Source organism: Peromyscus eremicus, chromosome 4 (assembly GCF_949786415.1).
Source record: "Peromyscus eremicus chromosome 4, PerEre_H2_v1, whole genome shotgun sequence".
Classification (NCBI taxonomy): domain Eukaryota; kingdom Metazoa; phylum Chordata; class Mammalia; order Rodentia; family Cricetidae; genus Peromyscus; species Peromyscus eremicus.
Window position 1 is genome coordinate 14417500 of NC_081419.1, and position 69958 is coordinate 14487457.

At 50.2% G+C, this 69958-nt stretch overlaps 2 protein-coding genes and 1 pseudogene across 4 annotated transcripts; 2 read left to right on the forward strand and 1 right to left on the reverse strand.

Annotated features, from left to right (window-relative positions):
* Positions 1 to 24438: 24438 nt before the first annotated feature.
* On the forward strand, positions 24439 to 28579 carry Entpd8 (ectonucleoside triphosphate diphosphohydrolase 8). 3 transcript variants are annotated; one of them, XM_059259084.1, is made up of 9 exons: positions 24439 to 24585; positions 24673 to 24790; positions 25725 to 25875; positions 26011 to 26170; positions 26291 to 26527; positions 26619 to 26882; positions 27066 to 27176; positions 27587 to 27721; positions 27823 to 28579. In XM_059259084.1, exons 1-9 carry the CDS (start codon positions 24460 to 24462, stop codon positions 28012 to 28014), a joined length of 1494 nt encoding a protein of 497 aa, XP_059115067.1. In that variant the 5' UTR covers positions 24439 to 24459; the 3' UTR covers positions 28015 to 28579. The 3 variants fall into 3 exon arrangements, with proteins under 3 accessions (XP_059115067.1, XP_059115069.1, XP_059115070.1); XM_059259086.1 differs by having other exon boundaries at positions 26291 to 26518; XM_059259087.1 differs by lacking the exon at positions 27066 to 27176 and having other exon boundaries at positions 26291 to 26518.
* Noxa1 (NADPH oxidase activator 1) lies at positions 28530 to 39765 on the reverse strand. The gene is made up of 12 exons (XM_059259088.1): positions 38563 to 39765; positions 36133 to 36215; positions 35254 to 35362; positions 33941 to 34075; positions 33622 to 33729; positions 32646 to 32696; positions 29983 to 30052; positions 29782 to 29870; positions 29460 to 29614; positions 29054 to 29168; positions 28836 to 28950; positions 28530 to 28717 (listed from the first exon to the last, which is right to left on the reverse strand). The coding sequence occupies exons 1-12, from the start codon at positions 38737 to 38739 to the stop codon at positions 28587 to 28589; spliced, it is 1338 nt and encodes a 445-aa protein (XP_059115071.1). The 5' UTR covers positions 38740 to 39765; the 3' UTR covers positions 28530 to 28586.
* Positions 39766 to 55167: 15402 nt separating this feature from the next.
* Positions 55168 to 62719, forward strand: LOC131907679 (large ribosomal subunit protein eL28-like; annotated as a pseudogene).
* The last annotated feature ends 7239 nt before the right edge of the window (positions 62720 to 69958 follow it).

A 69958-nucleotide genomic window follows, 5' to 3' on the forward strand; every position in this document is an offset into this window, starting at 1 on the left:
AAGTAGGGTCTGAGGTGAGCAAAAGCTGCCGCAGCCCCTGCCCCTGCCCCTGTTCATGGGAATGGGAAGAGAGGGCTGCCCCCAACCCCTGCCAGGCCACCCTGTTCATGTGGCCAGAGCAAGAAGCCAGAGAGTGACTACAGCCTCACTTGTGGGCCAGATAGCCTCAGTGTCCAAGCTACAACCAGACTTATCTACTTCACCGTTACCTGTCCAGTGGCAGGGATCAGAGCAGCTGGGCAGTTCAAGGGCTGGGGATGACATAGGGGTGCAGTATACAGCATGACAAAGCCTAGCAGGCTTGAGGCTAGGTGCTGGGTACTGCCACCAGGACACTCCAGGAAGGACCAGGAAGAAGGCATGATGGTTTGGGTGCCACCGTGAACAGTTTTGGAAGGTCAGCTTAGATTAGTCTGTACTTTTACAGAATCACATGCAATCCAGCAGTCGCGCGCGCGCGCGCGCGCGCGCGTGTGTGTGTGTGTGTGTGTGTGTATTTGTATTTGTCTTTCTAGTCACTGCTACATGGAGTCTACATGATCTGTTATGCAGGCCAGTGGGATAGTGTTTGGGGTCCCCATCTCCTAACACTTCTGTTTAGAAGGAACATTTAGTCCTGTAATCCTGACCTAGCCCTAGAACAGGCAAACATTTTCTCTAGTGACCCCTCAGGCTCAGCCTGGGGTCTAGCTGGGGTAGCAGAGGGGCCTGCCCACAGCCCTGAAGGTTAGCTAGAGCAGTGATTGTGAGCAGAATGGAGGTTCCTCCTGCTCACAGCCACCAAGACAGATAACAAAACCCAGAAAGCACCCAGGGTCAAATATGGGGAAAGTATAGGACAGCAACGAGGTGGCTGGACTGGACATGGGAACAGGTAGCCAAGATGTCCTTGAGCCTTTCTGAAGTATCTACCCACCCACTTTCCTCCGTCAAAATTAGCAGACAGCCACCAAAACAGTTGGACAGAAATATTTGAAAAAACGTGAATATCTTTTTTTTTTTCTAATTTCCCAAATAGAGTCTCACTATGTAGCCTGGATGGTCTGGAAATGGCTATGTAGATCAGGCTGGCCTCAAACTTGACAAAGACCCTCCTCCCTCTGCCCCCCAAGTGCTGGTGTTGAAGGCATTCAGCCCTACACCCAACAAAAATGTTTTAATTAGGATGTGGGTGTGAGTGTTTGGTGCCAAGGGATTGAACCTAGGGCGTCAGGAATGCCAATATATAGCATCTACCACTGAGATACAACTCTAATTCCCATCTCCTTTTATATTTTTATTTTGAGACAAGTTCTCACTAACTTGTCCATGCTGGCCTTGAACCCATTCATTCTATAGCTCAGGCTGACTTTGAACTTACAGTCCCACTGCCCAGCCTCTCTAATAGCTGTCAAGTTTAGCTTATTAGCCTTAACATGTAAAAAGCTTTTCTCTTTTTTTTTTCTTTTTATAAAAAGCTTTTCTAATTAATATTCTAAACTATGGTTCTGTGTGTATGCATGGATACATTCATGAGAGTGCAGGTATTTACAGAGGTCATCCAGAAGAGGGGAAACAAGCAATTGTGAGTCACCTAACCATAGGTGCTGTACTGGCTGGTTTTATGTCAGCTTGACACAGGCTAGAGTCATCTGAAAGGAGGGATCCTCAATTGAGAAAATGCCTCCGTAAGATCCAGCTATAAGGCATTTTCTTAATTAGTGAACGATGGGAGAAGACCCAGTCCATTGTGGGTGGTACCATCCCTGGGCTGCTGGTCCTGTGTTCTATAAGAAAGCAGGCTGATCTCTGCATATATGTTATGTAACAGTTATGTAGCTTGGTCCCCTTGTGGGACTCCTAACAGACGGAACAGGGGGCTGTCTCCCACTCTTACTAGCTTTTGGGACCCTACTCCTCATACTGGGTCACCTTGTCCAGCCTTAATACATGGGGAGGTGCTTAGTCTTACTGCAACTTGACGTGCCAACTTTTATTGATACTCATGGGAGAAGCTGCCCTTTCCTGATCAGAAACGGAGGCGTAAGCTGGGGGGTGGGTGGGAGGAGGGTCTGGGAGGAGTGGGGGGACTAATAATATAAATTATTAATTTATAAAAGAAATTAATTAATAATTAAAAAGAAAACAGACTGAAAGCCAGGTGGTGGTGGCACACCCCTTTAATCCCAGCACTCGAGTGGCAGAAGCAGGAGGATCTCTATAAGTTCCAGGCCAGCCTGGTCTACAGAGTGAGTTCCGGGACAGCCAGGGCTACACAGAGAAACCCTGTCTCAAAAACAACAAACAGCCGGCTGGTGGTGGCACACGCCTTTAATCCCAGCACTCGGGAGGCAGAGGCAGGCGGATCTCTGTGAGTTCGAGGCCAGCCTGGTCTCCAAAGTGAGTTCCAGGAAAGGCGCAAAGCTACACAGAGAAACCCTGTCTCGAAAAACAAAACAAAACAAAAAAACAAAAACAAAAAGAAAGGAAGGAAGGAAAGAAAAGAAAGGCCGAGCAAGCCATAGGGAACAAGCCAGTAAGCAGATCCCCTCCATGGCCTCTGCATCAGCTCCTGCCTCCAGGTTCCTGCCCTGTTTGAATTCCTGTCCTGATTTCCTTCAATGATGAACAGTGATATAGAGGTGTAAGCCAAATAAACCCTTCCCTCCCCAACTTGCTTTTTGGTCATGGTGTTTCGTTGCAGCGATAGAAACCTTAAGACAGGTGTTGAGAACTAAGGTCCTCTACAAGAGCTGAGCCATCTCCAGAGCCCCTAAAAAAGCTTTTATAGGACGATAATACAAAGGCAAATAAAGGAAAGGGAGCCAAGACCTGAAGGGACAGTACAAGGGGAGCTGAATGGCCAGACACGTCATGAGGGAAGTCACCACAGCAGTGGTGAGGGCCTCCTTGTTAGCTTGGCTTTGCGGGAGTTCACTGCTAACAGCTGTGCAGATTCAGTTGACAAGCTACACTCTCCAGCCAGAAGTCCCCCTGTGACCTGTGAAGAGGCTACTCTCCCAGTGTCCATGCTGTGCTCATAAGCAGGCCATTGCCAGGTCGTCAAGGTAATGTCTTGAAGGAAAGAGACTGATTATTCAAAGTTCTTTTGTTTTTGTTTTGTTTTGTTTTTCAAGACAGGGTTTCTCCTTGTAACCCTGGCTGCCCTGAAACTCTCTGTAGACCAGGCTGGCCTAGAATTTACAGAGATCTGCCTGGCTCTGCCTCCCGATTCCTGGGATTAAAGGCATGTGCCACCACTGCCCGGCTATTCAAAGTCCTGATCACTCCAGAGGAAGCAGGGCTCAGGCTGCCAGAGCCCTGAATACTATGTTTGAAGTGATTAGATAATATTGCAGGCTGATGATGGTCTCCTGACGCATGCACCTCCTTAATTGTCCAAAAGGCTTTGGAACAGTAGCACAGAGGTCATCCAGCCTTCCCCTGTGCCTCGTTTGATGCTGTTCTGTGAAGGCCTCATGCTCTCAAGTGTGGACACCCTGACCTGTGTGTTCAGCTTTATCCACACAACTCCAAATGGATACCCCTGGGCAGTCGTGATGTGTGTCCCGGTACCAACCTTAGGCATGGGAGCCATCCCATCGGGGTTGGAGCAGTAAGGGCGTGCCAAGGTGTGGTTCCTTTGCTACTCATGCCCAGAAGAGATGTTCAGATGGAGCACTGCAGCACTCACATCCTCTGCTGGGTACATTGCTTGGTGGGGCAGAGAGGCATAACACCTACTAGTGCAGGTGGCCCCAGCACCTACGAGAAGGTAGGCCAGCCCTTCGCTTGCTGAATCCCCTTCTGTGTCGTTTGGCTGGGAAGCAGCCATGGGAACTACAAAGGTCGAGCAGCTGCCCTGCCCCGCCTCCAGGTGTGCTTGTGGGCAACTTACATGAAATCAGAACAGAGCCGGGTATCCATCCGAGCCATTCCTAGTCCCTACTGTGGAACCTAATGCTGCCGGATGAGACGGCACCCAAAGGCTGGGAAAGGAAGGGGACTGGTCTTGCGCTCACGGCCCACTGAGGGCTGAAATTCAACATCAGAATCTCAAAAATAAGATTTAAGATACTACAAACCAGAATTACACTGCTTCTAAAGAACCGTGGAAGACAGACACCAAGGACAGGCGTGGGCAGGTTGTAAAACAATGCTCAAAATACTAGTAAGTTCCAGCAAAGGAAAAAAAAAAAAGAGGACAGGGCTGGAGAGACCATCGGTTAAGAGCACTGGCTTTTCTTTGGGTTCAGTTCCCAGCACCCGCATGGCAGCTAACAACCTTCTCTAACTCTAGTCTCAGGGGGATTGATGCCCTCTTCTGACTTCCGCAGGCACCAGGGACTCACGTAGTACACAGACATACATGCAGGCAAAATCCTCATATGCATGAAATAGTGAAATAAATCTTTTAAAAAGAAAAGGAGAACATACTGATGTCTCATGGTCCTAGAGGCTAAAGTGAGAGACCCAGGAGTTAGGGGCTGTCTGTTCCTGTGTTTTCACATGCCAACCCCCCATGCCTGTCATGTGTGCACACGACAGTCACATTACCTGCAGCGGAGAACACAAAGTCCCCAAGGCTGCCCTCATCCATCTTTGGAGTCTAGTTCCATGCCCCGAGTTATATTTCCCTATACTTCTGAATAACTGGCTATAAACCCAGGTTCTCACAAACCCTCCATTTTTTTCAGAGTGTGTGTGTGTGTGTGTGTGTGTGTGTGTGCGCGCGCGCGTGCACGTGACAGAGCTTGTGGTTTTGTTCGTTTGCTGGAGTGGCCCACAGAACTCATGTTTTCTGGTTTGTCACAAAGGACATGAAGATACAAATGAAGAGATGTGTAGGACAAAGGTCAAGGAAGGGTCATGGAAGTGCCATGTGCTCTCTGGGTGGAGACTGGCCTCCATGGGTTCAACTTTCCCCAAACTTTCTGCATTTTGTACTTCCATGTTTTTAGGCAGTGATTCTCATTTCTATGGCTTGTGTTGGGGAGGGAGTTACAGGAACAATAGATGAAAACCAAAACCCTATCTAACACCCTGGGCCACGCCTGGCTTTTGAGCACAAAATCCTCGAATCAAAGGGATAGACAGCTCCTAAGATCCCAGGACATTAGTAGAGTTCCGTAGTCACACCCGTCATTCTATTAAATATGTCTCCCAAGGCAAGGCCTTGAACACAAAAACCACCCTTCGAAGGGACAGCAGGCCACTGCTGGGCCAGACCGTGAGCACCAATACTCACCTGGCAGATGCCTCTCCTCAGCCTGCTCCCTTCAGATAAGGCGGGTGACACAAGATCAGGACAAACCGACAATGTTCACGACCAGGTAGTGCAGCTGCAGCCGGTGCTGGCGAGTTTTGCCTGATGAGACAAGGGTACGAAGCCTGTGGTATTCTGACGAAGGGCTGAGAATGTGCCTGCAGCTGCCTGCTCAGAAGCCACCCCGATCTCCTTCACTTGTGGCTCCAGGAAAGAAGAGGGGGAAAGGAAGCGTGTACAGTCATCGTGCCGCCATGCTCCTGGGCAAGACTGCACTTTCTTGCATGCTCCTGGGCAAGAGCACCCTCTGCCTCATCCCCAGTCTATCAGGAAAACCGAAGACAGTGCCACATCTGCCGGAACAAACACGACCACTCTGAGGACATGTCATTCCATTTACCACAGGCATCGTGGCGATACTGAAATCTCCTGTCTGAAAACATGGTGTTTGGTCATCTTAATCCACAGTACTTTCTGCGTAGTTTTTCTGTGGTGCCTGACCACATGTATTTTCCCTGGGTAAACAAAGTCCAGTTAAGAAATAGGAGCTGAGATGGACAGTGGTGGCGCACACCTTTAATTCCAGCACTTAGGAGGCAGAGGCAGGCAGATCTCTGTGAGTTTGAGACCAGCCTTGTCTACAGAGTGACTTCCAGAACAGCCAGGGTTACACAAAGAAATCCTGTTTCAAAAACAAACAAACAAACCAGTGACAGCCCAGCTCCCATTGCCAGGAGTCCCACAAGAAGACCAAGCTACACAACGGTCACACATATGCAGAGGGCCTAGGTCAGTCCCATGCAGCCTCCCTGGTTGTTGGTTCAGACTCTGTGAGCCCCTATGAGCCAGGCTGGCCATTTCTGTGGGTTTTCCTCCCGAAGTCCCTGACCCCCTTGGCTCCTACAATCCTTCCTCCCTCTCCTCAGCAGGACTCCCTGGTGCTCTGGCTGGCTCTTGGGAACCTTTTCCCCATGCTGGATTACCTTGCCCAGGCTGCATACAGGGGAGGTGCTTGGTCTTATGGCAGCCTGATACACCAAGCTTTGCTGATGCCCATGGGAGGCCTGCCCCTTTCTGAGCCAATATGGAGGATGGGTTGGGGGGAGTGCGGAGGTGGGGGGAGGGAGTGAAAGGAGAGGAGGGAGGGGATGTAAATAAGCCCCTCCTGTGGAAGGATGTAAAAATTAATGAATGAATAAAAAACAAAAAAAGTAAACAAAAAAGGAAATAGTATCTGGTCCTACTCACTTGCAGCACCAGGGCAACCATCACTCAGTTCTACTGGTCAGCTGTGTGCAGCTCTCATACACCCACACTACCCTGGCCTGCATCCCTCACAGCCTTGGTCTCCGTTGCTGACCAACGTGATAGTTCCTATTGGTAGTTTGTCTGAGGCGTGGGAAGAGCATTTATGGATCTGCCCCTCTTTACCCTGTTGCTGTCCCCACACCGGCTAGCGGCATGACCCCAGATGATGACCATCAGTAGCAGGGAATGTATCAGCTTGTCCGTTGCAGTTACTTGCAAACCAAGAAAAGAGTTCTCTGGATGCATTCTACCTCACGAGACCTTAGAATTTCCACAGTGCCACGCTCCGTGTGAACATCCCTTCAGTAGTCCAGGGTCTGCTGCCTTTCAGTCTACGTAGCCACTGCCCACAGCTGTCAACCACTGTCTCGACCTTCCGCAAGAGCAGCAACATTCACAAACCTAGAAGCTTTGAATGGTCAGTAGAGAGCTGTTCACTAGGACACCATCTAAGGACAGACAGAGCCCAGTTCCTCGTCACGCAGCTCTGGGCAGTCCTGGGTGTGAATGGCTCTCCACTCCGGAGGACCTCCTTTGACCAGGCTGTGTAACCCTGTGCAGGAACTTCCCCTTTGCTGTGGAACCCTTCCTCACACAGGCATCCCCTCAGGGTTCCCCTGACATTCCCCAAGAAGCTTGGTCCATCTGGCTTCAGTTTCCGGATTACCATGACCTTCACTCAATGAGTCTCCCTCCCAGAGCAAAATCCCAAGAATGGCTGCTGGCCACCACAGGCTCTTCATGAAGTCCCGGCAACTGTCACTGAGGCTGCCGAATGGAGACTCTATCCTCCTACAGCTTCTGCTCTGCACTGTGGGCTCACAGGAATTCCCTGGGCCTGCAGTTAGTTCTGTTTGAAGGGCAGTTTACACGCTTTCTGTTTTTCAGTACAAGGTAAGAGAACAGTCCCCAGTCAGAAGCTGTGTCCACCACCTAATACAATCAAGAGGGTATGCGTCCAAGTACACCAACTCATCTACAACTTCCCCCTAATTCCTTCCACCCCCACTTTCCTAAGATTTATTTATTTCTTATGTATACAGCATTCTGTCTGCATGTCTGCCTGCAGACCAGAAGAGGGCACCAGCTCTCGTTACAGATGGTTGTGAGCCACTGTGTGGTTGCTGGGAATTGAACTCAGGAACTCTAGGAGAGCAGCCAGTGATCTTAACCTCTGAGCCATCTCTCCAGCTAAATTACCTAATTTCTTAATAATAACTTTTATAATGTCAACTTTGCTGAGGAGTCCCAGGACTCTCTCCAGTCTTTGTCCATCTCTTGTTAACTTAGTTGATACTCTGCTAACATTTCTAGGCCCCAGGGAAGCTGGGAATAAAAGTTTAATAAGTGACTTATTAATAAAAGACTTAGTGAACTGTCTTCATTTTGCAACAGAAAAATTCACAGATGGGTCCTCAAGCTAGAGGGCCTTCCTTATCCACAGCATTGGCCATGACCTGAGGTCCCAGTTTTATAGTAAACCAATCCCATCTGGCTTGTACACTCTTAAACCAAATACTCAAAACAGGGATCTCTGAAATAAAGGGTTTATTGAGTCAGAGATGCTGGTCAGAAAAGGACCAGGCTTAAACAGGTTCTGCAACTCCCAGGAGTGGAGCTGGACCCCTGGGAGGGTTTATCTACAGGACCAGTGCCCAGACCACTTTTTCCTAGTGCGAATGGGAAAGGAAACCATAAATGGATTACATGGAGCCTATACTGATTATCAACTAGAGGATGGGGGTAGCAAGAAGAAAGGCCTGAAGAGATGACTCAGTGGTTTAGAGCACTTGGTGCTCTTATAGAAGACCTAGTGTCTTAGTTAGGGTTTCTATCGTTGTGATGAAATATCATGACCAAAGCAAGTTGGGGAGGAAAGGGTTTATTTGGCTTACACTTCCATGTCACTGTTCATCATGGAAGGAAGTCAGGACAGGAACTCAAGCCGGGTAGGAATTGGAGGCAGGAGATGATACACAGGCCTTGGAAGGGTGCTGACTTGCTCAGCCTGCTTTCCTATAGAATCCAGGACCACCAGCCCAGGGATGGCACCACCCACTGGGCCCTCCCCATTAATCACTGATTAAGAAAATGCCTCACAGGCCTGCTGCCTACAGCTGGATTTTATGAAGGCATTTTCTCAGCTGAGGTTCTGTCTTTTCCAGCTTGTGAGAAGTTGACATAAAACCAGCCAGCACACCCAGGTTCTATGTCCAGCACCTATATGGCAGCTCACAACCATCTGTAGTTCCAATTCCAGAGGCTCCAACACCTCTGGCCTCCAGCTTGGGAGGTGGAGGCAGACAGATCTTTATGAGTTCAAGGCAAGTGTGGTCTACATAGCAAGTTCCAGGATAGCCAAGGCTACCTACTGAGACTCTGTCTCAAAAAGAGAAAAAAAAAAGGTTAGGAGGTAGGATGGCCACCACAAGTACTGTGGCTCTAGGCTGTCTGGGTTGTAGGGTACCTAGAAGTCTCCACTAAGGTCCAACACACGGAGAAGATGGACAGTTTGTTCCTGGCTTTCAATGACTTCCCTTATTCATCCCCACCTACCCTCAGGCCTTGGTAATTTGCATTTAAGATGTCTGGTATTATTATTGTTGTTGTTGTTGTTATTTTACCAATGCAGAACATACCCACTGTTTCGTCTTGGTGCAGCCTCCACAGGTGGAGACAGTGGTCATGGAAGCTGGTTTCTCACTGGCTTCTCTCAAGTCTCCCTAGCTAGCAGCTCCCTGGGATAACCTGTGTATTCCGACCACATTCAGCTCTCAAACGCTGTTCATGAGAACCTGTGGGTCCCAGGTCAACCCAAACATGCTCTTCAGTTCCCAGAACCTTTTCTAAGGCAATTTCTCTACTGCCCTCTTTAGTGATAGAACCTAGGGGTTGATGACTTCGTCATACCAACCACTGGCTTTCTAGTTTCTAGGTTTTCCTATCCCCACCCATCTTCCCCCTGACACTCTGGCCATCTTCTTGATGACTAAACATCTTAAAAGTACTGTCACCACTCTAGAGGCGATGGGACTTGGGAGAATGGAGCTGATAAATGAGGTGGACTAAAGTCTCATGCAATAATCAACTTTATCAAGAGCCCAAGACTTGATACCATACTCCGATGGTTAAGAATGGTCACACAAGTAATGTTCTCATAGGTTCAAGCTGTATACAATCACAAGAATAAGCCACACATGTCAAAACCATGTCTTTCCATAGAGACATATAAACGATAATCTAAACATTTAATTGATAACAACAGCATGCAACCGTGAATAATCTGAAGTAAACTCACTTCTGTCTGCTACACCTCAGAGGGGCATGAAAGCACATCCCAAGAACAATTCTGTGTTTTGAAGAAACTGAGGTCACAAGACTTCTGTCTTGTTTTTCTTGGAGTTTTCTCACAAGCACTCAAAATTCTCAGACAAGTCCACTCCCAGAGGACCGTGTTCCCATAACGTATTTTCTGTTTTTTGTTTGTTTGTTTGTTTTTTATTATGTATACAGTGTTGTTTGAGTGTATCCCTGCAGACCAGAAGAGGGCGCCAGATCTTAATACAGATGGTTGTGAGCCACCATGTGGTTGCTGGGAATTGAACTCAGAACCTCTGGAAGAACAGCCAGTGCTCTTAACCTCTGAGCCCTCTCTCCAGCCCAGTACTTTCTGTTGTTGTGACATAATTTCCTTTTTTGTGGGTGGCCTTGAGATTGGTGTCCTGAGCTCAAACAGTCTTCTGGATGTGATGCAGCCCAGAGTCCAACTTTGCATTCTTTTCACTTACGTTTTAGCCATGACAGATACTAGTATCCAAGGAACATCACTCATTTTACTATCATACATTTCCTGGTGTATCTGGTAGACCAGTCCCAGGAGCTAATTCCATGCCTCAGTCACTCAGTTGGCACACATGCCCACACACACGCATACACCCTCACACAAAATTTTTTAAAATGTTAATATCCAGGCATGATGGTGCACACCTTTAATCCCAGCACTTGGGGAGCAGAGACAGGCAGATCTCTGTGAGTTAGAGACCAGCCTGGTCTACATAGTGAGTTCCAGGGCAGCCAGGGCTACATAGTGAGACCTGTCTGCCCCCTCCCCCCAATTTTTTTTAAGTTACAAGAAATTTTAACTTCCGTGAGGCATGATAGCTCATAGCTCATACCTATAATCCTAACTTGGGAAACAAAGTGGACTAGCTACTTTTCTGTTGCTTTGATAAAATATGACTGAGGCAACTTTTAGAAGAGTTTGTTGGGGCTTACAGTACCAGAGGGCTAGAGTCCATGATGGTGGAACAGAGACTGGACAGCAGGAGCAGGAAGCTGTGGGCTCACATCTTGAACCACAAGCATGAAACAGACAGAACACACTGGGAATGGCTCAAGGCTTTGAAACCCCCGAGCCTACCCCCACTGACATACTTCCTTCAGAAAGGCCATGAGGGCCTCCTAAATGTGTTTGGTTGGAACCTCAAGCTTGCTCCTGCATGGTCTGAGAAGCCCCATTCCTGACTCTCCAAACCCCGCCCACTCAGAGACTCTCCAAAGGGAAGGCACCAAAAAAGCCCAGTTCCTCCATGCCTAAACTGGTCAGCTTTTGACCGTACTTGGGTACAAACCCAGCTTGTGGTGGACACGTTCATCACCCCTCGCCTATAAGCTATATAACTTCCCTGCTTTAGTTCGGGCTAGAGGTTTCTCTGGCCTCAATCTCTGAGGACTGGAGAACCTTCCTGGGAGTTGCTTTGCTCAAATAAACCTGTTGTTACACTTTTTCAGTTCAGCTTGATCTGTCTTACTGCATCTGTGGAGAAACCTACTATTGGGGGACAGAAACATCTATGAAAACCCCCACAAACAGTGCAATCAATCGGAGACATCTCATTTGAATCACCAAACTGAGGCAGGGGATCTCAAGTTTGAAGCCAACCTAAGCAACTCAAAAAGATCCTGTCTCAAAATTTTTTGTTTTGTTTGTTTGTTTTTGAGACAAGCTATATACATAGCCCTGGCTGTCTGGAACTGGCTGGCTTAACACATAGAGATCCACCTGCCTCTGCCTCCTGAGTGCTGGGATTAAAGGTGTGCACCTCCACCACTTGCCTTGTTTTTTTGTTTGTTTGTTTGTTTTAAGTTCACTCTTTGAAGTGAAAGATGAAGTACAGACTGATGGTTACCAATGTCAACTTGGTAGAATCTAGACTACAGAGGAGATCAGCCTCTGGGCATGCTCTCAGGCAATTATCTACAGTAGGTTGTGTGAGGTGGGAAGACCTTAACTATAAGCGGCACACTCTATGGGTCGGATCCCAGAATAAACAGGAGAAAGCCAGCTTTCCTGAACATTTACTTCACCCTGCTTCTTGATCGTGGATGCAACGCAGCTAGCTGCCTGCTGCACCTGCCGAGGGGACTTCTCTACCATGTAGAGTGCACTCTTGAACTGTGAGCCAAAGAAACTCTTTGTTCTTAAAATCGCTGTTGGCAAGTATTTTGTCATAGCAATAAGACAAGCATATAATCCAGAAAATGGCTACTGAGTGTGAGACTTTGGACTACAAACTGCTTAGGACAATTTTGAGATGACTAGCTGAGATGATCCAGCCTGACAGACTGCATGAACAAGGACTTGAAACAAGCCCTGCACTTTCTCATTATGCAGCGACTGGACAAATGATACAGGACTTGACAATTAACCCAAAAATTTTCTTTTCAAGATTCCCTAAAGATATCTTCACCCCTAGAAAGCAAAAAGAAAAAGAGAATATAGATATGAGATAGATCATTGAATCTACTCTGAGAAAAAAGATAAAGAAATAATAGGATAAATGGGTAGATCACTGAATCTACACTGAAAAGAAAAGGGGGAAGATATAAAAATGACAAAAGGTAGATTACTGAATCTATTATGAAAAGAAAAAAGAAAATATGGATATGATAAGATAAAAAAAGGAAGATTATGGAATCTACTTTTAAAAAGGAATTACTTGTTTTAAATAAGATAAGTAATGAAAATTTTTGTCTGAATCTGTCAAATGTTGATGGACTGGACATTGTTAATGTAATCTTGACTGTGTATATTGTATATACTTATTGGACATAATTTTTCTTGTATTAGTTATAAGCTTTTTTAAATTTTAGACAAAAAAGGGAAATGTGGTGGTATCGTGTTCCCCAAAATATTGTGTACCCTAATAAACTTATCTGGGGTCAGAGACAGAACAGCCACTAGGTACAAAGGCTAGAAAATGGTGGCACTCACACCTTTAATCCTAGCATTCCAGAGGTGAAATCCCTCTGGATCTGTGAGTTCAAGGCCACATTGGAAACGGCCAGGCATGGTGACACACACCTTTAATCCCAGGGAATGGTGGTAGAAAGCAGAAAGGTATATAAGGCGTGAGGACCAGAAACTAGAGGCATTTGGCTGGTTAAGCTTTCAGGCTTCTAGCAGCACAGTTCAGCTGAGAGCCATTCGGATATGAGGACTCAGAGGCTTCCAGTCTGAGGAAACAAGACCAGCTGAGAAGTTGGCCAGGTGAGGTTAGCTGTGGCTTGTTCTGTCTCTCTGACCATCCAGCATTTCACCCCAATAACTGGCTCCAGGTTTGATTTTATTAATAAGACTCTTTATTAATAAGTGAACCTAACCACAGGTTCTTTAGGCCTTTGGAACTGGTTTTGTTACCATCTAGGGGTCTTGATGGGGTTTATATTCTCTACCAGTTAAAGAATTAAAAGGCAATCAAAAGAAAAAAAAAAAAAAGCCGGGGCTGTGGTGACACATGACTTTAATCTCAGCCCTTGAGGAGGTAGAGGCAGGTGGATCACTGTGAGTTCAAGGCCAGCCTTGTCTACAGAGCGAGTTCCAGGACAGCCAGGGCTACACAGAGGAATCCTGTCTTGAAACCCATTCCCCACCCCACCCCCCCCAAAAAATTAAAAGGCAGGAAAAATCTTGAGCTCAACAGAGAGCGGCAGAGAAAGCTGGAGCACAGAGTCAGCAGCAGACAGAGTCAGCAGCTGAGAAAGAGGTTTCTTTGGGGTGAGGACACGTGTGCAGCTGGCACCCAGAGAAAAAGGCCATTTGCAAAGCAAAAGGGAACTCAGGAATCCCCAAATCTAGTCTCTTGTTAGTCTCTGAAGGATTTTCCTTTCCTACTTTAGGGGTGGCGGATTTGGTGAAAGCCAGGATGGCTGTGTAAACACGTCCTGATGCAGCCTTGAACTTGAGTCACTCCGTCACAGGGAGCCTGCAGGCAGGACAAAGGGCCTTTGTGTTAAGCTGTCAGGCTTTTGTCTCAGGAAGAAGGGGAAGAAGAAGCCAGCCATCCTGGAAGTTTGCCATCCTTATTACCTCATCATGGTCTCTCTCCCTATCTGTCTGCCTACCAAGGGAATCGATCTAACCTCCAAATCCCTCAGTTTGAGAAAAGAATAGGGAAGAGTCTGCAGCTATGTGCTATAAAAATCCAGAGGTGCTATGATAGAATTCCTGGCCACTCCCCCAGCTACATGACCACACGTGCGCTGTCCAGTAGCCAAGCAAGAGGCTTAGTCATTCCAGAGCCTTATGTCCTATGTAATCTGCGCACAGCGTGATCATGCAATCCATGCACATGTGTGGCATAGCTGTGTAAGCCCATATGCGCATGTGCAGGGGGAACATATAAAAAGTGGGTTTCATTTTATCCCTTCTCTCTCTTCCTGTACAGTCATTTCCATAGGCCTAAGCACCCCCTTCTGTCTCCTGCCCCCAATAAACTCTTATAGTGGGTTTTGTCATACCTCGTGGCTTTTCTCGCACAGTAAACAGCGCTGCTTAATGAATAACACAGCGCTACTGCATAATAACATGCTACACATAGAGCTTAATGGGCCCTTCTTGTGGAAAACTGGAAGACAGGAATGCCAAGAGAAATGTGGACATTGGAGGGGCTCGTGAGGTTTCGGAGGTGAACAGGAATCTATTAGAAACTAGGCTAGGGGCCATTCATGTGACATTCCGGCAAGGAATATACCTGAATTTGGTTCACATCCTAAGAACTAGAGTGAGATTGAATGGAAAGGGAATGGCCTCATTTTTTTGATGGAGGAATTTTCCTTCTTTCTTTCTTTCTTTCTTTCTTTCTTTCTTTCTTTCTTTCTTTCTTTCTTTTCTTTTTTGAGACAGGGTTTCTCTGTGTATCTTTGCACCTGTCCTGGAACTCACTCTGTAGACCAGACTGGCCTCGAACTCACAGAGATCCGCCTGCCTCTGCCTCCTGAGTGCTGGGATTAAAGGTGTGTGCCACCACCACCAGGCCTGATGGAGGAAATTTAAGACAGAGAGCATTCAGGCTGTAGAATGGTTACTGTTTTGTGTACTCACACAAGTCTGCAGTGAAAAGGGGCAAAAAGTCAGGCAGAGAGATATATAAATTTGCAGTTTATTGAAGAAGAGAATTCAAGCTAGTTTAAAGTTGCCGCAAGACAATGGCTGTAGTTGTTAGAGACAACATCATTCCATGGGGTGAGTTCTGGACTGAGTGAAAAGAGAAAGCAGATTGTGCAGCAGCGTATCTCTCCTCCTCTGCATTTTACACTTTATTTCTCTCTCTCTCTCTCTCTCTCTCTCTCTCTCTCTCTCTCTCTCTCTCTGTGTGTGTGTGTGTGTGTGTGTGTGTGTGTGTGTGATGCAGGTGCTCATGGAGGCCACAAGAAGTCATTGGTCCCTTGGAGCCAAAATTACAGAATTACAGGTGGTTGTACTCCATTCAATGTGAGTACTGAAATGGAACTCAAGTCCTCTGCAAGAGCAATGAAGACTCTTAACAGCTGGGCCATTTTCCAGCCCCTAATCCTCCTCCATTCTCTCTCCTTTTTTTTTTGTTTGTTTGTTTGTTTGTTTGCTTGTTTGTTTCTCTGTGTAGGGCTGTCCTGGAACTCACTCTGTAGACCAGGCTGGCCTCTGCTTCCCAAGTGCTGGCATTAAAAGCATGTGCCACCACCACCTGGCTTCCTCCTCCTCCTCCTCCTCTTCTTCTTCTTCTTTTTTAACATAATTTTTGTTGATTCTTTGGTAATTTTACATCATGCACCCCAGTCTCACTCATTTCCCAGTCCCTCGGTATCCACCCTTGTAGTATCCCCTGCCAAAGAAAAACTTAAAAAGAAATAATACAAATAAGAAATAAAAAGTACAAATAAGAATATTAATTAAAAATGAACAAAAGCAAACAAAAAACCCACTTCCATCCTCCATCTTTCCCACCTCCCCATCGTCCCTTCATGCATCTTAGTGGCACTGGGAGCTGCAATGTGTCATTCCTTCTGTTTATAAGACAGGATCTCACCATGTAGACCAGTTGCTTCTACGTCTCCCAAGTGCTGGGGCTAAAGGCATGTGCCACCATGCCTGGTCCTGCTTCTACAGCTTGACTTAATATACAATGTGACTAGCTGCCTCGGGGTCTTGATGTCCTGATTTCTCCAACATGAACTGAGCCAAAATCAGCCAGTGTCAAGACTGTTAGTGTTCTGAACCGCCCCTTGGGGACCGGCCCAGCGTCCTCCTGACGCCATCCTACTTTCCCTTTAAGAAAAAACTCCTCCCCCTTCGCTTTCTTTCTCTCCCCATCTCTCTTTCTCTCTCTCTCTCTCTCTCTCTCTCCCTCTCTCTCTCCCTCTCTCTCTCTCTTCCCTCCTCCCCTCCATTCCCTCTCCCCTCCCCCATAATGGCCCCTGGACGTTGCATCTGTCATGTGAGTAACTCTCCACTGTCCGCCATGGCCCACATGACGGACCCAGCTCCAGCTCCGGGCACCTTGGTCCAAACCTGCCAAAGCCTCCTGCGAGCCGTATCATTCATTACATTGGTGCCATGACTCAGATAGACCCTCCTGGCAGTCCTTTGAATGCCAGGATCCAGGACCAGTCAGCCCACAACAGACCCGACTCACCGGATTGCTCACCACCCCATCCACCAGCGGCAATCGCGTAAGTTTCAACTGGGTTGTTACACCCCCTGCACGATCCCTGACCTTTTCCTGTGGATGACACCCCTCTCGGAACTCAGTTTGTTCCCGCTGACCTCCTCGAAAACCCTGGTTTAGCCAGGCTAAGCCAACCCCGGTGAGTGTAGAGATGGCCCTTTTCGATGGCTTGGTCCTTGCTCTGTCCTCCCTCTTAGCCCTGGGGATGCCCACGGCTACAGCCTGTAGGGATTCCTTTTCCCCTCTCCTCCATGGGAACCCTAATTTTCCAGGACATTTATGACTTCTGTGAGTGATCAGGGCCTGCCCCAACTCTGTCGCTGTCTTTCATTCTTTTTCTTCCCTCGTCCCTCATCCCTCAGACCTCTTCCACTAACTCTACTGCATATGGCTTGTTTGCTTGGCGGCACACCATCAACAGGTACCCAGGGCAGGTCTGCTCCCTCCCACCTGTAACAAGTCTGCTTTTTCCTTCATTCAATACCGACACTTTGGCGGTCTCTGGCGGAGCTACTTGCCTCTGACCACCCCTCTGGATGTGAGACTGGCCTCAGTATTTCTTGGGTCAGACAGTCAGGGAACCAAGAAAAAATTCTCCACTTTCATCCTTCTCCCTCCCTTATGACTTAGATTTACCTATTTAAAAGGAAAACAAACAAACAAATATGTTTTAAGCAACAACCACATGGCTCTCCCCCATCGTGGCTGATGACCCCATCATGACGTAGACGGCCACATGGCTGGCAGCTGCAGCTCCTTCTCCAGACAGTGGGCTGCTTGACCTGGTAGGAGCTGCGTTATGGTCGGGAAATGTCTTTTAAGTTGGTCATCTGACACAGTTTCCCAGGAAAAGTTTGTACATCTTTCTGTTATATTAAAACTAAATTGTTTGCAATATTAAAACTCGCCTTACATATCTTAGAACCACAGCTGAAAACTAGAGACTAAATCTTCTTGCTTTTGTTATAATTGGTAAGCTGTAACTAATTGGAAAAGTTGTATACCCAGATTTAACTTATATATGCTCTTAAAGTTAAGCCAATAGCCAACAGCTTTTGTTCCCCCAGTCCTCAAACACCTTTAAAGATCTGAGAATGTAAATAAGGTATTTGATAAACAAGATATATATCCTATGATGGAGTTTCTGGTCCCCCAAGAGGGTCCTTTTCTCAGAGTTGGGTCACACTCTGACTCACAAGCCCCCTTTCTCCTGTTCCCATTCAGCTTTCAGATCTTTCTCCTGTCACTCTTCTTTGCCTTCCCTTCTCAGGAGACAGTAAATCCTAGGCCTATGGAAGCTGCTAAGATATTGGGGACTTAAGGAATACTAGCTGATAGCCAGCCATACATACCTAATAGGCAGGCTGTCCTCAAATCCTTAGAGATCTGCAGAATATGGCATTTAAAATGTTGATCATAAAGCTTATTGTATCAGACAGAGACTCCCAGATCCTAACAGTGACCCAAGGTCTCCGAAGAAGATTACAGGGCACCATAATGTCTCCACCTGGATGATGGTAACGCTGAACTCTGGGCAAGATGCCCTAATATGACACCTGCCTCCAGGACCCAGCCAGACTGTGGACAAACAGCAGGACATCGGAGAATTGATTGTACCCATTTTGCCTAGACAAAGTAAGATCAGTCTTCCCCATGTCCCTTTTCATAGGAAAAACCCCCACCTTATGGACCTGGTGGCTGAAGATTGATGCTGTTCTGATGCTTCTGCCTCCAATGATATGGAGACCTGGGTATGGACTGGTCCCTGTCATTTTTAATAGATTCAAAAGCTGCTTGGTCTGCACTCAGATATGATTTATCCTTTTCAGATCTCTGATTCCATTTGATGACCAGGCTTTGCTTCAGCTGCCTTCTCATTCTCTATAGAAAATTCACAGGTCTCCCTCTCCCAGGGCTACTACTAGGTCTAGACACAATTTACCTTGTTACCAGATCAGATAAACTCACAGAACAGCTTTCAATGTAACTTTTTACATATCCTTCTCAGATCTGATGGTGTTTAGGGAAGCCTCCCTGCTCCTTCACTCACTCAACCACTTCCATTCATTAAATTTCCCCTGGTTATGTTTCACTGGGCTGAAGCCAGGAAATGGGTACCTTTTCACCCAAAGCCATAGCTTTTGTTATGACACCAAGATGTGAATCTGTTCCAGTTGTTTTATACACTTACAGGCTCCTGCATAGGTCCACCCCTCCTGCCAGACTTGTGCCAGGACTAACCCTCAGGGGCTCTTCAGATACACCACCAACCCCTGCATCAGCTCCAAGGATGCCAACCACCAACTGAGGATGCCAACCAGGTGAATATTGACAGGTTAACTTCACCCACATGCCCACTCATCAACTCTGTTATCTCCTAATTCGTTGACACTTTTTACAGGATGGATAGAGGCATTTCCACCTCCAGAGAGACAGCAGGGGCAATGGCTCCTGTACCCCTGATTTGGCGTGAATGCTTCTTCACTCACACCTCCCAACTTCCTCCTCCCCACTTTGTCCCCAGATCAGCAGGGAGCAGTCTTGAAAATTTGGGCCCCGATTCCCTACCCACCTATCCCGCTCACTGTCCATAACTCACCTTCTCATAATAATCAAAACAGAGGAATGTTAGTATTCTGACTCGCCCCTTGGGGACCCATCCGGCATCCTCCTGACGTCCTACGGTCCCTTCAAGAAAAAAACTCCTCTCCTTTTGCTCTCTCTCTCCCCCCTCGCGCTAGAGGTAGGGTACACCTCCTCTGTGTCTTTCCTTCCTTTCCTCTTTCTCTTCTTCTTTTAGGCCCTGCCCGCTTTCCCTTCCTTCCCTGGCCCCTCCCCTTAAAAATAAACTTGCCACGTGGACGTTGTGTCTGCGGTGTGAGTAACTTTCCACTGTCTACGGTGCCCACATGGTATGTCTCACGAGCCTTGGGGCACCTTGTTCCAGAACCCGCCAAGGCCTCCGGCGGGCCACATCATTACACTAAGGGAGAAAGCAGTTCTCGGAGTGAGGTATTGACAGACTTGACCGTGTGTTTTGGGGAGGCTTGTGGTAGCATTTGAACTTCTGGGTGGAAAGCCAATGAGTGCTCAGGTTTCATAGATTGTTGAATCAGTGGATTGTTCTATGTTAGCTTGGAAGATAAGAGTGTTGGGAGAAATTTAGACAACGGAAGCCATGTAAAATTTAATAGGAAGTTTGAGAGTCCCTCAGAGACTTTAGTGTAGACGAATTTCTAAACAGTCTTATTAAATAAGAAACTCAGAGCCAAATACAGAGGTGCAAGCCATAGAGATCAGAGTAATAGCCACCAACTAACCTTAGCTACCACCTCGCCATAGCTACCCAAGAGAGCCTCTTCCTGTCTAAACTGTGCCTTTATTGCTTTTCTCTTCTGCCTTCTCATTGGCTCTAAGCCCAGCCACATCACTTCCTTGTCACTGCCTGTCTATACAGACCTCCAGGTTGTATACTGGCATTGTATACTCTATGGTTGGTACTGGGATTAAAGGCGTGTGTCACGTCACCATTTTTGGCTGTGTCCTTGAACACACATGTGATAGGGATTAAGGGTGTGTGCTGCCACCACCTGACTTCTGTTTATGGCTGACTGTGATCTCTGATCTCTAGGCAAACTTTATTAACATACAAATGAAATATCACATTTCAGCACAAATAAAATATCACCACATTTTCTTAACAAGGAAAACTATAACTATCTAATCTTCAACTAACTATAACTATCTAATCTTCAACTAACTATAACTATAACTATCTAATCTTCACCTCCCTTAGAGACCCAAGAAGGAAATAATATTACCTAGTAAAACAGGAAGTACAAACAAGTGGCTTCCAAAAAAAAAAAATGTGAGTTGACAGAAACAGCCAGCTGCCTGGACAGTCACTTGAGGTTTCTCCGCAGCATTGGGGCATCATCTTCAGCCTATCTGAAGTCAGGCTTAGCGTATCTGACTCAATTGTGAAGTAGGATGTTCACGAGGTCTACAGCTCGATCTCACATTCGGTGAGAGTAGTCCATGTACCAGATAAACCTGAATTCCACCAGTGTCCTGTCATGATTCAGGATTTTAAATTCTAGAAATTGTTGGTGTTTTTGGAATTCGGCTGTCCATTCTTCTCGGCTTGTGGGTGGCTTCATCTCAGCATCCCATTCCTCTCCGCACTTTAGGAAGCCCATTCATGTGATATTTTGAATTAAGAACCACTAAAGTGCTGGGCAGTGATGGTGCATATTTTTAATTCCAACAATCAGAAGGCAGAGGCAGGCGGATCTCTCTGAGTTTAAGGCTAGTCTGGTCTTCGAAGTTCCAGGCCAGCCAGGGATACACAGAGAAACCCTCAAAAAACCAACCAAACAAACAAACAAGTCAATAAACAAACAAACAAAAACAAAGAAAACCAAAGAGGAGAGAGACTGGCCTCCATGAGGCGGACTCTTCTGGGAAGTGTTTCCTCAGGGTCAGCACACACAGGCTGCACTCCAGAGAACTTCCCGATGGCAGCCAATTTTGGTATGGTAAGATTCACCCAGTAGGTACTGGCTTTGAAGGCATGAAGGGGTCATGGAGAGCAGCTGAGGCTTGGCACTGAGTGGCAGGGCTGAAGTTCTGAAGACATGTCAGAGGAGGCCATTGGTGAAGATGTGTCCTCAGTGACAGGCAAAGCCCCAGGACTGAAGGGATGGAGAGAAGTCGAGGCTTGGCACTCCACGGCAGTCGGAGTCCTAGACGAGAGCCTAGAAAAGGTTCCTGATGAAGGTGCAGCCCAGTTGCGGAGACCTCAGTGTTTTTGGAGATGCCAGGACCATGGATGAGTGCCGAGGACAGCAGTAGCCACGCAGTGGAGCTGATCTGAGCCTACTGGACAAGTTGTGTATGCTGCAGATGGTAGGCCTGAAATGTGAGCTTGATGCTGGGTCCTGCAGAGCCCGGACGACCAGAGGTCCCGGATGTCAAGTGTGGAATTTTGGTTTTTGTTTTATTGGCTTTTAGAGACAGTGTAGTCCTAGCTGTCCTGTATCTCACTCTGTAGACCAGGCTGGCCTTGAACATACAGAGACTAGCCTGCCTCTGCTTCCTGAGTGCTGGGATTAAAGATGTGCATCACCACTGCCTGGCTAAGCACTGAACTTTTTTTGTTTTGTTTTGTTTTGTTTTTGTTTTTCGAGACAGGGTTTCTCCGTGTAGTTTTGGTTCCTGTCCTGGATCTCGCTCTATGGACCAGGCTGGCCTCAGACTCACAGAGATCTGCCTGGCTCTGCCCCCCGAGTGCTGGGATTAAAGGCGTGCGCCACCACCGCCCGGCAAAAGTTGAAATGTTTTATACTGTGATGTTATTAATATGAGCTCTTGGGGTGAACTAGAAAGGAAGGTATGATTTGACAGTTATGTGTATCTAAGATGACAAGGGATTAATTGTCCTGGTTAGTTTTTATGTCAATTTGACACAAGCTAGAGTCATTTTGGATGTGGGAACCTCAACTTAGAAAATGTCTCTACTGCCCGGCAGTGGTGGCACATGCCTTTAATCCCAGCACTCAGGAGGCAGAGGCAGGAGGATCTCTTGTGAGTTCGAGGCCAGCCTGGTCTACAGAGCGAGTTTCTGGACAGCCATGGTTACATGGAGAAACCCTGTCTCAAAAAAAAAAAAAAAAAAAGAAAGAAAGAAAGAAAGAAAGAAAGAAAGAAAGAAAGAAAGAAAGAAAGAAAGAAAGAAAGGAAAAGAAAAGAAAGTGTCCCTACCAGCTTGGCCTGTGGGAAAGCCTGCAGAGCGTTTTCTTGATTAATGATTGACGTGAGAGGGCCAGCCCACTGTGGGCGGTGTTAGCCCTGGACTGGTGGTCCTGGGTTGTATAAGAAAGCAGGCTGAGCAAGCTTGGAAGAGCAAGCCAGTAAGCAGCACTTCTCCACGGCCTCTGCATCAGCACCTGTCTCCAGATTCTTGTTCGGCTTGACTTCCTGCCCTGACCTCCCTCAGTGATGAACTGTTACCTGGAGGTGTAAGCAAAATAAGCCCTTTCTGCCCTGAGTTACTTTTGGTCACAGTGTTTTATCACAGCAATAGAAGTCCTAACTAGGACAGCATCTATCTGCCTGCTTGCCTGAGTGCTAGGATTGCCACCTTGTGGCTTTATGTGGGGCTGGGGCTTGAACACAGGGCTTTGTGCATGCTAGGTAAATAATTCTACCAACTGAGCTATATCCAGGCCCTGTACCTTACGTTTTAAAAAACCCAACAGGTCTGAAGGAGAATGGCTTCATCCGCCCCCCCTACCTTTGCGGCTTTGCAGCATCCGGCCTTCTAGCCCTGGATTCTCAGTCACCTGTTAGCTGGCTCTGCTCTGACCTGGCCCCAGTGAGCAGGACAGATGGCAAGGTTCACAGTACGGGGGGAGGCGGTTCCACAGTCCTGCCTTCTCTGTCATTCCCAGGACAGTTCCAAAGTTCACCCTGAGCACTAGGGGCCCTGCCCTTCCTCCCTCCCCAGGAGCAAGATGTAAGCCCGGGATTGATGATGCAGAATAAAGGTGGTAGACGCAGCCCCTGAGCAGCAGCTAGAGAGCAGGCCTGCTCCTCCCACCACAGCCCCAGGTTCAGGTGGGTGGAGACAGGGTGTGGAGGAGAGCAGGTGTGCAGGTCGGTTGTACCCAGGAATAGGACTTCCTCCAGCTACCCTTGAAGGCTGGCTTCCAGCTCAGGTAAGGGACCCAAGGGGCTGTCGTGGTCTGTGGGCTGGCTTTGGTAGGGTACTGTCTGTCCTGGGTGAGGGGAACCTGTCCTCTTTTTATGACTACCTAGCCTCCGGAGCTACATTCCCTGAGGTGGGGGTCTGTGTCTTCTTGGTTCCTACCTGTGACCTGTTTATCACTGTGCCTTGGGTGCTGCTGGTTAGGTCATTTGTCTCTCCTTTCTCAGTCTTCCTCCCTTCCGATGGGCTTGTGCCTCACTTAGCCTATTTTCAGGGTCCTAACCTCTGTTAGTCTCTCATGAGACACTGGGAGTGTCTTGTTTCTTGGGGGTATGCCACGAGATACAAAGTCACAGAATTTCAAACTGCTGGAGGCTCAGGGAACACTCTGGCCTTTGACTAGTCCAGTGAGCAACACCATCCATTGTGAGGCTTGCCGTGAAGCAGGCTGCATAGTGACCTCTCTGTACATTGGTGGGCTGGGGTGGGTAAGGGCTCAGAACCCCTGCTGGGATCCAGGGTAGATAAGGTGTCGCTGTCCTGGGGACTAAGGATAATGGCATTCCTTGGTCAGCCTTGGTCAGCTGCCCAGGTTCATCTGGGGTCAGCTAAAATCTCTCAGATCCCCATCAGAGAAACCCAAGTTTAGGATTTCCAAAAGAAACAGATGTCTTTGTTAAGAAGCATAGAATGTTAACTGGCCTTGCGAAGGACCCACACCTGGCTCCTGGATGCCAAATGGCATGGGCCTGGCCTTGAGGCTCCCAGAGAGAAGCCCTGAGTTCAGTCCAGAGCGGGGGCTCCTCATGGGAGAATCAAGAAGGCAGGGGCCCAGGAGAAGAGGGAGGGCAAGGCCTATCTAAGGGGTTCACGTGGGGCTCCATTAACCCTTGATAGTGACATCAAAAATGACTGTCCTTTCTCTACCGGCTGAGTCCTCAGACAGTACCTCATGTACTGGCCCCCAGGCTCTGTGACAATATTGGGCCTGACCAGCTGGACTCTGGACACTGCGTGTGGCCTTTTTTACTGTGGCTGTCCTGGCTACTGACCTGGCCAAGGGGGGCTGTCTGAGCCCCACATTTGACAACATCTGAGCAAAGTTGGGATGTGTTAAGACCCTTCCTTTAGAAGGCTGGGGTTGGGACAGCGGGTGGAATCTGAGTGTCCTCTGCTGCCCACCTAACCCTTGCAGCTCTGCTCCTCCCGCCATGGGACGCTCCTGGAAGGAACGGGTCTTCATAGCCCTCTTGGGGATTGCAGCAGCCTCTGGTCTCACCATGCTCATCCTCATCCTGGTGAAGGCAACCGATGTCTTCCTGCCTGCAGACACCAAGGTTTGGCTCAGAGACCTGATGAGGATATGGGGCTGGGTGACCAGGATGTTGGCCTCCACGCCTTTCTGACCCCAATGTTGTCCTTAGTTTGGGATCGTGTTTGACGCCGGCTCCTCCCACACATCCCTGTTTGTGTACCAGTGGCCAGCAAACAAGGAGAAGGACACAGGAGTGGTCAGCCAGGCCCTGACTTGCCAGATAGAAGGTCAGTGGGTAGTCCCATGGTAGGTCATTGTGACCTGGCTTGGACTCCCAGTTTGAGAGACCATGGTCACACAGTTGGGCTGGCTCTGATGAGAATACACACAGAGATCTTCCCTCAGGTTCTGTGGCTAACATCTCCCTGTCTGATGCCACATCTGCCTTCTCTGGTATCCTGGAGCTCCTCTCTCTCTCTCTCTCTCTCTCTCTCTCTCTCTCTCTCTCTCTCTCTCTCTCTCTCTCCAAAGATTCATTTATTATGTATACAGTGTTCTGCCTGCAGGCCAGAAGAGGGCGCCAGAGGGCGCCAGATCTCATTACAGATGGTTGGGAACCACCATGTGGTTGCTGGGAATTGAACTCAGGACCTCTGGAAGAATAGCCAATGCTTTTAACCACTGAGCCATCTCTCCAGGGGCTGGAGCGTCTCATCTAGGTACCACACCACTCTGATGGCAGAAGCTACCGAGTGCTAGGCCCTGAGTTAATTTCCCGGGTTGCTCTCAATTCTAGAGATAAAAAGCCTGAGGCCCAGGGGTGGCAGAGCCACACTCTCCAGAAGCCCCAAAGTGGGAGAAACTCTGGGTTTCCTACCTTTCCCTGTAAGGACTGTAATCACTGGACTTGTGGTCCGCTATGCGACCACACCAGCCTTATCTCTAGGTTTCCTTTGCTGTTATTTGAGAGAGTCTTGCTGTGTAGCCCAGACTGACCTTGATCCCTCTAATCCCCTGTCTCAACCTCCTGAGGACTATGATGATAGGCGATCACCATCATGCCCCATTCAAAACCCCTTAATTAAACCTGGGAACTTCCTTCTTCCAAAAAAAAAGTCACATTCACAGGTTCCAAACATCAGGATATGACCACATCTTTGGGGGCCACCACTGAGTCCCAACCGTCAGGTCTGGAGCCTTTTCTAGGGTACTGTGTTTCAGGACCTGGGATCGCTTCCTACACCTCTGACCCGACACAGGCTGGGGAAAGCCTGAAGAGCTGCCTGGAAGAGGCACTGGCTTTGATCCCACAGACCCAGCACCAAGAGACACCCACATTCTTGGGGGCCACTGCAGGAATGAGGCTGCTCAGGTGAGATAGGAGCAGATTGCATCTGTTAGGGTCACCCCCGAAAGCCAGGCTTGAATACCCTGGGGTGAAGTGCAGTGGAGCCTGGAACGAGGTACAGTGGAGGTTGGGGTGAGGCTTTCTTTCCTCTCTACCCAGCCGGAAGAACAGCTCTCAGGCGAGAGACATCCTAGCTGCAGTCTCCCAGACACTGAGCAACTCTCCTGTGGATTTTTGGGGTGCCAAGATCCTGGCTGGGCAAGATGAAGGTGCCTTTGGTTGGATCACCATCAACTATGTCCTGGGAATGCTTCTCAAGGTGCAGGGGCAGCCCAAGGGTGAGGGGATGGTCTAAGAGGCCAGTCCCTGGGGCTGGCCGGCCGGCTGGCAGCTGGGGCCAGCGTGGCTGCCCAGAGCTAAGCACTTCCTCTGTGGTCAGTATTCCTCTGGACAGTGGATCCTGCCTGAAGAGAGGACACTGGTTGGTGCTCTGGATCTCGGTGGGGCCTCCACCCAGATCAGCTTCGTGCCTCAGGGCCCCATCCTGGACCAGAGCACCCAGGCTACCTTCCGTCTGTACGGTGCCAACTACAGTATCTATACACACAGCTACCTCTGCTTCGGGCGGGACCAGGTCCTGACAAGGCTCCTGGCTCAGCTGGCACAGGTTAGGCTGGTATTTGAAGGGTGGCGAAGTGGGATGGCGTGGGGTAGAGTGGGGGAAGTGTATCGGAGCCTAGAGTTCATGCCCTTTCCTCTCCCTGCAGAACAGCTCGGTAGCCCTGGTCAGACACCCATGCTACCATAGCGGCTACCAGGCCACACTACCACTGGCTCCTCTGCATGAGTCGCCCTGTGTCCACACTACAGATTCCCTGAACCTCACCCAGAACCTCACAGTTGAAGGGATCGGCAACCCTGGGGAATGTGTGGCAGCCCTCCGAAGTCTCTTCAACTTCTCCAGCTGTAAGGACCAAGAAGACTGTGCTTTCAATGGAGTGTACCAGCCTCCTGTGCATGGCCAGTTCTATGTAAGCACCGCCCTCCAAGCCCTGGCTTCCTTCTGGGGCCCCAGGTGACCTTCTGACCCCAGGGGCTCCAAGGACAAGTGGAACAGGAGGTGCCCTGTCTGGGACTCCGACACCAGAGGAAATACCTGACTGAAGAGTCCTGAGCCTCCTTCAGGCTGACATAGCCTTCTCTGCGTCCCCCAGGCATTTTCCAACTTTTACTACACTTTCAACTTCCTGAACCTCACCTCCAGGCAGCCGCTGCACATTGTCAATGATACTGTCTGGAAGTTCTGTCAGAAACCCTGGAAACTGGTAGGTGACCCTGGATCACGGCCCTGGCCCCCTCTCCATACTGCACCATGGGCAAGCAGGGCCTCTGGGATCTTACTGGGTTTTCCTGGACAGAGACTCGTGGTACAGAGCTGTTTGGGTACCAGGATTGGGGAGGAAAACACTGTGGTAGGGGGAGTGGCTTGCTTTGGGCAGAAAGAGGTCCAGAGCCCTGATGGGACCAGCTTCTGGTTGTCATGAGGTTGGCCACCTCACCCCCTCCTAGCCGGAGGATGGTCTCCCCGGGGAATGAGGGAAGGGCTTTTGAAATCATTTAACACTTTCCTGCTGTCTGGAGTCTGTTTGGATGTGTGGAGATCACATTATAGCTGGGGAGAGAAGTGCTTAGAGGTCTTGGGGCCTCACTTACTCATCGGCTTCTGGAACCTAAGGTGGAAGCCAGCTACCCCGGGCAGGAACGCTGGCTACGGGACTACTGTGCCTCAGGCATGTACATCCTTGTATTGCTGCTGGAGGGCTACAAATTCAGCGAGGAGACCTGGCCCAGCATCCAGTTCCAGAAGCAGGTGACTGCTGCCTAGAGCCTCAGCACATCTGGTGCAGGGTGAGAATGGGATGGGACCTAGGACAGCCATCCAGCAGCCCTCAACAGCCGTGTGTCTCACAGGCAGGTGGCGTGGACATTGGCTGGACCCTGGGCTACATGCTGAACCTTACAGGCATGATTCCAGCTGAGGCACTGACCCAGTGGCGGGCTCAGAGCTACAGCATCTGGATGGCTGGAGTAGTATTCGCAGTGCTGACTCTCGTGGCCATTCTAGGAGCAGCCGCTGTCCAGCTCTTCTGGACCCAGGACTAGGTAAAACCAAGCTGAAATAGATCACGGACCACAAGGCATCTAAAGCAGGGACCATGTTGGGATTCGACAGCAGCAACATAACTGTTTGTGTTGTCTACATTGTGAGCTACTATCAACTGTCCTTAGGAAAGAAAGCCGTTGGCACACGGGACCTGCTGGGCACATCCTGGATGTCTGCCCTCATGAACCCCTGGCCCTTAAGGGCTCCAGTCCATTGAGCAGACCAATTCCTGATAGTACGGACTCCCGTCTGCCCTCCGGGTGGCACTGGCTATGGGGTCTGTAGTCTTCCAAGGGGTGGAAAGAGGAGGGTCTCCGGGAGGGGCAGCTGTTGAACTAGGGCTACCTCCGAAGGCTGTGACCAGCCCAGCAGAGACCCCTGCTTCCTCACTAGAATCAGACTGGGACAGACAGTCAGAATCCAGGTCTGGGGGCCAGTCCGGCTCCCCTCTCCCAAGAACGTTTGGTTGGATCCCCTTTATCATCAATCCTAGAAGACAGGCCATATAGGGGGATAGTTTTTGTTTGTTTGTTTGTTTAAATTAAAACTGGTCTTGTCACAATATTTACTGCTAGCGCTGGTCTTCTGACTTGGGTTTCGGAACAGGTGGGGCTTTCACACAGGCACCAGCTGGGACCACAAAGCACTTTGGGAAAATGCCAATGCAGCCATCTCGGTGACCCTCCAGCCAAGCTTCGTCCACTGTGGAGACATGGTGGATGGTGCGTCTGCTTACAGCAAAGACCGAGCCCTAGAGAACAAAGCCCCCACCGGGCCTGGGCAAAGCCAGCAGTGTTGGGGAAGGGCAGCCTTGCTCTACCTTCACACAGAACATCCACTGTGTCCCCTTGGTGGAAGTCCAAATCCTCAGGCCTTTGGGCTGAGTAATCGTGCTGAGCGACTACCTGGTAGAGCACCGGTCGGCCCCAGGCTCCCTGTGGCAGAAGGGTGGGCTGCCGGGGTGGCACAAGAGACGAGCTTCCCCTCCACCCGCCTGGGTGCCAACAGTGGGCCTCACAGTCTTTCCCCCTGGCTCACCCGGCACTGGAGCCGCAACCCATTTGGGCCCCTGGCCACATTCTTCCACACACTCTGCAGTGATTCCTCCGTGGGGATGGGGATCCAGAACTTCTCCTCTCCTGGGGCTTGGTAACTGCAAAGGGAGTCCTGAGTGTGAGCTACAGGATGGAGGGGAGTGCCTGGTGTCTGGACTTCCCCTAAAGGAAGTTAACCTCGGTCCCTCTCCAGTCGTGGCTGCCTAGGCTCTTAGGCACAGAGCTAAGGAGGCCTCAGCTCTGGTCCCTTGCTAGACCTGAGAAGTGACCAGTTCCGAGCAAAACAGCAACAACCAAACCCTTCTCTCCAGTTCAGGACAACCCTCACTTCCTTGTAGCTCAGACCCACCCTTTTCTCGGCAGCCCTCCCCCACAGCTTTCTGACTCACCTGAGCTGCCCCACCTGGGCCTGGCGAAGGAGGCCTTGAGACAGCCGTGCTCGGAGACTGGACAGGTCAGCGCCTCTTGGAGCCTCCAGGGGCACGGTAAAGTGGCACTGCACAGTGACAGTCACCAAGGATGCAGGGCCTTTTGCAGCTGCTCCCTGAGGTCAGAAACAGGGTTACATAGCCCTTGAAGGCAGGGTGATCCTCGGACTCAAGGGGGTCAGAGTAGAGGCTGGGCCGAAAGTAGGACGATAGAATCCAAGCTAAGGCCTTCCCTGCCTCAAGTGGCTGATGAGGAGGGATGGGAGAGCAGGAGAGTTCTTACCCCAGCTCCTGAGGGGTCTTTAGAGGGGCCTGGGTCAGGCCCTCCAGATGCCAGCAAACTGTAGCACAGACCACGGCTCATGTGACCACCTTTGCACAAAAGAGACACTTTGAAGCAGATGAATGACTGGCAGGTAGCTGTCCCCTGCCCCAGACTTCCTTTAAGGGACAAGTCCCAGCTCTCCTGAGGCAGCTCTCTTACCACTATTGCTCAGGCTCCTCTTGTCCACGGACGGAGGAGACTGATGGCCAGTTTGCTCCACGAGGGACCTCTGCAATAGAAGGTAAAGGTGGCAGGACCCCGACCGTGTGGGTCCTCACACACACCAGCTGCGGCCGCCCGGCACATTTTGTTTCCTTGGTTTTGTTACACCTTATATTATGCAGAACTATTTTTGTATAAATTGTTTAAAATTTATTTATGCAAGATTTGAATGCATACCAGTGTTTTTATTATTTAGATTGCCAACTTTCCTTCAGGTAGGCGGGAACTTAACCTGGACTTAGTCAACATAAAGAGCCCATCTACAGATGTGCCCAGGTGTGACAGGGGGCTTCGGCCTTCCACTTAAAAGCACATTTAACTGGATGTTGAGAGCCTACTTTCTACATCAAGAAGCTACACGAGCAGGTTGTGGCTAGGAGTAAAGTATAGTCCAGGCAAAACCCTTGCCAAGTTTCAACAGAGAGCTCACCTTTTCCTCAAAATTTTACAATTCAGATTTCAGCCTTTACACTCAGGAAGGTTTGGCTCCAAGCATGAGCTCTTGTATTCTATCTACATAGATCTAATTTACACCATGAGTCAAGCAGAAGCAATGTGTCTTCTTTTCCTCCCCCACCTCCTCTGAAGTGTTCGGTTCTCATCGAAGCTGGTAACTTGGCTGTTTTCTAGTTGCCAAGTTCTGCATCCATAAATGCCAATTTCCTAGACGTTCCCTGATGCTGTTTTACCTTTGTTGGATTTGTATAAACAATTGTACAACCCCCCCCCAAAAAAAAAGAGTGTGGCCCTAGAATAGGACCTAGAGTATAGAGGTCTTGAGGTGGTGGGTCTGGCTCCCAGGAAGAAACTCCTTGGGCTCCGTCCTGGCACCGTGTGGTTAAGGATGTAGTCTGGGAGCTTGGCCAGCAGTGAGCAGGAAGTTTGAGAGTGAAGCACGGTAGGTCCAGACCCTAGGCACACCTAGGGACAGGGTTGAGTCCTCACAGGCCTAGAGTTCACAAACAGCTTGCCTAGCACCATTGGGAGTCAGCCTGCTTCCCAGGCCTTCTCTGCATCCCCAACTCCAGTTTGGTGGCTCCTCCATTGACTCCGAGAAGCCCGGAGCAGATGATAAGGAAGTGCCCACCTCAAGTGCCCTGAATTGGCAAGGAAGTAGAAACCTCTGTTGAGCACCTCTGGGTGTGGCTTGTGAACTGTGTGTGTGTGTATGTGTGTGTGTGTGTGTGTGTGTGTGTGTGTGTGTGTGTGTGTGTGTGAGCTTTTTTTTGGGGGGGCACATTTCAAGACAGGGTTTCTTTGTGTAGCCCTGGCTAGCCTGGAACTCTGTAGACCAGGCTGGCCTCAAACTCAGAGATCTGCTGTGGGATGGTCTGTATGGCAAATGTGTTGCTGATTGGTCAATAAATAAAACACTGATTGGCCATTGGCCAGGCAGGAAGTATAGGCGGGACAAGGAGGAGAATAAAGTTGGAAAGTGGAAGGCTGAGTCAGAGAGACACTGCCAGCCGCCAAGATGACAAACAGCATGTGAAGATGCCGGTAAGCCACGAGCCATGTGGCAAGGTATAGATTTAAGCTGTAAGAACAGTTAGCAAGAAGCCTGCCATGGCCATACAGTTTGTAAGCAATATAAGTCTCTGTGTTTACTTGGTCGGGTCTGAGCGGCTGTGGGACTGGCAGGTGACAGAGATTTGTCCTGACTATGGGCCAGGCAGGAAAACTCTAGCTACAGAGATCCACCTGCCTCTGCCTCCTGAGTGCTGGGATTAAAGGCATGCGCCACCACCGCCTGGCTGTGAACCTGTTTTGAAGGGAGACTATGGAAAAGCAATGTTTGGCCCTTGTGAGGTTTACAGCCCATTACAGGAGCTGGTAGATGCAGGTTTAAGCACCCGGGGATTTTGAGCAAAGCTGTAAAGGATATAGTTGCTCTTAAGGACATTGAACTGTTGGACTGGGATGAACCAAATACTGGAGACAAAGTGGAGGTCACTGTCCTGTGTCCTGTAATAAGCCCATGTCAAACCTTCTCCTAAAGTTCTCACCACTGGCTCTTAGGGCTACAGCAGGGTAGCAAGGGTTTCTGCCTAACCACTCCTCACCCAGGTACAAGGGGCTCTGAAGTTTTGCAATGGCCAGGACGGAGGTTGACATTGTTTGGGCCTCTGACCTGTCTTTCTCTAGGCTGTCATGTGATTTGATCACTGTATGTCCAACAGAGGCTCCAGCCTTCTGTTGACAGCCCCCATCTGGTCCCGGTGGTGGGTTCGAGTGTGTGCCAGTGAGATGGTCCTCCTAGCCCATCCCCTGACGTCAGGTCACTATGGCTGACTCTTACCATACCCCTGGCCAGGTTGTCAAGGAGGCTGCCTGCCCTCCTAGAATCTTATGCTTACTCTTTGGGTCACGACAGGTCAGAGTGGTCCCACAGGAAGAGTGAGAATGTGGGGGACACCAGCTCTGAAGATCCAGGTTTCAGCCCGTACATAGGAGGAGGGGTACCCTCACTCTCAACGCTCTCCCAGCATGCGGCTCAAGCCCTTGGGCCAGCCTGCCTAAGCCTCGTTTTCCTTATCAGTGCACAGTTCTGCAAAACCAAGCACAGACAGGCCCGGGTCTGCTCAGTGCCACCCACCTACCTGCTGAGGCCAGCCATCTGAGTTGTTGTCAGGGATGACAGAAGCCACCACCTAGTGGGGGCAGGAATACAGCTGGATTAGGACCCCATTGAGTCTGTTCCTCCAGGTCCCCAATTCCCAGCACCTCTGTGGCTGTAATCTGCAGGGCGTGGGCTGCCTATACCTAGTTCAAGACTGCTGGACCACTACAGCTTAAAAAGGAAAAAGTATGACCAAGAGAAACATGTACTAATAATATGAACTTAATTTTCTTGTAACGATCGTCTAAGTGAACTCTGATAGATGCACAAGTACATCTCTTCTCCATCTATATCAGTCCACCCCAGGGGACATTTATAGGCAGTCTGCATCTCAGGCAGCTACACAGGGTCACATGGTGTTGGTAGGTCCAGCACACTGCTGTTGCAAATGACCATAGGTGTACGGCCAGCCCAGGGGCCATCAATGCAACACCAAGTTGGCCCTTCTTTGAGACACTGAACATGACTATTTTCTTGAGTTCCTCTCTTATATTTGGAGGTGAGATACTCCACCACAGCCTGTGGTTTAGGGGGCCTGATATGGCCCAAACTGGCCATGCACATCCCTTCTGGGACCTTGCTGTCTGTGGCAGAGATGCAGAAACAGAAATACATGAAGATGCACAGATATTGGAAGCGCCGGGACAAGAGTGTGGGGGTGAAGGAGGGGCACCACTGGGGATTCCCATCAAAAGGCTGGAGCCTCCTCCTTTAAAGCTGACTTCTGGTAAGTTCTGCCTCTGGGTCTACAGCCTCATGTATGAACACTCACCCCAACCCTAGGCACCTTGTACCCACTTACTACCTGTCTGACTTTCAAGTGGCCTAGACCCAACTGTCCTCATAAACACACTGGATGTCCAGTACAGGAGCCACCACACTGTGAGCTTGGCATAGGCTACAACTGCCATTTTGGCAGCTGGGTACTCAAGCTGGAAAACACCCTAGTGCTTTACCTTAGCCTTGCCGAGGAAATCCATGGGCTCCAGATGCTGTAGGTATTGCCTGGGAGGCTGGAAGACCTCACCCTTGGGGACTTGCAGCAGCTGCAGGGGTACCTGTTTCTGGGATACAGCATGTAAACCTGGGTGGCCACAGCTGTACGAGCCCTGAGCCTTGAAGCAGAGGGGCTGCTTGGGCTCCCATCATGTGTGACAGGCTACAGGAAGTATGGGGTACCCAGGCTACCTCTCTCCATGTCCTATAGTTAGGATTGAGGGGATAAGCTATAGAACCTGGCTCCAAACCAGTGTGACTGTCACCTGCCCGCCTCACCTGCACTTGGTCCAGGGCAGTGTCCAGGGTATCTTGGGCTCCCTCTGGCCATTTGGAGATTGCCTCCACTAGAGTATTGGCAGCCTTGGTCCAGAGCCCTGCCTGGCACTGTGCTGATGCCATGTTGTATAGGACCTAGGAACAAGGGTAGATGTGACAGCAGGGGCTAGCCCCGCCCCCCAGATGGTCCTCATCTGAACTCCCCAGTCACAGTAGCTGGCGGTTCTTCTGTATATTCAGCTGCCACAGGGGCTATAAGTAGGGACCAGGCCACCTGCTGCCTGCCTGGCTCAGTTGTCAGATGCCAAGTGGTCATTCCCTGTATCTGTTTAGTCCTTGCAGGGCCATGTTTTGCTTTGGACTTTTCTGCTTCAAACAGCAGAAGTAGCTCTGCCTTTTAAAGTGTCCCCTATGCCAGGGGGTGGGGGAGTTGGAAAGATGGCTCAGTGGTTAAGCATACTCGTTACTCTTCCAGAGGACTTGGATTGGACTCCCAACCCTCACATGGTGGCTCACAAAGTATTCCCTTGGCCAACACCTTCCTCATTCTATACCCTGCCACCCCCCATTAACTGCTCCCTGTACCCCTGAGTCTAGAGTATGTCTAAGGGTTCCCATTGGCAGGGACATTCAGAACCGCACATTCAGAGCATTCTCATGGGCAAGGTGGTCTGAGTTAAGGCTATCCTTACAGCTCCAGTGACATGAACTCACACAGTGCTGGAGCCCATCTTCCCTTCATCCTGGAGAGGTAGGCACACAGAAGCCCAACTTTGCTACAAGGAGAGAAACACACCCTCTCTCCCTATGGCCCTCTGTTCTTACTGTTTCCTCTGGCTCAGCTGCAGGGACTGCTGAGCCAACCCCCCCTCCCACCTTCCCCCAAACCGATCTGTCACCTTGTCATGATCTTCAATCCTGTCCTGCTTTTCTCCCACATGAGCCCATGCTGGCTGGCTCCCAAGTGTGTGAGCAGTCCGCTCCCTCCACTGCCACTCCAGCCTCCTTGGGCAATCAAGGAGCTGGGGGATTTCGGGGCTCCAAAAGTCTTTGGCTGGACAGGACATCTCGTTCCACTTGGAATGACCATGACAGTGACACCAACACAAAGGTGACAGCCCCTGGCAACACTCCGGCCAGGACCGCAGACTACATGATAGGACCCCTATTGCATCCCAGGGCCATGGCAGAACCTTAGAACTCCCAAGAACCCTAGAGTCCCCCAACGGAACCCCAGGGCCGCAGACAGTGCCTCCAATCCCCGGTGACACTGCTTGGTGTCCGAACTCTGCACACGGGAGATGCCCACTCACCTCCCAGGCTTGCAGTTTGAAGTGCAGACCCAGTTGGGTGTAGTCAATGGCAGCATGGCCCCTCAGCTGTGCCAGGGCCAGGTGGAAGTCAGACACAGCCTCCTGGGACCTGTGAGCATCAGGGGCCTCTCAACAGCTGCACTGGAGGAGCTAAGCTGAGAGGGGTGACTTGGGGTACCCCACCCTTTGGGTACCCCACCCTTTGGGTACCCCACCCATCCTCTCTGTGTCAGCTCTGGAATGCCTGAAGGCAAGCGTGATCACCTGGGTATGAGCACTTCATGGGTACTCAAGTCCAGACCAGTGTGCTCAATGGGAGTTTACTGTCCAATTCTGCTTAGCCTCCTGAGCATCTGCTGTCTTTGACTGACAGCGGGCCCTGCTTACACTCCATACCTTCTTCCTACCGTCCTGGGCTCTCCTTTTCTGCCTCTCGGGCCCAACCTTATGGGGCCTCCTCTAATCTCTGATCTTCTAACTCTGGGTGGAATCTCCGTCCCCCACTAGATTCTCCACTTCTCTCAGCCAGCCCTCCTGGGCTGATTGGAGCCTACAGCCCTGAATAAATACCCTTCCTCCCTCCCTCCTCTTAGAAAGCTGGGAGGCCATCCACATCCTAGGATAAGCCCTGGTTTTCACATCTGCAAAGTGGTTACAAACAGTATTCTCACTACTACAGACAGGAGGAGGGAAGCAGGGATGTTGAGAAAGAACTGTGAATTTTGACAGAGACAGGACTCTGTGTGCGCCCCAGCCTAGCCAGAGGCATCCTCATCCAGGCTGGAGGGGATCCAGAGGAGAGAGAAGGAAGTGGGTGCAAGCATTGGTTTACAGAGACAAAGAACCATCCAATAAGGAACAGGATCCTGCTGTGCTCACCTCTCCAGCTGGAAATTGGCCACTCCCCGCTGGAAGAAGCCAACAGCCATGCAGGTGTCCTTGGCCACCGCTTGGTCAAATGCCTAGGGACAAAAATGCTCGTGGTACAGCAAACTCAGTAACCCAAGAACCCAGTGCCACAAATGCACATGGAAATCTGTCAACTGATGAGGGCTCCAGGCAGCGGGTGCCTGCCAAGCTAGAGCCTGCACAGATGTGTTACTGCATAGATTTCTCAGCTGCCTCAAACACCTCTCGATAAGCTCGGGGCATATCCCTATGGCATAGAAACCCATTCTATCTATAGTGAGCACAAGCTGAAATAAAATGCTCCAAAACGTCAGTACCAGTTATCTCCGGGAGACAGGATTGTGTAAGACTTTTGGCTTTTTAAAATCTCTTTTCAGGGGCTGGAGAGGGTTGCTCTTCCAGAGGTCCTGAGTTCAATTCCCAGCAACCACATGGTGTCTCACAACCATCTGTAATGGGATCCAATGCCCTCTTCATGCAGAAAGAGCACTCACAGACATAAAGTACATAAATAAATCTTTTAAAATCTTTTTTGGTAGTTCACACAAAATGGCACACTAGATATCTATTAGAATCGGAACATGAAGTCTTCTGTGCACAGGCAGCACAGCTCCTTAAACCAGACACAGAAATGTGTGTCCCCAGCAGGGAAAGCAGCCATCAGTAAACCTGGTGTACTTTCCTGATACCGAAACCAGCCAGGTGGACTGACAGTTGAACTGGATCTGGGCTGGCTGCTTGGTGCTACATCCAACATTACACGTTTCACACTGACAGGTTGAAGTTGCAACCACATCCGACCTGCACCCTTGGTTTTCCTTATTGCAGCTGTACCACCTGCTTCTTCGAGTTTCCGGGTCTAACTGATATGCCTAGGCTTGCACACATATCCATTTTATTGACTTAAGGCAGTGCCCATTCTTCTTCTCACGGCAGAGAACTTCAAACCCCTCTCTAGTTACAGTGTGAGGAGGTGAGCACTGGATTGACCTAACATGTGACTCACTGTGGAGCCACCTGGTAACAGATCACTACATTTCCTCTCCTGAACAATAACCTTCTTGTTTCGTTTTTTGTTTGTTTGGGGTTTTTTGTTGTTGCTGTTGTTTTTGTTTTTTGATACTGGGTTTCTCTGTGTAACCCTGGCTGTCCTGGATCTTGCTTTGTAAACCAGCCAGGCCTCGAACTCAGATCTGCTTGCCTCTGCTTCCCTAGTGCTGGAATTAAAGGCGGGCACCACTATGCCTGGCTCGAATAACAACTTTTTTGTTTGTTTGTTTTTCAAGACAGGGTTTCTCTGTGTAGCTTTGCGCCTTTCCTGGGACTCACTCTGTAGACCAGGCTGGCCTCGAACGCACAGAGATCCGCCTGGCTCTGCTTCCCGAGTGCTGGGATTAAAGGCGGGTGCCACCACCACCCAGCTGAATAACAACCTTTTAATGAAGAAACAATTCTGAAGTAATTGTAGGTGCAGATGCATATGTAGAAAATAATAGAAAAGAGCTGGCAAGATGGCTCAGTGGGTAAAGACACCTGCCACCATGCCTGATGACCCGAGTTTGGTCACCAGGTCCCACATGGCAGAAGGAGAGAGCTGACTCCCACAAGCTGTCTCCTGACTTACACACACACGGGCAAGTAAGTGAATAATAATAATTTCAAGAAAGAAATTAGAAGACGCCATCTGTGCACAGCCCAGTCCTCCATGTGATCACCACCATGTGAAGGACAGGACGCCTGAGTTGGAGGCAGAGTGCTAAGGGCTTAGATCACACACCCAGGAATAGCTGTCACTTTGATGAACATGAAGCAGGGAATGCCCTGACTGCCTCCTCTACAGTGTGCATCCCTGAGTAGTTCTGCTTGGAGAAGCAGGTGGGGAGACATGTGAGCACTCCGAACTGGGAAGGCAGTCTGTGTGTGCCACTGTCACCACAGACATCTGCTGAAATCCATTTCGCCACGCGTGTACCTTCAGGGGACAGGCAGAGCCCCAGCTCGCTGCCTCCAGCTCGCCTTCAGGTATGTCCCTCCCTCCTCCGTCCGGATGGCCTGGCCTGGTACAGGACTGATGCATTTGGCCCATGTGGCTATGTGCCCTGTATCCCATTCTGGCCTCAACTAAGAGAGGGATCTCCCAACCACGAAGCTCCTACCTGCTTCAGGCAGTCACTAAGAGGGAGCATTAGAGGAACAGTCTCCAGGGAAACAACAAGGTAAAGGAGCAGGAATCCCCTCCCCCTTCCAGGTGGCTATGAGATGGAGAAGAGCGTCCTTTTCTAGGGTGTTCATTGGAACATAAGGATTCATGCCCATAGTCACGTCTTCATTTGCATCCCCCTATAGTCCTCCACCAGGGATGGGGGCGGGGGTCCCTGTCACCAGTCCCGGGGCTCTCACCTGCAATGCAGCCTCGAGATTCCCGGCCATCAGATGCACGCAGCCCATGTTGAAGTAGATCTTGGCCGATGGCTCCCGAACGTCTGAGAAGAGGCACAGCGCACGGTCCCAGTCTTCTCGTGCCACGGCCAGTACGCCCTGATGCCAGTCCCGTACCTGATCCCCTAGAGAGCTCATGGATCTGGGAACACCTGCTCTGCCACGCAGGAAGTTAGCGACTCTAGTCCGAGAGCGCAGGGCGGGAGGAGGGTGTCCTACAGAAACTAGGGGGCGGTGGGCCGAGGGCAAGGTCTTGGGGCGAGGACAGCAGAGAGAAGCACCTGGTGAGACCCGACTAATGGGCGCGCAAGACAATTGGAGTTGAGACACAACGTGGTGGAGACTAACCAGGCGGCCCGATGTCCCGCCCCCGCCCCAGGCCCCTCCTGAGGCCCCGCCTTGAACCACCCAACCTCAGTTCCCTGCACAGAGGACCCAGTCTCCAGCCGCATAGCCACGCCCCTTCATCCTCCAGGCCTATCTGTCCACTCCCCGGCCCAGCTCAGCGCCAATAAGACCACGCCCATCTCCAGGTGGACACGCCCTCTCACCTACTCCGCCTCCCAGTTCTTGCCTCCTGCCCGATGTGACCGCGCCCCTTACTGAAGCCAGGCCCACCCCATCTTTTTCACTGCAAGCTCAGAACTTCAATGGGCCCTGGGCTCTCTACTCTAGTCAACAGAGTGTTTAGGGGAAAGTCATCCGGAAGCGCTGCAGCGGTTGGGCCAAGATTCCTGGGACAAGCGTGGACCGTGCACGGCAGAGCTGCCCTACTCACAGGTCTGGGACTTCAGGCCAGGTGGGCGGCCTGACGGATAGAGCAGCCCAGGATTGGCAGAGCCTCGCCCAGTGCGTGTCCTTCGGAAGTGACCGCATGGGCTTGACGGCTCCGGGAGCGACAGGCTAGGCAGGACTGGCTGCCGCGTGACTAGCCAGGGCCCTCGGAAGCCGGGCTGGGGCCTCGGAGTCTGGCGTAGGCCTACTGGTCAATGGTGGTGCAGGCCACAAGGCCTTTCTCCGGTAGTGGGCGCTGGCCTGCCTGCTCCTCCCCCTTGCGAGTGTGGCCAGCGGGACTGGGTCTTCTTCCACGTGCCTTTTGCCCTGTGTGATCACAGCTGCCCAGAAAAATTACCAGTTGAACAGGTGGGGCGGCCCAATATGGACCCTGCAGGACATATGGAGGTTGATGTCTACCTTCAAACATTCTGCTTGGATGAAGCCCACCCACGGTATTAGGGGTCACCCGCCTTCCCCAAAGCTGCTGATACAAATCTCTCCTGAAATTTCCTCCCTGACCATGTATTGGAGCACCATGGCTTAGCCAGGTTGACTCACAAGATTCAGCACCATAGCACCCAACCCAAGTAACTAGATTCAGGGCTCATTCGCCTTCCTTGCCTGGTTGTTGGTCTCCTTTGCTCAGAGTTACAGCTGGTTCTCCTTCCTGTGTGACCCTGGAACAGCTACCTAACTTTTCATCCACTTCATCCTTATGTGTAACAATAGCAGTGATCAATTCTGTGCTGGGAAGGCCTTTATGAGAACTGAATGAGGTCACGTGGATGGTGTCAGCCAGCTGGTGATGCTTAGCAGAGTTTGTAATCTCAGAATTTGTGTCCCTTGGCCTTCCTCTGTGGGCTGAGTTTCCCTAAACTTACTGTCTGGAGTGGGTGGTTGCTAACCTGCCTCCTCCTCCTCCTTTATGGTTTTTCTAAACAGGGCTTCTCTGTGTGTAGCCCTGGCTGTCCTAGAACTTGCTCTGAGGATCAGGCTGGCCTTGAACTCACAGAGATCCACCTGTGTCTTCCTCTCAAATGCTGGGATTAAAGGTGTGCGCCTCAGTTCCTGGCCTAACCTGCCTTCTTTAGGTTCTGGTACAGCCATCTGCCCCAGTCCCCAGACACTGTATTGTCCCTGAGCAGGCTGGCACTCTCCCTTGTGGGCTCTGTTCCCTTTTGTTACTTAGTGTCCGTCCCTTCCTGAAGGCCATCTTAACCTCCATCCCTGCCTTCTCACCCACCTGCCCATTTTCTTTTCCAAAGATCACACACTTCCTAGACTGGTCCATAGCCCATGTGGTGGTTTGAATGAAAATGACCCCCATAGTCGCATATGTTTGAATGCTTGGTCCCCGGTTGGTGGAACTGTTTGGGAAGGACCAGGAGGTGTGGCCTCATTGGAGGAGGTGTGTAACGGGTTGGGCTTTGAGGTTTCACAAAGCCTTCACCATTCCCAGTTAGCTCTCACCCTGCCTCATGCTTGCGGGTCAAGCTCCCGAATACTGCTCCTAGTGCCATGTCTGCCTACCTGTCACCATACTCCTGTCCTGGTGGTCATGGACTCATCCTTAGAACTGTAAGCCCCAAGTAAATTCTTTCTTCTGTAAGTTGCTTTGGTCATGGTGTCTGCACAGCAGTAGCAAATTAAGACAGCCCACTTTCTTTTTCTTAAAGATTTATTTATTTGTGTATATGAGTGCTCTGCCTGCATGTAGTGCCTGCATGACAGAAGAGAGCATCAGAGAGAAGAAGGCGTCTGATCCCATTACAGATGGTTGTGAGCCACCATGTGGGTGCTGGGAATTGAACTCAAGACCTCTGGAAGAGCAGCCAGTGCTCTTAACTGCTGAGTCATCTCTCCAGCCCCGACAGCCCACTTTCTTATGTGGCATGGTTGTCCCAAGTTCTACAAGGGTTTCCTCCTGTTCTCTGATGCACCCCCAATGTCAGTTACAGTGACTTACTCCTGAGCATGTATGATGTGCTCTCCATACAGTTCACATGGATCAATATAATGGCCAGGTAGCTATGTTTAAGTGGACAGGGCCCCTGTTGGGTAGCTGTAGTCATGATGTCCTGTCCAGAGGCATTCCAGTTAGACAGACACATGAGTTTTGACTCTATGTGGGTCCTTAGTCCTTGTGTGACTACCATTTGAGTGTCAGGGCATCCTCTGGGAATGATTTCAAATTCACTCATAAATCTTGAAGAAGGAGTGTGGATTATAGAAGTCCAGTGGGATGCAGGCCCTTGTCTCCATGTTTGCTGAAGAGTCCAAGGGAACTGCTATAGCAGCTTCAAAATCCCATGTCTTGGGGCTGGAGAGATGGCTCAATAGTTAAGAGCACTGGCTGCTCTTCCAGAGGACCCAGGTTCAATTCCCAGCACCCACATGGCAGCTCACAGCTGTCTGTAACTCCAGTTCCAGGGGATCTGCACCCTCACACAGTCATATATGCAGGCAAAATACCAATGTACATAAAGTACAAATAAATAATTTTTTAAGAAAGCCCATATCGGAGGCCAAGCCTCAGTTTCCCTTTAGGAGGTGAACGGGGTCTGGGGTCATTTAGCCTCTCCTCCTCTGGCCTTGCAGGGTCTAGAGTGCAGATGGAGTAAGCAGTGGAAGGGCACCTCTAGTGTCTCCTTTGTGTCCATGAGACAGCTCTGTCCCAGGCAGCACCGATGTCACCCGTTTCCGGTGTACTCACTGAGGGCAAGGCCTGGTGCAACCCAGCTACAGCCCGGAGGAGCAAGGGCCTTCACTGAAGAGGAGACCTCAGCTCTCGAGCCTTGAGCTTGGGAATCTCACAGAAAGACATTAATAAGTGTGGGTGAGACTGTGGGGAAGTGGGCCCTGTGTACTGCAAATGGAAGTCTAAAAGGATACCACCATCACAGTGAAAAATAGTCCAATGATTCCTCAGATAAATGGAAATGTATCCACACAAACTGGGAGACAAGCTGGGCATCGTCTTAGCACTGGGGAGACTGATGCAGGAGGATAGTGAATCACAGGCCAGCCTCAGCTACATAGGAAGACACTGTCTCAAAGAAATAAAAATAAAAACAAGGAAGCAAACAAAACATATATACAAGTGTTCATAGTGACAGTGTTTATAATAGGAAAAAAAAAAAGAAACAACCCAAATGTCTGATAACTGAATGATAAATGCATGGTCCATCCATATAATTATCTAACTATCAAAAGGCATGAGATTCTGACATAGCATGAGTGGACTTTGAGGAGATAAGTCACTCATAAAAACACAGATACTCTATGATCCTGTTCGTGGAAAATATCCAGAATAAGTAAATTCGTAGATATCCGACGGAGCTAAAAGATGAGGGAGAGGAGGCATTGCTGATGGGGTGTGGGGTGGTCTCTGGCAGGTGAGGAAATGTTCTTTAGTTGAATCGTGTACTGAGCATGCACTTTCAGAAGGGAAACGCTACTGTGAATTATGTTGATAAACTGCAGGAAGTTTCTGAGATGCATGCAGGAACAGGGTGAGAGTTTGTAAGTAAGTAGTGTTGTTTGCAGAGGAGGCCTGAGCCAGCCTGGCTGCAGAGGCCCAGCTGTGCCAGCCAGTCTCCTCAATAGCTACCTTGGCCTGGCTGCCCTGGTGCCTCTGGAGTCTGAGGGTTGGTGGGTGCTGTTCCTAGTAGGTTCTGGATATCAGCTCTGTCCCGCTGGAATCTGGAGATACAGCAATCGGTCACTTTCCTCTGTGGTACTGAGAGGGTTGGTGGCCACATAGGGTTTTGTTATGAGGAAAAGGCACTGGACCTTCAGTAGGAGACAGCCAGCCATGGCACCATATTCCTCAGACAAACCTGGCACATCTACAGGAATAATTGAACTACATGTTGAGAGCACCAACCAGACGCCATAACAGGCTGCTCAGTCTTCTCTCAGAGATCAGGTCTTAATTTCAGTTTCCTGGGACTGAGCAAGCAGTTTCTGGGAGAGCTAAGAACAAAGGGCAATTCATCTCTGGTGCCCCTGACCACAGGGACAAGGGAGATAGGACACGCCAAACCTGGGCCACTGAGCCAGCCCCCACAGTCAGTGCGTACTAGGCTATGCGGCCTCCACAGCAGCTCAAGGACAAGCCTGGGACTTACCCAGGCCTGCCCCCAAAACGGAAAACTGTAGCTCTGACAAACCCCCAACTAACCCTAGCCAATTAAAAGTTACTAACATGATTGGCATTTGCATGAACCAATCCTGAGTCTGTTCCTATGTAGTCTGTAGACCCCAAGATCCCTCACCCCTTACTTTACCCCCTATAAAAACCCTGCCCTTTTGCTACTCCGGGTCTCTCCTGATCTGTTTCTGTGTCAGACGGACTGAGAGGCCCAAGTTAACTTGCAATAAAAGACACTTTGCTTTTGCATTGGATTTGGTCTCTCTCTCTTTTTTTTAAAGATTTGTTTAATGTACTTTGGAGTTTTGCCTACATGTATATCTGTATGAGGGTGTCAGATTCCCTGGAACTGGAATTGGTTTCTTGATGGTCTTTAGGGGTCCAGTCTCTGGGCACAACACATGTGTGATTCCAGATTTTCTAATAGTATATTCTGGTGGTTTGAAAGAAAATGGTCCCCAAAGGGAGTGACACTAATGGGAGGTATGGCCTTGTTGGAGTAGGTATGGCCTTGTTGGAAGAAGTGTGTCACTGTGGAGGCAGGGCTCATATATGCTCAAGCTACGCCCACTGAGACAGTTCACGTCCTGTTCCCTGCAAGATGTAGATAGAACTCTCAGCTCCTTCTACAGCACCATGTCTGCCTGCACACCCATGTCCCACCATGATAATAATGGACTGAATCTCTGAGCTGTAAGGGAGCCACCCCAATTAAATGTTTTCCTTTATAAGAGTTGCTGTGGTCTTGGTGTCTCTTCACAGCAATAGAAACCCTAACTAAGACATACACTAAAAAAAGAAAGAAATGAATGAAATTAATTTCTTTTTAATTGTGTGTATATGTATGTGTATACACACACGGGTGCAGGTCCTTGCAGAGACCACAAGAGAATCCAGATCCCCTGGTTGGAGTTATAAGAAGTCATGAGTCACTCAGTAGGTGCTGGGAATCAAACTCAGTTCCTCCGGAAAAGCAGTTAACTGGGAAATCATCTTTCTAGCTCCAAAATTAATTTTAATAGTATGTTCTGACTCCAAATTACCCAAAATATTCCCACATGCAAATGACATAAGAACGTCACCTATGTGTTCTCTTATTCTGTCCTTGTCATGGCGCAGAGAGAGCAACATGCTGGGTGTTGGGGTGCTTAGCATCAGCCTTAAAGTCTTTCCTGTGGAGGGAGACAAGGCTTTCTGGGGTGCTGACATCTGCATTGCCCAACCTACCTGCCTCATATCCCACACCAACCTCTGGGGTCTAGAAGAGAGAAGATTGGTTAAACCGGAAGATGGGGTCAGAGACTGTTCACAGGGCCCACATTTTGGTCATCACCCTGCTGTCACCCCAACTGAACCTAGAAATCTGGAGGGGCCCCTGAAGCCCACCCATCCTCTAGCCCCACCTGCCACATCTACCAGCCTTCAGGCTGCACCTGGAAGATGAGCCAGTGTAGTTGAAAGTTTCTCAGTCTCTGTGGCCTGGACGAATCTCTCCCATACTCGGTCCCACAGCCGCTAATAAAATGATCACTCAGAGGCTTATATTAATTACAAACTGTACAGCCTATGGCTTCAGCTTCTTGCTAGCCAGGTCTTGTAACTTAACGCATCCCATTCCTATTAATCTGTATGTTGCCACATGGCCGTGGCGTTACCAGTCTGCTGGCATCTTGTTGCTCCTTTGGTGGCAGCTGGCATCTCTCCCGACTGTGGGGCTCCCTGTTTCAGAGCTTTCCTTCAGCTGCTTACATCAGGGGAGAGAAAGGCCACCACTGCACCCTGTGGCCAAAGGTGCCCTCTGGCCTTGTCATCTTTAATGTATAGCTTCAGGAGCTGGAGGCCAGTTGTTTTTGTATGTATATTGTTTTGTTGCTGGTGTTTGGGGTTTGGGGTTTTGAGACAAGGTATTACTGTGTAGCCTTGGCTGGTCTAGAACTCGCTATGTAGACTAGGCTGGCCTCTAACTCTTGAGTACTGAAATTGAAGGTTCGTCCCCCATGACTGGCTTTGGCTCCTGCATTTTAAGGGCAGCTTGGAGTGAGGAGACACCCAGAGTTCCCCAGTGTGGCCCCACCTTGGGAGAGGAGCACCAGTTAGTCACCTGTACAGTCTAGCGGCTCCAGAAGTTCCCTGGGAAGCAACTGATCTCTCTGCCCAGGTAGGAGTGAGGTCTTCTGGGTTTAGAGCCAGGCCTGAGAGGTCACTGCCTAAGCATCCCCGTTCCTCTGAGTAGGCGTAGCCTGGGGCCCTGGGACTGTGCCTTTACCTTCTCTCTGAGGGGGAGAGAAAGCCAGGGTCCTGAGGTTTCCTCTGCCGCTCTTCCTTCCCCTTGTCCCCCAGGCTATGTAGCAAGTCCAGAGTCACATGTAACCCTGGTGTTAGGGGCTGAGGGACCTGGAGACAACCTGAGATCAGATCCTACCCCATGCCTGCTGCAAGTCAGAATACAGAGGGATCTGGGAACCCACTCAAAGCCAGGTCTCGAGACTCTGAACCAGGGGTCTCCCACTCCTCACCCCACGGTCATGCCCCATACCAGACCCAGCAGGAGGACAGGAGGAATCCACCTTGTCTCCCAGGGATGCCTCCTAGCCTGATGCCTCTTCCAAACAGAGCCAGCCCAAGGTGGCCCTAAGGGTGCAAAGAGAAGGAACAGAGAGGTACTGGGCAGGGCACTGTTCTCAATGGACCCTGGGAGGTCAGATTCTGCCTCAGTTAGGACGGGCAGATGAACTGGGCCCTGGGTTGTTGTTCCCATGCTCTGCTGTATGTTATCACAGTAACTAGCTGAGGGCAGGACCCGCCTGGTAGAGAGTTGCCTGGGCGGACAGACAGGAAAGTGCTCTGGGGCGACAGTAACTTTCAGCCAACCAAGCCTCTGAACAGTGTGATCCTGCTGAGGTAGAGTGACTGGGAGGAAACACTGGGCTTGGCCAGCAGAGGGGCCCAGAGACCAGCTCCTAATGGGTGTCTGTGGCCTTTGCATAGAAAGACTGTGCTGTTGGTATGGGGCTGTACTAGTAGTGAGTTTTCTAGAGTGGTTTTAGAATCCTCCAACCCATGAGAGACCAGGGACTATGTCCCACTCCCCCTTTGCCCAACATGATCTCTTGAGAGGACCCTGAGGGAAGTTCTGAGGATGGCCTTGGCTCTGGAACTCTCAGGAAGTGTAACCACACCGGATTAGGTTCTCCTGTACATAGTTACACTCGTCCCTGGTTCTGCCTCTGATTGCAAGAGAAGCCTGTGGTTCTCTGCTGTTTTTTTGTTAATCATTGGTGTGTGTGCATGAGTTTTTAATGTACATAGCAGACCTAGGCAGTAGCTGTCCAGATTGCTGTAGGACAGAGCATGAGGCTGTGCAAAAGTTGACAAGAGGTGTGCAACTGTGTGAATGTGTTAGGAGAGATGTGATGCTGGCAGAGTACCAAAGGTGATAGGTGTGCAGACTGGCTGTGGGGATCTGGTGGCAGTCTTCCTTCACTCTCCGCTGAGACCTTAGGTCTGTTCATCTGCCTTCAGATTCACTGACTCCTGCCATCTCCAACTGAATGTTGAGCTGTCACTGAACTTTTCAGTCACAATGCTTTTTGTTTTGTTTGTCTTGAATTTTTTGATTTTCGAGACAAGGTTTCTCTGTGTAGCTTTGGTTGTCCTGGAACTCACTTTGTAGATCAGGCTGGCCTCGAACTCACAGAGATCCACCTACCTCTGCCTCCTGAGTGCAAGGCGTGTGTCAACACTGCCTGGCAATAATGAATTTTTTAAAATTTGTGGGAGGGTTGGTGGAGGTGTGTAGTGTGTGTGTGTGTGTGTGTGTGTGTGTGTGTGTGTGTGCACTCATAGGTGCATGTGGGTGTACGTGTTTGTGTATGCTTTTGCCGGTGCTCAACTTTGGGGGTCTTTCCTCTCATGCTCTCTCTACCTTATTTTTAAAATATTTTTATTATATTTATTTGTGTGTGAGTTGGGGCGGTCAGAGGACACCTTGTGTCTTAGATAGAATTTCTATTTCTGTGAAGAAACACTATGACCACAGAAACTCTTATAAAGAAAAACATTTAATTGGGAGGGGCTCACTTACAGTTTCAGAGGTTCAGTCTGTTATCATCATGCAGGAAGCATGGCTGCATGCAGGCAGACATGGTGCTGGAGACGTAGCTGAGAGTTCTATGTCTTGCAGGCAATAGGAAGTCAACTGAGACATTGGGCGGTATCCTAAGCATAGCAAACCTCAAAGCCTGCCCCCAACAGTGGCACACTTCCTTCAACAAGGCCATACCTACTCCAACAAAGCCTCACCTCCTAGCAGTGCCACTCCCTATGAGTTTATGGGGCCAATTTCATTCAGACTGCCACACCTTGTCTTAGCTGTCATGTGTATTCTGGAGTGTGGTTCTCAGCTGAAGAGCTAATGTGCCAAAGGTTTCTCCACGTCTCTGCTCTGCCCACAGAGATAACTGACCAACGCCAGGCTGGCCCTCCTACATCTCAACACTGGACATTGTATTCTAGGTTACTAATTTCTGAATAAGAGGGAGTGCCCTGCCCAGGCACTTCTCTCTGTCCACCATGTGGGTCTCAGAGATCAAGCTCAGGTTGTTGGCCCTGTCAGCAAGAGTCTTTATTTGTAAGCTGGGCCGTCTCACTGGCCCTCAAAATTATTTTTTGAGACAGGGTCTTCACTGAAGCTGGAGTCACCACCTGGCCAGACTTGTTGGCTAGCTGGTTCTGGTTCTACCTGTCTTGGCCCCTTAGCCCTAGGGTCACAGACGCATGACATCACACCTAGCTTTTACATGAATTCTGGGGACCTAAACTCAGGTCTTCATGATTGTACAGCAGGCATTTGCTCACTGGGCCACCTCCCCAGACCCTGGTAATCCTTCCTTCCTTCCTTCCTTCCTTCCTTCCTTCCTTCCTTTCTTCCTTTTTCTTTCTCTCTCTCTCCCTTTCTTTTTTTGAGAATTCCCATTTAGTTTTCCATATAATTTCATATAATTTCCATTTCTCCTCTCTGCTCATTGAGACCATATTTTCCTTTGACTTCTTGAGTATATTTTCAGTTCATCTTTAAACATGTATACAGCTGTGCTCAGGTCTTTGCTAATTCATGTCAGAACTTTGTTCTGTGATCTATCTTGCCTGTAATAAGACATATTTTCCTACGTATTTCTAGATCTCCTGATTTTTTTATTTTGAGCTGATCTTTTTTGTTTGTTTGTTTTTTGAGACAGGGTTTTTCTGTGCAGCCCTGGCTGTCCTGAAACTTGCTCTGTAGGCCATGCTGGCCTCGAACTCTGGAATTAAAAGCATGTGACACCACCTCTACCTCTGCCTCTGGGATTAAAAGCATGTGACACCACACCAGACTAAGGCAAACTTCTCCTCCTCCTCTTCCTTCTTGTTTTGTTTCAGACAAGGTCTCACTGTGTAATCCTGGATGGCCTAGAACTCACTTTGTAGACCAGGCTGGCATTGAACTCACATAGATCTACCTGTCTCTACCTCCCAAGTCCTGGGATTAAAAGCATGAACCACCATGCCTGGCTGAACTCATTATCTTTAATTAAACCTTATAGACTCTGGATTCTACTATCATCCTGTGAAGGGCACTGACTTACTCTAGAAGACAATTCCCTTTCTAGCTGGTTTTCTGGCCATTCTGTTGTTAGTCGAGAACCTTCCTCTTGACTGACCTGGACCCTAGGCTGTCCTTTATACATAGCTTCCCCCGGGAGACTTGGAAGTCTTGTCTTAAGCCCACGAGGGCTTCCTGAGGGCCCTTCCTACAGAGCACTGCTCTTAGACGCACGACCTGCTTGGCTTTTGGGTTGGAGATGACTCACACACAGACAGTATCTATGACCTCCTTGAGAATGGCCGTCAGGAAGCAAGGTCCTGCACTGCTTCTTCTCCGGGAATTGCTGGCCTAAAGTACAATGTCCAGCATTAAGCTGTGGAAGGGCCATCCTGGCCAGAGCAGAGATATGGAGAAACCTTGTTGCACTGGCAGCTGAGCTGAGAGCCATGCTCCAGGATGTGCTTTGTCACAGTGGGTGAGGAGTGGCAGCAGGTCTTAAAGAGCCCTTCCGGGCTGTGACTTCAAGTCAGCCAATACAATGACAAGTGAATTCTCGCCTTGTACAGGAAGTAGTCGATAACACATAAACTAGAAACCCAAGAAATAACCATGTGAGTGGATAATTTAGAAACATGAGTGTAAATCCAGCATCCTTTTATCTCTAGCTCTGCTTCCTGCAGTTTTGGTGGTCTCCGTGGCCAAAACACGGGAAATGGAAAATTCCACAAATTAACAGTTGACCACTTTGAAGTTAGATGCGATTCTGAGTTAACTGAAGAAATCCACATCTCCACTGGGGTACAGCCCACCCTTTTGTCCGGTGTGTCTACACAGGACATGCTACCTGCTTGTTGGCTCTCACTAGCCAGCTAAGTTTTCATACTGATCATAATTTGCATTCAATAACCTTTATTCTATTCAGTCGTGTCCCCAAAGTATGAGGATGGTAATCTGACCTTTACAAAATGCTAGAGAAGCATAAAGTGCTTCCTTTAAGTGAAAAGGTAGGAGATTTCACTAAATAAAAGTCTCGAGGTAGCCAAGAGCAACGCTAAGAACTCCCTTTCCGTAAAACTGTGAACGAAATCTAGGCTAGTTCTGCCGTCCAACTTCACACTGCAAAAGTTACAGCCACAGGGCATACGCGCTAAGACGGAAAAGGAGTTAGATTTGTGAGCTTAGGGGGTGGAGAGATGGCTCAGAGGTTAAGAGCACTGACTGCTCTTCTAGAGGTCCTGAGTTCAATTCCCGGCAACCACATGGTGGCTCACAACTGTATATAATGAGATCTGGTGCCCTCTTCTGGCCTGCAGGGATACATGCAGGCAGACCATTGTATACACAATAAATAAATCTTTAAAAAAAAAAAAAAAAAAAAAAAAGATTTGTGAGCTCAGTACTGGCTGCAGTTTCAGACCCCAGCACAGTGTCTGATGTCACTGCGGCGGCGGCGGCAGTACTTGCCTCAAGTGGGGACTAGGAGAAGCAGCTAGCTCCCTGCTACACGCTTTAGTCAGGATCCAGAAAGCCGGCCGCAATCGACTGTGTGGAAGGCAGACTGGAGCTGCAGTTAGAGAGAACGTCTTCTTTACAGTCTTGTGGAACAGTCTTCAGTGAAACCATTTACAGCGCTCCTGCATTCCCTGCCCTGGGAATGCCGTGGTTGTAGCCAGCCTGGGCTTAGAGCTGGCTTTAGAGCGGGCCCCTCAAGTGTCCCAAAGGAAACCAAGGCCCTCAAAGGTAAAGCCAGCAGTCCAGGGTGACAGCTTGTGACAGTAGTGGCTTAGCATCTAATGGAGGGGCTTCTTCCCTGAGGAGCAACGTCGATACGGATGCTGGAGGTAGAGGGTCACAATGGCTGCGGGCCAGATGCAGCTTCTCTCAGCCCCTGAACCCTCTCCTGGGCTTGAGACACTGTGGCAGGGGCAGTTCCTCTGTCTCTCCCGTCACTGCCCTGATCACCTGTGCTCGTGGTCTAGTTAGGTCCCTGCTCCTTTATGCTATGAAGTTCCAGAGCCCTTCTGCCACCTCCCAGGGCTGCAAGACAGATTCCCCAGCCTTTATGGAACCAAGGACATTATTGCCCTCTTCTCCTAGTTTCTCATTTCTCCAGCTGAGTGCCTCCAACCTCAACCCTGCCGGGATGGACCCAAGAGGCCCCGCTGCCAGAGATACCACTTCCGAAGACCCCACTGCCGGAGAGTCTGAAATGCTCACTGCTGCTGGGGAGCCTGCTACTAAAGACCCTGCTGCTAATGGCCCCTTGGTGTTCCCTCTGTTGGCACACGCTGCTCTGCAGATGAGCCTGTGCCCTAAGATGCCCAAGTCCAGCTGAATGTGTTTAGTAGAGGTGTGGGGGGGGGGGGTTCAGTATGGTAGTGCCTTGTCTCTGCACAAGGGTGGTAAGGGGTTTCCCTGGGACCCCGTAGGCTCCTATCTGAGGACCTCTCCTCAGTAATGACAGCCTAGGCTCCTGTGAGCCTAGGAGGTCCAGGACTCCTATGATTGGGGTCATCTCGGGCCTCAGGAAAGGCTGCGTCCTTGAGCCACAGATCAGATGGCTCTGTATGTAGACAGATCTACTCAGGCACAGTCTTGGCAATAAGGTTCAGCTTCTTCTAGTTGGGACATGAGGGCTGCGGTTCTCACTGTGCCCAGGCAAGGCATTGATGCCTGTCTTGGGGGCAGGGCAATGCCCACCTCCAGCAGATTCAAGGAGCTCACAGGTTTCTTAGGAATTCCGTGGTATTCTTACAAGTTCGCTGCAGTTTGACAAAGGGCCATCCTTTTCGTCCTCCTAAGCTAAGAATCACACCTACCACCTCACGGTTTGGAGCTTGAAATGGCAAAAGGACGGTTACTGTATTTCTTGTGGGCAACGCCTTGGGAGCCCAGGGGCTCTCAGCAGTGGAGGGCTGGGCTCTCCACACCACCAGCTGTACTCAGGCCTCCTGTTTCTTCCTAAAGTGTCACCACTTCAGTTTTCAAAAGAGAACTACTGTGCATAGGACCATCCTGGCTGGGACGCGAGCAGCGCCATGCTCAAGAGTGTTTGTACCTTGGCTTTATGACAGGCCTGTCCTCCAAGCTGATGGGGTGGTCAGTTCTTCTGGGATCCCTCCCTTCTCCCCACTTGTCCACCTTAAGACCATGCAGGATAGAGTCTGAGCAAGACTGGAGAAATTGAGGCTGGGGGAGTATAGGGAACATTTTCTGTGCCTGGTACTGCTCTCTCAGCGAGTCCTTATCTGCACGGCTCTGACATGACATAAAGGCATTTTATCCATCCTGCCAAGAGGGATGAGGAGAAGGGACTTGGAGACATGCCTGTAAACAAGGGCCCGGCCAAGATCTGCGTATGGGAACCGAAAACTGGTTTGTTTCCTTGCTCCCACCCTGCCTTGACACCAAAGCACTTCCTGCAATGTCCAGCGGCCCTGGTGGATGGCCTGGGTCCTGAAAGGCTAGAGGCCTGGGCCTGGGTGTCATCAAGCCAGGAGCTGTCATCTTACATACGGACTTGAGGAGTCCCAGAATGCCTCATTCACTCTGGCAGCCACCCGATCCTAACTTTCTTCATGACAGTCTCTAAACTAGGTCACAGTATCTAGGAAGTTGGCTCTGGCTAGGAGGCTAGATCAAAGCCAGTAGAGGGGTCCCAGGCCCTTGGGCAGCAGTGAGACAATGTCCCTGGAGAGATAAGACATCACCATCCCAGACGCGCTAACCTGTGTGTCTGCCACGCCTCCGTCTGTCTCATGCGGAGTCCAGCCAGGGCCTAAGAGTGGCGGGCCAGCGCCTCCTCTGACCTTTCTGCTCACCTATCCTGAGGTCATCTGCAGGTAGACAAGGACCTCAGGCCATGTCCCGGTACAGGACATGAACTTAATCTACCTGACCTACCCATGTGTCTAGTTCAACTGAGAGACCTGCAGCTAGGATGGCCTCCAGCAGACACACATCAGGGTCTGGCCAGCCCTCCCTCCTCCATGCCTTTCCCTTTAGCTCCTCCTGCTTCTTGCTGAGCTCTCTGTCTCCTCCCCACACTTAAGTTCCCCTGGAGTCAACCACCCTTCAGCTGGTGTTGGAGCGGCTCTCCCTTTCTCTACTCAGGCTGTCTCAAATGAGGGTCCAATGTACCCTGATCCAGCTCCTGCCCAGGCCTAGCTGAAGCTTTTCCATCCCTGGGGTCATAGGAAGGAGTTTAAGCTGGTTCCCTAAAACTGCAAGAACTGGCCACAGAGAGCACTGCTAGCAGAGCGCTGGCTGTGGTCCTTGCTGTGTGGCCAAGGACAAGTTACCTGACCTCTCTGATTTTTTGTTTTGAACAGTAGTGATATTATCAATATGTTGCTCCATTGCTTTGTGAATATGAAGAAAATTAGTTTATGTAAAATCACCCAGCACAAGATGCTGTCTGAGGTGGACCAGATGGAATTTTTTTTTTTTCCTGTGCAGTATGAGGTTGGGCTCAACTCTTTGCCCCAGACCACTCAGATATCCTGATGATAGCCAATGAGTAATGAGAGACCTCCTTCCCAGGCCAACTCCAACTGTCTCTCGGTCTTTCCTTGGCTCTTCTCTGCCCTTATGGTGTGTTCTCTTGCATTAACAGGCTGTCCCACGGGGTGTTGACTGGTAAAACTGAAAACACTTCTCTGCTCTTTGTTCTCCTGTCTGCCCTTCCCAGTAAGCATCAGAATGTGCCTATTTGGCTTCACAAAGATCCTCTTGTCATTTTTGTTGAGTGTTACTGTTCATAGTTTATCTGAGTGCTCTGGTACTCTCCTGGTACCCAACATCTGGCCTAAGGTGCTATGAAACCTGATTGTAAGTGCCCAGATGTCCTTCTGCTGGACAGGATTTGACCTTCTTCATGTGTTGATCTCATGACTGTCCTAGTAGGCAGAGGCACCATGGGATGCTACAGGTGCTGGACAAGCCAGGGTGGGGACATGGCTCCTACCTGCCTTCCTCAGGCCTCTCACCTGGGGATACAGGCGCCATGCATGAGGAGTTCTGTAGATAGACAGGTCTTTGTAGTCTGGATCGGCCTTCCTGGGGCCTTGGGCCGTGGTGGAGAGGGACATGGCAGGTCTGTGCTCTGAGAATAACAGGTGGCTGGGGTGTTGTTGGTGCAGCTATGAAAGGGGCCCTTGAAGAAAGGTTCGCGTTTTTCTCTGGTCCTTAGATGCTGTGTGTAGCTTTTACTACATTGTACCTCTCTTCTGCCTTCTGCCAAGTGTCAGTGGATTTTTCCCCTCCCTTCAGCTTTTCCCCAGATTGCAAGTAGACCTGAGGGGTGTATACATGCGCACATATGCATGAGGGTGCACACACATATGTGTGTGTATTTCTAGAGAGGCCAGAGTTAGACGTTTTCCTCAGCTGTTTTCCAACTTGCTTCATTTGAGACAGGGTCTCACTGTGTAGCTCTGGCTGTCCTGGAACTCTATATGTAGCCCATGCTGGCCTTGAACTCAAAGACATCCTCCTGCCTCTGCCTTTCAAGTGCTGGGATTAAAGGTATGCACCACTACACCTGGCTTCCACCTTATTTTTTGAGACAGGGTCTCTCACTGAACCTGCAGCTCACCGTTTGACTAGGCTGACCAGCAAAGCACCAGGGGTCATTCTACCTCCCCAGTACGAGGATTATAGCCTTGCATTAGCACACTCGGCCCTTCACATAGGTGCTAGGGATGGAACTTGGGTCTTTATGTTTGTGTGTATCCCCTGGTCCTGATGCTCCTCTTCTTCTCTGCCGAATCTAACCCCATCCTGGCAGCTAGAGTTTTTCTATTGCATCTCTTTTGTCTCTTCCATGGCCCTCCAGCCTCCTTCTCCTTCTCCACCTGACTGAGTGAATGGGCACGGCACCTTTGTAGAGCAGGGGGCTCAGGCACACACCGGCTCTGTTGCAGGCTTTTGGCTCCATGGACAGGGCCAGGCAGCAGCAGGTATGAAACAAGTTGGTGTACACTGAGTGTTATGTGACCGTGGCCAGCGGTTTTGCGGCAAGCTGTGTGTGACTGTGGCCAGTGGGTGCGCGATGGACAGTAAGTGGTCATAGTCGGCTGGTGTACAGTAGGTACTGTGATGGTGGCCAGAGACTACACAGTGAGCTGTGTGTGACTGTGGCCAGCTGGTACGTAGTGAATGGTATGTGATCATGGCCGGCCAGTGTACAGCGAGCACTGTATGACCTTGGCTGGTGAGTGTCCAGTGTGTAGTGCATGACAGTGTATGTTTGGTAGTGTGCATCGAGCAGTGAGACTGTGGCCAGCAGTAGTGCTATGGACCGGAGCACTGAGAAGTGAGGATGGCTTCCTGCTGCAGATGCTGAGTTCTGGCCGCTGGCCTCAGATCGGGCAGCTCCCTCGGGGACATATGGGTGGTCACGTGCTGCCTGCTGGTCTCTCCTCACCAGTTACATCGCCACCTACCTGAGCGTGGGGACACTTGTCTACAGCACAGTAGACATGGCTAGAACAGAGACCAAAGAGGGACTGGACTACAGACAGAACTAGCCTTGGTAGAGGACCTGTGTACCCGGAGTCCGGGGAGCCTGGGAGCTGATACCAGAGTGTAGCTCTCTGAAGGGATGGCACTGCCCTTCTTGGGCCCTGATGCCTCCCATCAACTCTGTCCATCGAGCAGCCCTGATGATGGAGCACCAGGCTAGGTTCTGCTGTGAGGCAGAACAGCCAACAGACTGCTGTGTTGGTTGCTGTTAGTTCAGACCCAGAGAGCAGAGTCTGGCAAGAGGTGAGCCCAGCTCTGGGTGGCTCTGTAGAGGCTGTGTGCCGTAGGATCCTTTGAGGCAGTCAGGTATCCAGTAGAACACAGCCATCCTCAGCCACGGTGCCTGGACAATCACCACCCAAGCTCCCAGACACAAGGTTCCATGCTACCTACCACCTACCCTGACTGTGTGATGTTAATGGAGTTGACTTTGAGAGGCATCCTGGCAGCAAGAGTCCCTGCCTGGGTTTTTGAAGTCCTCAAAGCGTAGGTGGCTGAGCCAGCTCAGAGCTTAAAGGATAACGTGGCGTTCATTGTGCTACCACCCAATGTCCCCATGCCTAGCCCCATCCTCCCGTGGGCCGTCTCAGGGCCTCTCTTACAGCTCTTAGAGCCATGTTAGTATAAGCATGAAGACAGCTGGGAAGACATCAGTGGTCAACCCTAAGTTCCCAGGACCCCCCTAAACACGTACGGATTGTCACTGGGCCCTTGTGCCAGACATTCCCAGGACTAGACATGGCGCTTCTGAAGAGTCTGTGATTTGTCTGCTGTGAACTTCAGTGAGTCTGTTTCCCTAGGCTGTAGCTTTTCCTCCTCCACCATGTGTTCCTGTGAAGCAGGGCCTGGGGTCAGAGGTCAGGCTCTGGCCAGGGGCCATCTGTCTTGCTGTCCCAGACTTGCCAGCGAGACCTTCTGCCAGCAAGCCCAGGATGTCCTTACAGCAACAGCTGTGAACTTGGGCATGACCTAGGCCCAGGTCTGGGGAGGGGTGGGGCCAGAGACCATCAGGGGGTGTGTATAAAAGGTCCTCAAAGCAGCCAGAAGAGAGGTGGAAGGCCCCCAAAGTCAGCACTGTGCTCCTCTGGCTTCTTGGCTCTGGAGCTCTTACGTGGTGTCCCTGCCCAGGGGGTGCTTGCCATAGCCACTCCCTGGAGCTTACCCTCTTGTGGCTTTGCAGAATGTCACAGAACTTGCTTATCTCATTCATTCAGATGAACACCTCTCTGCATCCTGTTTTTTCTATGTCATAAGAACAGGAAGCAGCAATTGTTTGCAATGTGCGTCAGCATACCCCTGGCCCTGGCCGTGTCTTGGTGGTGCCCAGCCTGATAGGGACCAACTCCTGCCCACATGCACGGCCCTCTCCGGCCTAAGACCCTTGGGGCATCTAGGGTCCCTCCAGTGTGTACGTGGGAGACTGATCACTAGGGAAGTTACCATGGGGACTTTTGCCATGAACTGGGCCACATCCTCCAGAAGGACAAGGCTATTATTGCTACTGGGGTTCAACATTGGAAAGGACAGTACTCACCAGGTCCATAGGGAACTATGGGAAGGGAGCTTCTGATGACAGCCTGGGAGGTCATCAAGGGGAGGGGTGCCTTCAGGCTGTAGCCCAGAGGGTCTGGTGACAGAGGAAGGCCTAAGAGATGCAATGGGCTTCAGCGCTGATGCCGGGGCCACTGGAGAGACAATAGGCACAGCTTGCTCTGTCTTGTCTTCATAACGGTTTTCCAACGGCCTCTCCAGCAGGTGTTGGGCCGGCCATGGTTGGCAGGGTACAAAGGGAAGCAGCAAAGCCCCTTAGAAAGCTAGGGAGCTAGGTGTGGTGGTGCACCCCTTTAATCCCAGCACCGGGGAGGCAGAGGCAGGCGGATCTCTGTGAGTTCAAGGCCAGCCAGGTCTACAGAGTGAGTTCCAGGACAGCCAGGGCTACATAGAGAGACTGTGTCTCAAAAACCAGAAAACTAAGAAAAAAAGAGAAAACTATGGAGACCCAATGGGGAGAGGGGTGGGCAAGGCTCTGGGCAGGTCAGAGCTGACACTGAAGTGGAAAGGGTAGGGAACAAAAATCACAGATATTGCCTTGTGGACCTGGACGGTCAGCTCCACCCCCACCCCCCAAAACACACACACATTCACTTACCAGAAAGGTTGAGCTGAATCTATTGAACTTAAAAAAGAATGACCCTTTTATTTATTTATTTGTTTGCTCTTTATTGATTTGAGACAAGTGTCACTTGATAGTCCTGGCTGGCATATAAACCATAATGACCTCAAACTTGTAGGAATTCTACTTCCTCTTACCAAGTGCTGAGATTGCAGAAGTCCGCTACCATTCCCAGCTCCCAGGGTTCTGTCACTGTTGTTGTTTGTTTTTGTTTTTTTTTTCTGATTTATTCAATGTGTGAGGGTGTGTGTGTGTGTGTGTGTGTGTGTGTGTGTGCGCGCTGCGCGCAGCGCGCGCACTCATGCTCCACATGCTTGCACTACACAAGGGGGCTTGAAGAGAAGGACATTGGCTCCCCTGGGCTGGAGTTACAGATGGTTATGAGCCACCATGTCAGCGTGGGGAACTGAACCCAGGTCTTGTGGAAGAGAAGCCAGTCTTCTTATCCACTAAGCCGTCTCTCCAGCCCCTAGCTCCCAGTTACTGAGGCAAGTAAGTCTAAGATTGGTCACCTTCAACACTGCTTGTACGCAGTACAGTGTGTGGTATAGACACGGACATGCGGCCTTCGTGCCCCCTGTCCTCAGTACTGCTTCACCCTGTACACCCGAGGCTGCTTTGAAAACTGCCTCAAGACCAGGCATGGTGGTACACACTTTTAATCCCAGCACTCAGGAGGCGGAGGCAGGTGGATCTCTGTGAGTTCAAGACAAGCCCCGTCTACATAGTCAAACCCTGTCTCAAAACAAAAACCAAAAAGAAAAAGAAAACTGCCCAAAGCCGTGTGTATGGCACACGGCTGTAAGTCCAGCATGGGAGAGGCTGAACAAGGCGACCTCTGTAGTCAAGACCAGAGTAAAGCCTGGCGCATGGTAAGACCCTGTGGGTAGAATATAAGGGGCTTTGGGCTGGAGAGTGGTTCAGCTCTTACGAGCACTTACTGCTCTTCAGAGGGCCTGTTCTTTATTCCCAGTGCCTCCATGGTGGCTCCAAAACCATCTGAAACTCTAGTTCCAAGGGATTTAATGCCCTCCTCTGGTCTCTGCAGGCATCAGCTAATACAGACATATATGCAGGCGAAACACCCAGACACACACAAAAAAATTTTAATTAAATTTAAGATTAATTAATTAAAAATAAAGAACAAACAAGCAAAAAAAAAATCCTACCTGTTTTATTGAGTACAGAACGTGGAAACAAAACAAACTAATCCAACTCAGTGGGTGCCCGTGGGTATATGCCCACACATGTTCCACTCACCCTGCCCGTTCCCATCCCAAGGGCCACTGCCCACCCGGCAGCCCAGATACTTTACACACTGTCTACAGCTAACCTGGATTGTCCGTGTGGTGAACACGCACACAGGGCTGGGACATGTCCTTCCTGTCCTGTGTGGATGGCCCACAGGTTTTGTGGGATCAATCTGGGGACGCTGTGTATAGGGTTCTGTGCCGTTATGAGTCTTCATTCATCACCTAGGACCAGACACTGGGCCTCACATCCACATGTGCTAAGTGACAAGGCCGTGGTTCAGGTCACTAAATTTTTTTAATAATGTTTTATGGCTTTGTACATAAACTTCTTACACTAGGTTTACCAGTAAGAAATCTGATGTTTTAATGCCATTAAGTGACTTTTTTTTCCTTTCTTTTTTCTTTTCTTTTCCTTTTTTTTAAATTTTTTGAGACAGGGTTTCTCCGTGTAGTTTTGGTGCCTGTCCTGGATCTCACTCTGTAGACTAGGCTGGCCTTGAACTCACAGAGATCCTCCTGCTTCTGCCTTCCGAGTGCTGGGATTAAAAGCATGCGCCACCACTGCCCAGCTCTTTTTTTTTTTAAAGACTGTTTCTTGCTTATAGGTAGCAATTGGTTTTTAATATTGGCCTTGTGTAAAATATCTGTGTCAAACTTACTAATTCTAATCTATCTTCAGATTCTTCGTGGCTTTCTATGTAAAATTAATGTGTTGTCTGTCAGTAACTCGGGATATCTTTTGTTTTTAGTTTTTTGTTGTTGTTGTTGTTTTTCCTTTCCAAGTTTGATGGCTTCTTCTTCTTCTTCTTCTTCTTCTTCTTCTTCTTCTTCTTCTTCTTCTTCTTCTTCTTCTTCTTCTTCTTCTTGCAGAAGTGGGTTTTTAAAAATATGTTACACTAACGCCAGGTGTTGTTTAGGAGTCGGTTCCCTCTCATCGCATGGGGTTCGGGGACTGAGTTCATGTTCTCAGGTTTGGCAGCTAGAGCCTTTGCCATCTTGCCTGCACCAGAAGCGGATTTTATGAATTGCTTTTCTACATCTCATGAGAGTGCCATAGTTTTTCTCCTTTACTGCATTTGTGGGCTAAATTCACCGAGGACTTTGCAGCATTAAATTGGCCTGGCTTTCTGGCACAAAACCCATGCTCTGTATTTCTACTGGTGCCTGTGTGAGGTCCAGAATGGTAGAGAGTAGAGGGAAGGCGGATGCTGTGCCACAGCGCTTTTGCCTGGAGGGTGGGCCCTGCCCAGAAGCAAGCCAAAGAGCAGTGGCCTGTGAGGGGCTGGCCCACTGTGGAAGAGTTCTCACCACTGGATAGCCAGTCCTGAGTCCTGAGAGCATCAGCCTGGCCTGGACAACAGAGGAGACCACGTGTCTTTAGATGTGGAGAACGATGCTGTGGTCAGTTGACCGAGTGCTGGGAGGACTTAGTTCCTGGGTAGTTGGCACAGAATTCCTACTCGTGTTTTATACATCATAACTTGTCTTGCTGAATGTAAGCAGAACAGTAGCTGCCTACTGTCCGGAGCAGGGCTATGTGCTAGCAGGTTCTTCAGTGACCACAAGTTGGTGACAGATCAGCCTGGCCAGTCATAGAGCAAAATGTGCTACTAACTGAAGGTGTCGATGAAGAGCAGGAATAACAGGGACACCTGTCAGGAAACAGGACTGTCCCACAGATGCCAGCCAGGTGAGGCAGGCCTGGTGACACACAGATGCTTCTTGTAGTAGAAAGAGTGTTGGGGCTTGCGAGGTGTGGAGCGTGGAGCACTCACAAAGCTTAAGTGAGCATAGAGTGACCAGTTCTTGAACGGGCCCAGAGCCTTGAGATGGAAACTGGGAGCATCCCAGCAGCTGAGGCCTTACTCAGCCTGCTGTAGATGGGGTTCCAGGACCCCAATAAAAGAGAGATGGAAAATTGGACTTTGGAGAGTTCCTAGGAGACATTGCCATCTAAGAAGGAACAGCATGGGGACAGAGAACCTCTGTGGCTTTTGTTCCTAAGTTGGAGGGCACTGGAGTGAGGGTCAGGGTGTTTTGAATGTGATGGGAGTGAACTGGAGGATTGGTTTATGGTTATGACCAGGGTCATCATCGTTAAGGTCAGTGTTAGGGCATGTTAGGATATTCTGATGGAAGTCAAGGGGAAGAGGAACTGGAATCTGGGGAGAAACTAGGCAAAAGCAATGAGACTTGGAAACACAGGGGTTTGGTTAGGTGTGTTGTGTTCCTCAGAGTTGGGAACTTGGAGTTCACGGTGGTATTGGCTGTTGAGATCATGCATCTCACTACAAGATTCCTGGTGTGGTGTTATCGCTTAAGAACATCCAAGCCCTGAATGTTGAGTTCTGGCATCAGGAAGGGTCTTAGTTTTTAACAGGTTCCTAGGGATGTCTGAAACCACTCAACCTCAGGGCCCAGGGCCTCTTAGCAGCATATGAAAGAAGATTTAGGTCACACAGAGCTGGCCCGCTGTTCAGCTGCATGGAGGGGTGGGGAGGAGGTGTCCAGTGGTATCACTTGAATAGCAGGCATGGAGTGAGAAAGAGCATTTGAGGATGGGTGGTCTAGGAGTAAGAGTGGTCTAGGAGTAAGGAGAACAGCAGTAGTTGGTTGGTCAAGGTCACTGAGCCAGGGTCCCAAGGGACTTTTAACAGTGCACTAAGAAGGTCATGACAAGGACAGAAGCTGAACTGTTCCAGAATGCATAAGCCAGACTCTAGTGTGTGGGGTCCAGCCATGCCAGTTCAGGATGCTGGCTGCTGGTGGAGAATAAAATGGCCAGGAAGGACTGTGGAGGCAGGACTTGAGGAGAGGGCGGCCGCACAGGTTTCAGGGACTGGGGGAGGTAGCCTGAGGTCAGGAGAGATAAGGCATATCACATTAGGTTTATTCAAAACAAGGTTAATTTAGTGTAAGAAACTGAAAACTGGAACTGCTAAAAGAGAGCACTCAAGGTATCATCGCGAGCAAAGACTTTCTTCAAAGGACTCCAACCGGGAAATAATAGCCAGAGCTGACAAGTAGGGTTATTGCATGAGATTAAGCGCTTCCTCACAGCAAAAGATTTTTGTTTTCCGAGACAGGGTTTCTCCATGTGGCTTTGGAGCCTGTCCTGGATCTCGCTCTGTAGACCAGGCTGGCCTCAAACTCACAGAGATCTACCTGCCTCTGCCTCCTGAGTGCTGGGATTAAAGGAGTGCGCCACCACCGCAGCCACCACAACCGGGCCCTCACAGCAAAGGAAAGAAGAAAAGGAGTAAAGTCTCTGTCTTCGGCCGCCCTAGGCAGAGGAGTCGCTGCCGCGTCTGTGCATCTGCAATGGGTGGTCATTGGAACTGCTCAGACGTACAGCACTGAGCCCAGTAATCTGAATGCCCACAACTCCTTCTGCTACAACGGGCTGATTCACTGCAAGGCTGTGGAAGTGGAGCCCAAGGCTGAGGGCAAAGGGGTCATGGTGGTCATGAGGTCAGCAAAAACCAGTCACTTCTGCACGGGCCACCCTCAGCAGCATCAGACAAATGATCCACAAGAACAAGTACCGCCCGGGTCTGCACATGGCGGTCATCTGCAGGGCCAATGCCATCCTGCCAAGCCAGAAGCCTGTAGTGGTGAACAGGAAACGGACTCGCCTGGACAAGAGCTCCTGAGCCCTACATCCCAGAAGCAATAGAGTCCACTGGCTTTTCAACCACCACTACCGAAAAAAGAGAAGAGGAAGAGGAGGAGGAGGGAGAAGAGGAGGAGGAGGAGGAGGAAGAGGACAAGGAGGAGGAAGAGGACAAGGAGGAGGACAGAGGGGGTTGAAAAGATACCTCAGCAGTTAAGAAAGCATACTGCTCTTGCAGAGGACCAGGATTCAGTTCCCAGCACCTACGTCAGGTGGCCCACAATCTCCTTTAACTCTAGATGCAGAGAATTGAATGTCTTTTTCTAGTCTCCACAGGTCCTACACACATACTCAAACACACACACACACACACACACACACACACACACACACACACATACATATACACATGACTAAAAGTAAAAATAAAAATAAAGAAGAATAAAGAAGAACAGAAACATAATCTTTGGCAACTAAACACTTGCTGGGGAAAAAAATGAAAAAACAAACAAAAATCCAATCAATAAATGACCAAATTAATTGAACACCGTTCTCAAAGGAAGCGATAGAAATGGCTAATAAATATGTGAAAAATGTTCAACATCCTTAGCCATCAGAAAAATATAAATCAGAACTGCATTGAGATTCTACCTCACCCCACCCCAGCACGAATGGCTATCATCAAGACAATGAACAGTGTCAAATACCAGCTGGGATGCAGGGAGAAAGAAACCATTATACACTGTTTATAGAAATGGTAACTGAACACTACTATAGAAGTTAATTCAGAGTTTTGACACAGGAGAGAGATTAGAATGGACAGAGGGGTTTTGGATTGTTTGTTTGTTTGTTTGTTTGTTTTAGAGACAGGGTTTCTCTGTGTAGCCCTGGCTATCCTGGAACTTGCTCTGTAGACCAGATTGGCCTAGAACTCAGAGCCGCCTGCCTCTGCCTCCTGAGTGCTGGGATTAAAGGTGTGCTCCACCACTGCCCAGCTTTTCTTTAGTCATTTGTTCTCTGAGCACATGCTCAGTCTACATCCTGTTGCCCACTAGTCTCTGAACATTATCATTTTTGGTGGCTCACTTCTTGGTATGTTTTTTAACTGACATTTTCCCCTGGTGGCACAGAACTGGATGTCCTTATCAGTGATTAAAGAGCGTTTGTGCTTTGCTTCTACAAATAATTAGCACTAGAGATTGTTCAGCTGGAACCTCCAGCTCATTCCTGCTTGATCGGAAAGCCCATTCCTGTCTCTCCAAACCACCCTCTCAGAGAATCTCCAACAAAGAGAAGGCACCAAAAAGCCCAGTTCCACATTCTTGGTGGCTCCTCCCCTGAAGTTGCCAGCCGCCCAAGCCCCCACCTAAAGCATTCAGTTTTTGACCATACTTGAGCACAAACCCAGCTTGTGGGGACACACCATCACTCCCTCACCTACAGGGTATGTAAGGTCCCTGGTTTAGTTGGGCCATGTGACTTCTCCAGCTTCCATCTCTGGGACTGGAGGACTCACCCGGGAGTTGCTTTGCTCAAATATACCTGTTGTTTTGCTTTTTCAATTCAGCTTGATCTGGCTTACCGCATCAGCAGAGATACCTATTATCATGTTACATAAAAACCTATTAGAGATGTCTTCCAAGACCCATGTCCCAAGATGGAACCCATGCTTAGTGAGATGGTTTCCTTTGATTCCTGGAGTACAAGTAGACAGACAAGCTTCCCTTCTGCACTCCTGGGTATCCTTAGGAGGGTCCTAGATGCTCATCCTTGTGTACTACCACTGGGAGTCAGTCCCTCCAGACAGCCTTGGAGTCTCTTCCATGCTTATGTTATCTCATCAGATTTTCTTTCCTGGTACTCAGCAGCCATTGCTCGGTGTTGATGTGGAGCATTGTTAAGTGTTCCCTGAGGTCTGTTTTGTTGTCAAGATCACAATGATTTTAAAGCTACATTAGAGCCTTACAGGTGATCTTGGAGTATCCTTTGAGGGCACTGTCTGCACATTGGGCACTGGGGACTACCTTCCCCAGAGTAATGAGTGTGTGGCCTCTGTGCTGAGGACAGCCTACTTGACATGTGTGGAGCAGGTCTTCTTGCGCTTGAGCGGCCAGATCCTGCTGGTGTACAGATGAGGCTTGGCTTAGGGAAGGTGTTTGGTGGAGGTAGGTGACATCAGAAATTCAGGTGAAGAAATGCTTTCCCAGGCAAGAGTTCCAGGCTGTGCCAAGTCCTACAAGGCAACTAGAGATCAGGAATGTGAGAGAGGCGATGAGTGACCCTGAAGCCTGGGAATCCAGGCAATGGCATGAGGCCCAGGTACCATTCAAGATGCCTCTTTGATATTCCCCTCCACCCTGGAGCCCAGTCCTGCAACCGTTGGCTCAGGGGCAAGTTTGTGGCCTAGGCTTAGCTGCCAGTGGGGCCCTGGGAAAGTCACCAGGGCTTGTGTGGTGTCTCATTAGACCCAGAGTAAGGAGACATCTGAGCTGGGAGGAGGCATGTCCCCTCCACAGTGGTCTTAGGAGCCACATAAGCTGTTTCTGTCCCAGCATTAGAGTGGCCTTCCTCCAGCTGTTCCCCTCCTTTGTGTCCTGAGTGACTTACCCATGAGCCAACAGCTCCCCTTAGTAGGGACATGGCTTGGCTTGTTGTAGGGATATAGAGACCCCTTGTTCTCTGCAGCTCAGGGCCCTGAGTGTTACTGGATGCCAGTTCTGTCTCACCGTCCTCTAGGAGGTTCAGATCCTCTTTAGTGTGTGGTCTAGAAGCCTACGATGCAGTTGAGGTACAGTGTTATAAAAGCCGAAGGAAAGGTTTATGTCTGCATTAGTAAGACCACAAAACGTGTCTTCTGGGAAGGATCCCCTCAGTGTAGTGAGAAGAATTTGACCAGACGTATTCCCAGTGCCTAGGCATTGACTTTGTTCTTTGGACGTTCAGCATCAATTTGTTGGGGTGCGAGGCAAATCTGATAGGCCAGCCCAGAACAAAATCTTCCTGGGCTTTTCTTTCTCGTGAGCAAAAAGGTGGCCATTGTTGCTCACCTTGTGGCCTCGTTCCTACCTTCCTGGAAAGTGGAGCTACACTTGCTCTGGCAAAGCTGGGCTGCAGCATGCGGGCCCCTGATGCTGGTCTCAGAGCTGGGCTGCAGCGTGCTCTCTGCTGCTGGTCTCAGAGCTGGGCTGCAGCATGCAGGCCCCTGCTGCTGTTCTCAGAGCTGAGCTGCAGCATGCTCTCTGCTGCTGGTCTCAGAGCTGGGCTGCAGCATGCGGGCCCCTGCTGCTGTTCTCAGAGCTTAGCTGCAGCATGCGGGTCCCTGCTGCTGGTCTCAGAGCTGGGCTGCAGCATGCTCTCTGCTGCTGCTCTCAGAGCTGGGCTGCAGCATGCAGGCCCCTGCTGCTGCTCTCAGAGCTGGGCTGCAGCATGAGGGTCCCTGCTGCTGGTCTCAGAGCTGGGCTGCAGCACACAGGTCCCTGCTGCTGGTCTCAGAGCTGGGCTGCAGCATGCGGGCCCCTGCTGCTGGTCTCAGAGCTGGGCTGCAGCACACAGGTCCCTGCTGTTTCTCAGAGCTCTCAGAGGAACAAATGGCTGCTGCTCCTATCTTGGAAGCATTGACACCCTCCCTGGGTCTGACAAGTTCCCATGCACTCTGGGAACTCCCCCTCTTACATCCTGTGGAGTTGCCTGGAGTTTCTGGTGGGGTGTAGAACAGTGCTGTGTCTGTGAATATGTCTCCATCCACATATCTTGCAGTTCTGAGGAATGATCCACCAGAAGCTGTCATGGCTCAGAATAATCTTGGCAGTGGGTGTCCATAACGATAAGGTACAGCCAAGATGTGTGTACAGTGCCAGCTGGCTGCATGGACCCTACTGCATAGGATCACACCGGCAGCTGCTTTAAACCCTCGTTAGTTCCTATATGCATATGGAAGCCAGGGGCCGTGGGGATACCTCGCCACTCTTGTTTCAGCCCTTGGTTCTATTCCCAACTCTGCAGTTAGGGGCTTAGATCAATGACAGGCAGTGTCCGGTTCTGGTGCTTTCTTTTTACCCTCCTGATCCAGGTATGGCTGGCACGTAGTGATTTATGAGTCTGTGACCATCACTGCCCCTCAGACAAGTGCAGCCCTTTGTCTGGCCTAGAACAAGCTCCCGTCTTTATGGGATAATTAGTGTGGACAATGACCAGGGCCCAGGGCCTTGAGGCTCAGCGGAGCAGAATGGAATCTCAGTGGCATGAAAAGTCATGGGGAGGCATGGATGGATGGTGGCTGAATAGCGACAGTTACCTTCTGAATAGATTAATTTTTAAAACCTCTGTGCAAGTGGGGAAGGCTGCAAGGGGCCTCTGAGGAGGAGACAGAGTGACAATGAGGTATTGTGACTCTGCAGCTCCGGGAGGAAGCCTGGCAGGGGTTCACTGCACTGGATGACCCTCCGGCCAGGCTGCTGGACATACGCTCCCTGGAGGCTTGAACGGCCCCTGAGCTGCAGACACAGCCACACCCACAGTCAGTATAGGGGAGAAAGTGAGTCATTGCCCCTTGCCCAGACCAACCAGACCCCTGTAGTCCACTGCGACTGCTCAGGGTGAATGTGCCTGAGAGCGCCCGGCCAAGCCTCTGCTTGACTCTCAGCCTCCTGTGAGCTGTGTAGACGGGACTCAGTCCACTCACCTTCCCACCACCTTCTACCTACTGGCCCAGGTCCGAGGTCCTGAGCTATCAGCCCAGACCTGCCCCAAGCTCCAAGCCTTTCCCCAAGCTAAGTGCCACATCCTGATGGCCTCCGGACAGTCGGTTTTGGGTATTCCCACCCAGCTCAACGCTAACACATTTGCAGGCGGTGCAGTCAAGGTCCTCAGCCAGAGTTCCCCCAAGGCTGGTGAAGTCAATGGTCAGTGTCTTCCAGCTGCAGGACACAGACAGGGAGCTCCTTCCTGGTTCATGTCCACCATCTCTGCCATGAGGGCAAATTCAAAGAAGTGCATGACCCTGCATACCTCTGGTGGCCTTCAGGAAAAGGGGCTGGGACTCTCCTCTACCTCTTAGGGCATGTGTTCAGTAGGGCAGGCAGAAGCCAGATGGAGGCTGTTTGTAACACCGCTATAGGGCTGTATGGAGACAAGGATGGAGGCTTCAGGGACTGGCCCCAGGAGCCTCTCATATTACTTCATCTAAGAAAAGATATCAAGATGTAGACCCCTCGCCCATGTTACTACTCACACCCCCTGCTCATTGCTGGCCCAGAGGAGCCCTTCTGGGGATGCCTACCTCACGCTCTGACGGTTCAGCATGAGCACATGTGACGTGCGGCGAAGCCACCTGCCTGAGCTGGCACTCCACTCTCCTGCCTTTTGACCTTTTGTCCACTGACGAATCCATCTGTTTGTGTGTCCTGGGCATAGCCTCAGCCTGAGCACGGCGGAGGCTATGCCCAGACAGAAACAGTGGAAGGACAGAGACAACCCAGTGTGTTCTGTCTCCGGGTGAGAACTTGTGGGTTTTGGGTCACCTTTGTTAGCTCTGCTGTCTCTGGTGTGAGCCCAGGAGATTACGAGAGGGACACCTAGTCCTAAAATTCAAAGGCCCAGGCCCAGGAGGTCCAGGTGGTGGCTAGGTGTGTAGGAGGCACATGGAGATGTTGAGAGGCTTCTGGTCGCTGCTACGGCTGTGGCAGCATCATGCAGCCCAAGCTGAACAGAACCCAGCTTGTGGCCGGCTAGAGGTGGCCCAGGAGTGCCTGCTGTACCCAGTGAGGCCATCACTTTAGGAGGCCATCACAGGCATCTTGGCTTCCACCCTGTTGCTGTTGGGATTCAAAGATGGGCACACTTCAGGGCCAGTGCCCTGGGAGGTCACCACCCTTACTATTGTGATTTAGGTGTTAGGCACCAGGAGCCACCTGGGGCTTTGAGACCTTGGTTGGCTCTGGGAGGTGGCCCCTGTGTCAGCAGCACCATGACCCACATAGCTTCATTTCCTGTCACACCTGCCTCTCGAAAGTAGTGAAGGGCACTGAGGAACCAAGATGGCCACACACCCAGGAACAATGTGGGGTTGGGGGCCCCCTGAGGCCATTCTTGAGGCTGAATGGCGGCTGTGCCTGGAGAGAGTGCTGGGAGGCAGAAGGCAAGCTAGTGTTTCGGGAGTCTTCTGTTACACTCAAGCTTTTCAAAGAGTGTCTGGGGCTGCTGAATATGCCTCCCTTGCTCTCCAAGGCAGGCATCCTACACAAAGGGGGCTCTTGTCCCGCACAGGCCCCTTCGGGGAAGAAAAGCCATTGTCCAGGAGCAGGGCCGCCCAGCAGGCGGTGCATGCTCCACTGCCCACCGCCGAGCCCCGTCGAAAGGGGCCCCATTCAGGCCTGTCTGCCCGGATTAGCAGGGACTCACGACTCAATGTGCTGCGATATTTCATGTCGAGGGCAGCGGCTGGCTCTGGGCAGAATCAATGCCTGCTTTTGTCTGCTGAGTTATTTTATTTACATTTTTAAAACAGCTTATCAAGGTAAAAAGATAGCTTTGCAAAAAAAAAAAAAAAAAAAAGCGGTTGGCTTCGGCCGGCACAGAGGTGGGAGGCTGGGCTGGCACTGGGGTCCTAGGCCATGCAGTCTGGGCCTCAGCCAGCCTGGGCACCTGCCCAGCCCTCCTGCCGTTCAGGGGGATGGGGGGCAGGAGAGACGAGATGCTTCCAGAAGCCACCATCCTGACCCCTCTGTATTTTCTTGACTGTTTTCCTGAAAGCAACTAGGCCTGAGGTTCCCCTGCTGCTGCTGTGACCCATCTGGCTGTACAGCTCTGAGTGTCCCTCCTGGGCAGCAGAGGTCAGGAAAGAGTCCTGTTACCTCCATCTGTCCCCAGCCTAGTCCTGACCTCTTCCTCCTGTGGAACCAGCATCAACCCTTACCAGTTTCTACCACGCCTTTTCGCTGGACAGGCAGGCGATCTTCTTGCATGCCTGAGTCCGCCAAGTCACCCACATGACCAAGCACCCTTTGTTCCATCATGGCCTGAGAGAAGATTCAGCACAAATGGCCAGAGACCCATCCTAGGCTGATCTGGCCACAATGATAGGCCACAAAGAACCCTGAAGCTCAAGCTAGGCCAAAGCCAGGGAGCTTCCTGGAGGAGGTGGTTCTGGGTTCTGCTGCTTCCCCCACCCCCAGTCAGCAAGGTACCTGGCAGTAGCTGGATAGGGCTGAGAAAGCTCCTTCCTTGTCTTAGCCCCTGCCCAGGTAGGCTATAAAAAAAAAAAAAAACCTCCTCCCAAACA

Excerpts from the sequence above, each read along its gene's own strand:
- Entpd8 (XM_059259084.1), top strand. The coding sequence starts at position 24,460 with ATGGGACGCTCCTGGAAGGAACGGGTCTTCATAGCCCTCTTGGGGATT. Across the intron at positions 26,171-26,290 it reads TCCTGGGAATGCTTCTCAAG|TATTCCTCTGGACAGTGGAT; the intron begins GTGCAGGGGCAG and ends CTCTGTGGTCAG. Across the intron at positions 26,883-27,065 it reads CTGTGCATGGCCAGTTCTAT|GCATTTTCCAACTTTTACTA; the intron begins GTAAGCACCGCC and ends TGCGTCCCCCAG.
- Noxa1 (XM_059259088.1), bottom strand. The coding sequence starts at position 38,739 with ATGAGCTCTCTAGGGGATCAGGTACGGGACTGGCATCAGGGCGTACTG. Across the intron at positions 35,363-36,132 it reads GCCAATTTCCAGCTGGAGAG|GTCCCAGGAGGCTGTGTCTG; the intron begins GTGAGCACAGCA and ends TGATGCTCACAG. Across the intron at positions 28,718-28,835 it reads AGTGGATGTTCTGTGTGAAG|TGGACGAAGCTTGGCTGGAG; the intron begins GTAGAGCAAGGC and ends ATGTCTCCACAG.